The following is a 72089-nucleotide window of genomic DNA, read 5'->3' on the forward strand; positions in this document are numbered from 1 at the left end:
CCATTCGATTTTAGGAAAGGGTCAGGGTTGCCTGCACCCCTTGGTATACATTTAGAACCTCTGGAGTGAGTGGTACAAGCTAATTCCTCTCAACAGGCTGCTGTGATAGGGGGAATCATTTAGAGTCAGACATCTGAGTATGAGTCTAGGCTCCCCAAGTTATCATTTTGTGTTATTGGGCAATTCATCTAACCTTTGGTGCCTCAGTTTCCTCCTCAGGAAAGAAGAGCTAGCAAATAGGACCTACTTCATAGGATTGGTGTGAAGATCAAATAAGATAACATGCAAAACTTGCTTACGGTCTCTTCTAGATTATGAATTACTACCTTGAGAATAGATAAGGGGCCATTTTTATCTTTTCATACCATTTATCACACACTGCTAAATGAATAGCAGGTATGCAATCAATGCCTGACAAATCAGTGAAATAACTCAACTCTGGTAGAAATTAGTAAGGGCTCAGATTTTTCTCTCATTATTAAATACTAGCGTTGTAAACAGAGTTCACCTGGTTAAAAATAATTTAGTCTCCAGGATCGTTAAGTCTGTCTGAATATGTTGAATTCTTACTAATATAGTTAAGTCTCAAGATCTGGCTCCGCAAGTACAGGCCGTTTCAGAACCTTCACAAGTAAGGCTATGGGTATTTTTCTTGAGACCTGCCAAGTGCCTGGCACTACCCAGAATGCCTTGGGTAGTTCGAAAGACTCACAGAATGCAAGCTGGAGGAAATCATTATAGAAATGTGAGGCTTAGAGGAGTTAACCGATTTGCGTATCTAATAGCATAAAAGTAACGAATCTACAGTTAAAGGCAGAGTCTGACTCCCAGCCCAGTGTGTTCCGTCAACTGTGGAAATTTCATATTGAAGCATATGAGAATTGAAGAGAAACATAAACCCATGGTACCTGACTTGACAGATAAAGTGAACTTTTAAAAGAAAAATTCTCTCTTTCAATTTGGAGCGCTTTTTCTGTTTGTCCAAATCCCCACTCAGCAGGTAAAATGAGTAAGGGAAACAGGTATACTTATGTCCCTTCAAAGACTAAGTGGATGGATATCAACTTCATGTTATGATTAAATTTCAAAGAATAGACTTCACAGATTTTTACTTTATTCAAATGAGCAGTGATAGTGTAAATTTAATTTCATCATCAGTTTGACCCCTCCATACCCCACGACTGGCAGACCACTTCACGTCTTGAAAAGCTTCCTTGTCTGGGCCTCTTTCTCACCGGGCTCCCCTGGTCCCCCCGCTTCCCTCACTGGCTGTTCCTCCTTGGTCTCCAGGCTGGGTCTCACCTCCTCCGTTCACTCTCAGAATGCTCTCCTGGACCTACTTATCTTCTTTCTTCATTCTGGTCTGGTACCAGGCTTTGAAATGCATCTAGAGACCAATGGCTTCCGGATATCTTACCTCCAGCTCTGATATCTCCCCATAACCCCAGACCCACGTGTCTGACCGCGTACTTGACATCTCCCGCAGATGCCCAAGGAGCATCTCAAACTCAATATGGCCAAAACCCAGCTCCTGACCCCCACCCCACCAAACCTCTCCTTCCCCTGTATATTTGATCACCTCTCTTCTCTCACTCCCCGTACCCCATCCCTCAGGAAGCTCTACTGTCTTTGCCTTTAAAACATACCCAAACTCCTCTACTTCTATCTTCATTACCCCCATCCTGGTCTGAGGCTCAGTCCGTCACACCTGGCCTATGGGACTGGCTTCTTACTTGGCCTCTTTGATTCTATTATTGCCTCCCCCGTCCCTTAAAATATGGTCTCCTGGGCTTCCCTGGGGGCGCAGTGGTTGACAGTCCGCCTGCCGACGCAGGGGACACGGGTTTGTGCCCCGGTCCGGGAAGATCCCACGTGCCGCAGAGCGGCTGGGCCCGTGAACCATGGCGCTGAGCCTGCGCGTCCGGAACCTGTGCTCCGCAACGGGAGAGGCCACAACAGTGAGAGGCTCGGGTACCGCAAAAAAAAAAAAAAAAAAAAAAAAATATATATATATATATATAGTCTCCTAATTTTATCAAGTTCTAAAAACATTAGACTTAGACCACGACAGTCCCCTGCTTAACCCTTTCTGATGTAGCACAAACAAAACCCAGACTCCCAGGCAGCTTACAAAACCCTGACCCGACCTGTCTTCTGCCGGCGTCTCTGAGCTCATCTTCTTTTCCTCCGCAGTCACGCTCAAAGCTGTATTCTCTGTGGCCGTCCAAGGCTCTTCCTCCACGGCAAGCTCTTTTCCTCCCTGGGACCTTGGCGTTAGTTCTCCCCTCTGCCTGGAATGCTCTTCCCTGCATCTTTCCCTGGCTCACACCTGTTCTTTAGAATTTGGCTAGATGCGATCTGCGCAGAATTTTTCCCCCTCCACCCAGCTAGAGCAACACTCTGTTACAACACTTCATTTTAGTTCTCAATAAATAAGACAGCTTATTTATTGGCTGTCTTATGGCAAAAAGGCGCTTGTTTAAATGGAGCAGTGTCTTAAGAGAACGCCCCCAAAAGTAATAGTGAAATTGATGAATGACTTAGTAACCATGAATATTGTTTCATCGCTTACGGAAATGTTCATAACGTGTGCTGCATTCAGCAGCCCTCGCCTCTTTCTTCACTAAAGGATGTACCCAAGAGACAAAGAAAAAGTGGTACCTGTTGTTTCCTGTAGGCTCTAGGGTGAGTCAGATGGGTGAGGTCTGTGGGCAATTTCACTAAAGCCTGTTAGGCAGAGATCTTATTATAAGGCGAGCGTAGATCTACTCTGATTTAGAAAAGTTCTTAATTATGACACTTCTGATTTACAAAGTGTCAGGACTTAGTGTTATTGGGTGTTTCCCATATAGCACCGTTTGGTCTGTTCCTCTAAGTTTTAAAATCCCTTTCTCCACCGTTACTATAGATACCGGATTTTCTTTGCCATTACCCTCTACACTGATAGAGACAAATCTGTATGACATTTTCAATTCTATCAGAAGGAACAAAACCTTTCAAAGCCACTCTCAAACCCCTACATTTTCACTTTTCTAGATCATGAAGAAAATAACAATTTGATTGTTCTTTATGGAATATAAGAAATGGACACACCTACCCCACTACTGTGATCTGAGATCATACACTGCTTTGTAAAATTATTTTTATTTGTCTTGTTTGCTTGTTTTGAGATTTATCTTTTAATAATACAGACAATCTATGCCAAAGGCTTTTTTAAATTACATTTTGTAATCAAGGTAAAACAATTATAGATGTTTATTTTGTATCAATGCACATTATCAGTCTTAAACTACATCTTTGCCAATTTCTTTTTCTTTTTTTTTTTTTTGTGTGTCCTCTTTGATCATTCACTCAGAAGATAACCTGGAGGTTTGTTAGTTGAGTTCTTGCACACCTGCAAGGGTTTCACCAACGGAAGACAGCTTGGTTGCCTGTACAATGTTTCAATTGGTTGCCAAAAAACCAGCTATATCGAGACTTTGAATTTATCGTCCTTGCAAGGGCTGAACTTTGTGATGCTTTGACTGAGTTTCTTTTTTCTTTGATTCTGATTCTAAATGAAATCATTCCAGGGATAAGTGGACAAGGGTAGAACAAGCCGGCCATTCATATCCACGTTAGCGTGCTTGGCGGACTGTTTAAACCCTTTATTGCATTAGCACAATTTTGTTGTGACATGTTGGCAGTGTTCCATTTGACCGGGGTCCAATGTATAGGACTAATGAATCCATAGATGATGCTGTCATTTCCCATCTGTCTTACTTGCTGGAACCAGTTCTCTGAGTCAGAAGACCCTGTCAAAGGCTCAGGTTACATCATTCTCCATCTACTTTTATTCATAGTTTTTTTTTTTACCAGTGGCGAAGGGTGGGTCTCTGGCTGCCTGTGGACAAACTGGAGTAGCTCCCTATGGTTCAAGGTCACCTACAAAGGCCCAGCCTCCCGTTTCTCTCTCCAAACTGTTCATATCTGCACATGGTGCCAGAGGATGTGTATAGGAAGTCACCCTTGCCCTTGGCATAAGATCTAAATCTAGCTACATGACAGGAAGCCAGCCATTTAGGCAGAGTTCACACCCAATGACTTCTATGGCCAGGATCTAGGGTTTGGGGTGCACCTCCCTTCCAGGATAAGGTCCCTTCCCATCAGGTTTTCATGAACTAGTTTCCTTCCTACAGTTTCCTGGAATGTGCCTCACCTCTCCCCACCTCCTTCCCCCACCTTAGAGAACAGAAGCTTTTAGAGCTATTATTTTCAGATGGGACTCTTTCTTCCCTGCCTTTCCTTCCTATTGTGAAAGTACTAGGCATTGAATCTATCTACTCCCCTCACCCCCCAAAAACACAGTGACAATGGAAAAATCTCCCGTCGGCTTTGTTCAGGAATTATCACAAGGAAAATGAATCAACAGAGGGCTTCAGACGTCTCCTCCTCCAGACAGAGCCCTTTCTGTCTGCAGAGAGAAAAAAAATTGCATATTGTCTTGGTTTAACAGATTTCCTCTTGGCCTTGTTTATGTCCATCCATCCATTTAGAATCAAAACAGCTCAGGATTTAGTGGTCAGGTGGTCTGGGACAGAATGATCGGTATTCAGACCTCTGTCTTCAGCGGCACCTGGGAACATCCAGCAGACACAGTTCCCGGGCCCTCCACCCAGAGACCCTAATTCAGTAGGTTGTCGTCAGGTCCAGAAATCTGTCTTTTTCGAAAGCTCCTGCGGGGTCTTGATCATCAGTCACACTGAAGAACCTCAGAGAATTTCTGCATCTTAGATCTGTAAATGCCTTAGGGATTAGTTAGTGTAATCCTCTGAAGGAAAACAGACCCACGATCACATAGCTGGGCAATGGTTTTGCTAAAACAATTGGAGAGTCATTCAGTTACGTCCAGCACATTCATTGAAGAAAGACAGGAACTTTTCTATTACAGCTTAGGAGAATTTGAGTCAACATGGCTCAAATTTTCTGACTTCTTTTTTTTTTAATTGAAGTATAGTTGCTGTACAGTATTGTATAAATTACAGGTGTACAAATAGTGATTCACAATGTTAAAGGTTATCCTCCATTTATAGCTATTATAGAATATTGGCTATATTCCCTCGTTGTGCAATATATCCTTGTGTCTTATTTTATATGGTGAAAAGCTGAAAGTATTTCCTCTGAGATCAAGAACTAGACAAGAAAGGCCACTCTCACCTCTCTTATATAACATAGTTCTGGAAGTCCTAGTCACAGCAATCAGAGAAGAAAAAGAAATGAAAGGAATCCATACTGGAAAGGAAGAAGTAAAACTGTCACTGTTTGCAGATAACATGATATTATACATAGAAAATCCTAAAGACAACACCAGAAAACTACTGGAGCTTATTGGTGGATTCGGTAAAGCTGCAGGATACAAAATGAATACTCAGAAATCTGTTGCATTTCTATACACTAACAATGAAATATATCGGAAAGAGAAATTAAAGAAACAATCCCATTTGCCATCGCATCAAAAAGATAAAATACCTAGGAATAAACCTATCAAATTTTCTAATCTCTAATTGCTCTTAAAGAGGCAGACCCTCTCACACCATGAAAATTCAGCTCATCAAACAATAACTTCCTGGGCATTCCAAAGAGCCCAGGTTTCCCTGAGAAGTAAGTGTGATGTTTAAATCAGCTACTTTGCTGGACCAATAAATTACAACAAAGTTATTTGGGTTTTAATTTTGGTCCCAGAGCTTCAGTTTGAAAACCTGATTCAGGGGCAGGCAGTGGACAGTGAAACGTGTTTGAAATACAACACCAAGTCTTTGAGAAAAGTGGCTCGCTAAGCTGGGGATCCTAGTGAGAGCTTCAGCACACATTGGACACTTGCTGGATGTTTTTAGCCTAATTGGAAAGTCATTTCAATAAGAGGGGCGGGGGGAGGGTGGGATGAACTGGGAGACTGGGATGACATGTATCCACTACTATGTATAAAACAGATAACTCGTGAGAGCCTACTCTATAGCACAGGGAACTCTACTCAGTGCTTTGCGGTGACCTAAATGGGAAGGAAATATTAAAAAGATGGGATATATGTATACGTAAAACTGATTCACGTTGCTGTACAGCAGAAACTAACACAACCTTGTAAAGTAACTGCACTCCAATAAAAACTAAACAAATAAGAGGGGAAATGATGATCTCTTTGTTTTTATTCCACTGCGTGATTGAATCATACACGTTTATTGTAGGTGAGGCACCATCATTTTTAGAAGCATTTTGATGTTTTGAGAAAATAGTTTTAATCATGATTTGCAATATGCGGATTTCTTACACATTAGGTTCCTATCTCTTCTTAAATTAGAATCTTATTTCTTACTGGAGTCAGAACTACACACAAACCACACAGATAATAAGATTTGAACCAACTGTGAAAAAGATGATCAGTCTTAATCAGAGAGTAAAAAGTGAATGTTTAGAACACATCTAAGAACATATGTGTTGAATCCTTGTCTTTATCCACCCACCACAGCGACGAAGTGTTACAGTCAAATATTTTAAAAATCAAGTTGTGTCGAGCCCTCTCCTGGGGTTGTCTCTGGCAGGAGTGATTATATCCCTTCAGAGCAGGGTTTCAGAGAAAGAATGCCAGCTATGCAGAGAAGCAGTGAAGAATGTATTCACCTCTGAGCCCTGACCTGCAGGTCAGAAGGAGACATCCCTGCCAGCGGAACCTTGAAAGCAGATGATAAACATGATGGATATCTGGGAACTTAAAAGAGAACAGGGGCCAGGTCCTGGCCGAGCAGCTGGCCAGCCCCAGGGGGTGCGTGGACGCCTATTACTCAGCGCCTTTCCTGAGCACCGTATCCCTGGGTGCATCACACACATTTGCTCAGGCTTTCGCAGCAGCGGACACCGACTTGTAGAAGTGGAGGCGTCCACCCAAGGTGCAGAGCTGGGGACCCAGCTGGTGGCTGAGCGGGAGACCCGGCCTGGTCTGTCTGACTTCCTCAGTCTTCCACTAAAAATGGTTGAACTGGTCGTCATGAAACCTAAAAGTAATTGAGAGGCCTTTCAGAAGATTCATTTGCCCCAGGTGTCTCCTTTGGGGATACATCAAAGATCAGGCTTTTCTTTCTGAGGGGGGTAAACTGAGGCAGGGGAGAGGGTATCGAGGCTAAGTGGGTGGGAGTGCCCACCGGCACCATTGGTGAGGAGCCCGCGAGGAAAAGCTCAGGCTTTGGTCTCCTCCTGGTCACTGCCCCAGGTCAAGGGCAGGACAGGTTCTGAGGGCTCCATTCAAACCTGCCTCCTCGCACTGTCATTCAGGGCTCCTGTTGCTCTAGCTTTTGTTGCTTCTCTTAAAATTCCCTGCGTGTCCAGCGCACCCAAGAAAACAACTCGGCTGGGCCCTACGCAGGTTCCCGGTTCCCTTTCCTGCCTCTGACACTTGAATGTTCTGTGCAGGGCCCGTGCCTCCCTTCCAACCCTCATGGGGAATTGTACCCCATTCTTTAGAAATCAGCTCCTTCCCCCTTACAAGACACAAGTCTCCACTCCCCAGTGCATTTTTCTACACTCTTCCTTCTGGGGTTCATCTACCCATATGTATTTATTTACTGAAAAATTATTACATAAGGTTCCATACATCTTCGAATGAGGATCCACTGGCTTTTGGAGCCTTACCAGGAATTCACGGATTGAAGTACGTTTGATGGGTGTTCATTTATTGCATCATGGTGTCCATCAAAGCGCGGATGGTAGGAACCTCCTCAGGTTGGTAGCTGAGTTCTGAGACTTGACTCTAATCTGTAATAACCTCCTGGCTTTTGGTCATGACAAGATGTTCCAGGCTCAACTACCTGCCCTATACCCGGATCAGCCATTTCTCCAAGCAACAAGGATTTCCTCTTTTATCAGACTTCTTAACTTTGCCAAACCAGGGAGTGTAAATTGGTGCCTCACTGTAGTTTTAATCTGTAGTTCTCTACCACTTGAATAATACTGTGCATGGCTATGTATGTATATATGTTTCTAATGGATTTATAGTTCATTTTTTATTCCACACAGTAATCATTTGTCGGTTGTTTGTTTTATAAATATCTTCCCCTGTTTTACCGTCTATACCATCCCTTTATTATAGTTCCTCGTGTGGGACAGAACTTTAACATTTTCTGTGGACAGATCAAAAGCATGATTGTTCAAGGAAACACATTTAGAGGAAAAGACACAGAATAAACATGTGCAGCTCGGTGAATTTTCACACAGTGAGCCCTCTGGTAGCTGGCACTAACGTTAGGAAGAAGACGAGCACCCGAAGCTCGGCCAGGTACCAGTTTCTCCTGCTTCTCTGGAGATAACTCATTGCTCTTCTGACGTTTAAGGCAACCCTTGCCTTTCCGTAGAGTTGTTTCTCCAGACTTTTATCTCTGACCTCTGTAGCTTAGTTCTGCCTGTTTGGGGGATCTTCATGTAAGTGGAGCTACACAGGATGCTTTTTTGTGTTCTTTCACTCAACTTTCTTGGACACTGGCAAGCTCATTCTAAAATGTGTGTGGAAATCGAAGGACCAAGAATAACTAAGACAATCTGGAAGAAGAGCGAAGTTGGAGAACTTAATGTTACGGGATGGCGATACTTATTCTAGAGCTTCTCCAATTGAGACAGTGTTTGCAGTCTCCCACTGGGTGAATTTATTCATGCAATTCATTCATCCGCTATGTGGCTGACGGACCTCTGCATTACTTCCTTTGGATGGCTATCGTGAATTCAGCTGTTTTGGCATGCTCACGTCCATCTCTTTTAACGTATGTGCAAGGCTTTCTTTGGGGTATATGCCTAAGAGTGAAGTTGTAGGTAGTTACTTGTAGGTAGAGTGACCATAACTTCCCTTTGATCCAGATAATCCAAGTTTATGCCTCGGATTATGTCCCATCTGTTTTTTTTTTTTTTTTTTTGGCCGTGCCACATGGCTTGCAGGATCATAGTTCCCTGATCAGAGACTGAACCCAGGCCCTCAGCAGTGAGAGCTCGGAGTCCTAACCACTGGACCGCCAGGGAATTCCCTATGTCCCATCTTAATATGTTTTATATAAATATCCAACTGTCCTGGAATAACTTATTGTAAAGACCACCCCTTTCTCACTGCTCTTGAGTGTCACCTTTGTCCTAAAATAAGTGTTCATATATGCTATTTCTCCTACTTGTCTCCACCCGAAAACATGTAGTTCATTTCCCAGGTTAAACCACCCTCCCTTCTCTAAATGTTCACTCTCTCCCTTCTAGGTGTCCCCGTGCGCGTGGCATTCCCTCCATCACTTGTCACACAGGTAGGGACTGTGGTTTTCGGCTAGGTAGTCAGGTCTTAGAGCTGTGCCTCATTGATTCTCCCACCTGCCCCAGACCTTCTGCAAATTAATGAATGGAATTCACGTATAACCAGCAGTCTCCATCGTAATTATGCTGGCATTGATCAAGGGCTCTAAGCACTATTTATTGTATCTGATCTATTCCTCCCAAGCTCTGTGCTAAATAGGCATTTGTGGGATCCTGGAACTCACTCCTGGCTTGACCACTTCTTCACACTGCGGTCATTCTCGCTCCAACACCAATGGCTGCTGTGACAAAAGTCACACATTCAGGTCACGAAGGTGTCCTTGGTGGAGCTGCACCTGAAAGCTCTCAGTGTGGACCTGCCGGGCATCCCCACTCCTTGCCCATCAGCACATTGTTTGGACTGTCCATGTTTACAGGTCATTCCACTGTCTGATCTCCCTGAAGGCACGGCAGTCCCCATTGTCCCCCTCAGCTGGCTGGGGGCTGCACATACTTGTACTGTTGGGGGCAAATGCAGATCTGTTTCTTTTCTAGACTGTATATCAACACAGCATAGCTCCCTGTTTCCTCTCTGTGGAACTCCATTCATTTCATATTGTGTCCAAATTTCCTTCTTTTGTGTAGGGATTCCCCTATTTCCTGTCAAGCTCTTAATTTTTCCTTGTCTCTGTTGCTGTTTAAACATTCAGTGTGAATATCAGGAAAGTTCCTGCCCCCATCATTGCCAAGTCCTCGAGTCTCACAGAAGTTCCCCTAAAGGACAAAGACGTGCAGCTGAAGGACTTCCAGGGCTGAGAGCAGTGTTGCCTTCCTGCTGGCATCTTCTGGAATCTACCACCACATCCACAGGGACGGTCGCTGGTCATTTTCTCATGAGAAATCACTTCAAACTAGCCAGTTGACTAAAAAGGTTGACAGGAGCTCAGAAAATAAATGTGATTGTATTCCATACGGGCGAGTGTTCAGAAGGGTGGTATTCTGAAGGTTTGCTTGCTAATTGATTTATCTGGGAATCGGAAGGCTCTTTTTCAATCAAAACTGTGTTATAATAATTGTTAGGTCCACAGAAGTTTACCTAATATAACCTCAAATAATAGACCATTTTAATGAAAAAAATGTAGTAAGCAAAGCAGTTTCACCACTAGTAATTATGCAATTTTAAAGACATATTCCAGTGAAATTAATTAAATACAAAACCATTTCAGAGGTAGAGGATGATGAAAATGTAACTAGATGTTTATGGAGATATAAGTGGGATTCCCAACATTTTTAAGAGCTTTACAGAAATGACATATAATATCTGGTTTCACTTAAAAAGTGCAGATTTACTCTTTAAATAAGTGAATTGATAGCATCACTTCATGAATCCACCAAATATAAATCTGATATCGTCAGATTTAATGTGTCTTTTAATATAAGAAGTAGTTAAAGCCATTGGTAGGTATTCATAAAACGTGTGTTACTTCATTCTATCCCAACAGCAACTAGGAGGGAAGGACTGTTATTCCCACTGTACAGTGTGAACACTGAGGTTTAGAAAGGATTAAGTTACCCATTAGTAGACTGGAGAGATTAGATCCAAGTTACCCTCTTTCTAACATCCCCACGTTGCTTCACAAAGAGAAGGAACTGACCAGAGAAGAAAGAGAAACGTGTGCACTCTAGTGTAAGGTGGGGAGAGAGGTCTATCTCTTGAACTCCACAGCCCAGAGCTGTAGCAGCTGGTGTTTCTTGAATGTTCAGCATCTGGTGTAGCTCGTGTCTTATTCTACTTAACCACAATCACCCCGTAAATTAGATACTTCTGTTCCCACTCCCATTTTGCGTGTGAGGAAACTGAAACGGAGAGAGGTTAAGCTGACTGTCCAAAGTCACGTGGCAAGGAGGCAGCGGTGCCTTCAGACAGCGGCTCCTGAGCCAGCTGCCCCCGTCCACCACATACACACGACAGCCCCAGGAGGCAGCTTCAGACGGTCGGAGAAGCTGAGAGACAGGTGATGAGACAGCAGACAGGGTGACGGGGTGCTCGGGGGGAGCAGGGCCACTACAGCTACAAGGCCTCTCCGAGACAACATGCCCTCTAGGCTAGAATGAAAGGAAGGAACAGCGTGGATTCCCTGGGGGAAGGGTCTCCATGCTGAGCCGGCCACTCAGGATGCCACCTCATCACAACTCAGCCCTTCTCTTCACGCAGGGCCTCTCGCACGCAGGAGCCCGAAAGGATATGACGTCATTTGTACATTTGGGGACTTGCCAAGGTCTTGGGCAGCATCCCGGAAAAGATCCACTGTAATGGGAAATGCTGGCAGAGGCTTGGGGAGAAGAAATGCAAAGACTCTATTAGTCAGGGCTCTCCAGAGAAACAGAACCAATGGGAGACAGATGAGATAGATAGATGATAGATAGAGAGATAGATAGATAGATAGAGGGGTAGATTATTGATAGATAGAGGGATAGATTTATAGAGGGCTAGAGGGATAGATTATTGATAAATAGATAGATGGATAGATGGAGAGATAGATTATTGATAGAGGGATAGATTATTGATAAGTAGATAGAGGGATAGATTATTCATAGATAGAGGGATACATAGAGGGATAGATTTATAGATGGATAGAGGGATAGATTATTGATAGATAGAGGGATAGATTTATAGATGGATAGAGGAATAGATTATTGATAACTAGATAGATGGAGAGATAGATTATTGATAGATGATAGATAGATAGATAGGAGAGAACCAGGAAAGCAGGTGGTAGAATTCAGCCTGGGTGTGAAGGTCTGAGAACAAGGAGTGCCAGTGTCCGAGGGCAAGAGAAGATGGATATCTCAGCTCAAAGAGTGAGTGAATTCACCCTTCCTCCACTTTTTTTTGTAGTCAGGCCCTCAAAGGATTGGATGATGTTCCCCCAGCCACCACCTCCCCACACACCCATCGTTGAGGGCAATCTTTACTCAGTCTACAGATTCAAGTGTTAATCCCTTCTGGAAACATCCTCACAGACACACCCGGGAATCATGTTTTACCAGCTACCTGGGCATCCTTAACCCAGTCAAACTGACACATAAAATTAACCATCACAGGCTCCTAAAGCTGGGAGAAGCTGGGCAAGTTTAGGGACCTGAAAGATCAGAGAAACACTGTGTAGTGAAGGAGGTGGAGAAAGAGATAGAGACAGAGACAGAGACAGAGAGACGGAGGGAGAGACCAGGTCATGCACTTCTTACTCATTTCCACGGACTGTCACTGGGTGATTGATGCAGGGGAGTGAAAGAAGCATTCCCTGGGAATGATTTTAAAAGACCCCTTTGGGAGGGGAGGATTTTAAAAGACCCCTGTGCTCCCTGGACAGTACTCTCTGTACCCTGTTCTGCCCTCATGACCCACAGATGTTCAGCTCAGGTAGAGAGAGGCTGTCAGTGGGGCAGGTCCTCTGCTATGAGTGAATGTAACTTGATTGACGTCCAGGTGGAAACTCTGGAATTATTTTCCTACCTTTACTCCATAGTAACTCTTTCAAAAGGGCATATTTGATTCTGTGTCATATTGGTAACGTGGACAAACATCTATTTCTATACCGATTTCTCAACAAATGCATGTACATTCAACTGGATTTTGTTTCCAGTTGAAATAGCTTTTTAGATGAAAGCTGAATTGGGAGTTCCGTGTGTATTTCAAATCTTAGAAGGAAACAGTGAACGTTAAGCACAAAACGGGAAGATATTAACTATGGCAGGTTAAGGAGGCCATTCTTGATGTAGTTCCCATATGTTATTTGATTTTAACATCACAAATTTCACTTCCATCATTATGAAATCAATCCCTGAGGTGTATTTCAGAGCAATAGAGGAACCTCCAAGCACCTGCTTTCTGGTTGGAACTGTTTTGCCTACAAAAACATGCCAACATTTTAACACACTTTCCAAGTGGCCATTTATCAAACATAATAATGACGGAGGGAAATCTCCAGTCGCAGAGTTCCCCATATCCTCATGAGGATCCCACAGATGGTTTCACCTCTAATGATCTCGGTTTGCAGCATCTATGACTGAAATCACATTCAAGCACTGGCATTTACCACTCAGCAAACAGATTGCCTACGTTGATCTTAAACTCTAAGAACATCAAAAGGCTGTGGGTGTGGGTCAGATCCTGCTCTAGATGTTTGTAGTTTCCATTGAGAAGATGCTCTTCGTGAGCTACTTCTCAGAAATGACATCATACAGACTCTTGTAGCCAGTTTCTCCTAACTCTACCGACAGATACAAAGGCGAGGTTTAAGAGTGCTCTCTTAATACGCTAGGCGCTGGACACAATCTCATTTCATGATCCCCAAATCAAAGGACTTCTTTTTTTTTTTCTTGTGGTACGCGGGCCTCTCACTCTTGTGGCCTCTCCCGTTGCAGAGCACAGGCTCCAGACGCGCAGGCTCAGCGGCCATGGCTAACGGGCCCAGCCGCTCCGCGGCATGTGGGATCTTCCCGGACCGGGGCACGAACCCGCGTCCCCTGCATCGGCAGGCGGACTCTCAACCACTGCGCCACCAGGGCGGCCCTGAGGACTTTATTTTTATTACCACCCCTCCCACAGTTCTATAGATGAGGATGAGGGAGAGGGTTAGAGCCAAGCTAAGGCCACACAACCGTTACTAGAAGACCTGGAATCTGAACCCAGCCTTGCCGACTTCACAGCCTGAATTCCTAACCCTTACTTTACTCTGCGTCCCCAGAGTAACTTCCAGTAACAACCCCCACGGGAGAGTGACTGTCTAAGGAGAGATCCTGAGATAGCTCACGAGCCGGTGCTGATGAATCCGATCTCTTTGGTGGAGTTGCCGGCTGGGGAAGCAGAGGCCCTCATTTACTCCACCTTGTGGCATCTAGCCCTGCCTACAACTTGCTGAGGCCACGTAAACACGGAGGGACTAAAACAAGCCTGGTGGTCAGCCACTGGCAGTTCCCAGACCCAAGACAGAGCTTGAGACACTCACCCTCCTTTTCCCTGAGTCTGCATTTAACCAGCACACCAGTAATTCTGAGATCACTTGGAAAACACGGGCTTTGAGGATTGAAACCACATGGCATCCTCGGTCTGGCTGTATGCAAATGGCATTGGGATGCACGTCAGCTTGCATCCCTGAGCATCTGCTGGGTGCCCGCTCTGGCTAAGTGGGGCTTCTGACACTTGTTTTCATTTACCCCCAGGTCAACCCCATGACAGGGGCCATTCTGATGACCCCCATCCTGGGGAACAGGCTGAGACCCCACCAGGCTCTCACCACACTCCCCTGAAGTCCCACCCCTGGGGCATGGTGGGTTTTGAACCCAGCCGGTCTGCGTCCACCGGAGCTTGCGTTACCTGCTGCCGCACCCACGCCTTCCTCAGGCCCGCTTGCTTCGTAGGTGTCTGCAAGGTTTTCAAGTTCCTACTCTCCCCTCCCCTGCCCCCTGGCTGCCAGTGGACGTGCTCCCAGACCACTCAGCCAGCCAGTGCAGCATCTCAGTCACCCCTCAGGTACTTTGTGACAAGCTCCTCGAGCACCGACATCGCATTTTGCCTTCAGTTGGTCATGCCTTTGGACAGTCATTGCCTCGTCCCCAAGTTTGCCGTAGCCCTTGTGCGATGACACGGGAGCGGGCGCTTTGCAGGGGAAGTGGTGCTGAACATGACGTACTGGTGCTGGCCTGTGGGCTGGTGGCCTTTGGCAGAAGCCTGGTGTCTGGACCACATGCCAGAGCCCTTGCATCTCTGAGACAGAGGAAACCACACCTCCTCCTGTTCCTGGCCGTGACTACACAAAGCAGGATTTCCAACCCTTTTCCACAGGGAAAGCACCTACTAATTATACTCAAGGCTTGGACTTTGAAGGATGCAAAGGCCTCACCTTTGATGGTGAGGCCAAGCTGTGATTAGAGAGCTGGCCTCCTGGCCATGTGGCCTGGGGGAGGGCCGTTGGCTTGGACCCTGCCAGCTGTTGACCCAGAGAATCTGTTGAGCAGCGTCTCCAGGGCTGGAGTCACCCTGTATCCCAATAACGGGATACATATGGGCCCCCAGCGTGAAAGGACAGGTGGGAGGCGAAACTCCGGGCAAATCACATTTTAAGGGTGAGCCGAGGCAGACTTGCCACGGATTCCAAACAGGAACAGCCAAGCAGATAGCAGAAAAGTCTGAAAATGAGTGGCGAACCAGTGTGCCGCATATGTCGTGGGAGTGTTTGGGTTTCGAGTATTATGTCTCTCTTCCTTTAAACCATTAAATTCTGGGATACTGTGATTCTTTGGACTACAAACTGCATTTCCCAGACCCACCTTTGACGTGAGAAACAGCACCAGAGCCTTTGTCATTTATTTAGAAAAATAGGTTCACTCCAACTTAACTGGGAGATACTCACACGCGGTAAGACGCAGATCCCGGGGAACACCGGAAAATCCCCTCTGAGTTGTTAGGATGTCAACAGCAGACCTGTGTGCTTACAGAACCAGATTCAGAGAAGGTCTGCACCAATCCCACGTGCTTGGAACTTCACCCAGTGAACAGATGAACTCCTCTGGCATGTCCTGCAGGCTGCCTTGACCACGACGCTGTGTCTCAAGGTGGACCGAGAGGTGGGGAAGCCGGGGCCTCTGATCCAGGAGCCTTCAACATGGCGGAGCCTATTGACAGTTAAAGGAGCAAGAATACTCCGGGATGGCTAAGCTCTGGCCACTCCCTCCCTGCTCCGGCATCCACTTACTGAACGAATCTGATCAGAGGCAACCAGGGCTCTGTGTCCTGCTGCCTGTGGCTCCCAGCTTAGAGACTGACTCTGCAGGGTTTTCTCAGGCACGGGTTCAGCCACTGGAGACTACCTTGGAGCCACTAGGAAGGCTCTTAACTTAGGATGTCTTTCCTTCACAGTGACGTAGGGCTTCCATCCCACCACCGAAGAGTCATTCTTTCGGGCAAACACTGCTCTCCCAAGCAACGTTCCTCTAATGCGAGCACTGATGGACAGATTTATGCAGATTTACTTTATGTACTTACATATTTGCATATTTTCCTTATTTATTATACACCTAGGGAATGCTAATAGACCAGCCTGATAGATGTTTAAGTAATTAAACCATATCTCATAGAGTAAAAACTAAACTTGTGTTGTCCAATGAATAATAATGAAGAAAATTAAACACTGTAAGTCATTGTATTCACCCCAATCCCAACCTGGTCCCTTGGCTGACTCTGGCCGTCAGAGGAGGTTTTCCTTTCCTATTGCTGGTGTAACAAAAGACCATAAACCCAGTGAGTTGTGGAATGGGTTCAGCCGCGTGGTGAGCTGGTGCTCTGGGCAGAGCGGTGCTGGCTTTCCCTAGTGGCCTCTGAGCATGGAAGAAAATGCATGGTGATGCAGCCAGTCTCTGGATGAGACTAACATTTGAATCCATAGACTGAGTAAGGCAGATTGTCTTCCTTACTGTGAGTGGGTCTCCCCCAGTCAGTGGGAGGCCTGAATAGAATAAAGAAGTCAACTCTCCTGCAAATAAGGGGGAATTTCTCCTGCCTGATGACCTTTGTAATGGAGCAGGAGAGTCCTGGGACTCTCCCCTCCATGTCCTCTACCTGCCTCTTGTCTGTAGAAAAACTTAAACCTCCTAGGCCTTCCCTGGGTACCAAAGAGAACATTTAAACAGAGAAGTGAGAAAATGCAGAAAGAAAGGAAAACATGCAAGCAGGACAAAATAATAATAGTTCAGCCATTAAACAAAATCAAGAACCTTTAGTTCCTCCTCAAGGGCCACAGATAATATTCTGAGTCACATCCTTTGAGCTGTTGGAAGATACTTGAAACCCCCACCAGGTGGGAGAAGTTAACTGCATGCTGCCCACCAGCACACAGACCCCAGACTGGTTGGAACCAGAAGGCTGGTGATGTTCACTCCCGATGACCTCACCACCAACCAATCAGAAGAATGTCGACGAGCTGATCACACACCCTCTACCCCTCCCCTCACCTTCTCTTTAAAAATCTTTCCCTGGGACTTCCCTGGTGGTGCAGTGGTTAAGATTCCACGCTCCCAATGTAGGGGTTCCCTGGTCAGGGAACTAGATCCCACGTGCATGCCACAACTAAGAGTTTGCATGCTACAACTAAGGAGGCTGCGTACTGCAACTAAGGAGCTTGCCTGCTGCAACTAAGACCCAGTGCAACCAAATAAATAAATAAATATAAAAATCTTTCCTTGAAAGCCATTGGGGAGTTTGGGTCTTTTTTTTTTTTTTTTTTTAAGTATAGTTGATGTACAATGTTGTGTTAATTTCTGCTGTAGAGCAAAGTGACTCAGTTATACACAATTTCTGCTGTAGAGAAAAGTGACTCTGTTATTCACATATATATCTTTTTTTTTGCGGTACGCGGGCCTCTCACTGTTGTGGCCTCTCCCGTTGCGGAGCACAGGCTCCGGACGCGCAGCCTCAGCGGCCATGGCTCACGGGCCCAGCTGCTCCGCAGCACATGGGATCTTCGCAGACCGGGGCACGAACCCGTGTCCCCTGCATCGGCAGGCGGACTCCCAACCACTGTACCACCAGGGAAGCCCTATACATTCTTTTTAATATTCTTTTCCATTATAGTTTATCCCAGGATATTGGATATAGTTTAAGCACTAGCTGCCCATGCTCCTCACTTGCCGCCCTGGAATAAATGCTTCGCTTTCCTTCACCACAGCCTGGTGTCAGTGGATTGGCTTTCCTGCATGCAGGCGAGAGGACCCAAGTTTGGTTCAGTAACACCTTGAGCTGGGACCTTGGTTCTTTCCTAACTTGAAGTGAAATGTTGGCTCTTTCTGGATCTCAAGCTTCTTGCTGACATTTGAAATGAAACTACACCATTGGCTTTCCTGGGTCTCCAGCCTGCTGACTGTGGATCGTGGGACATCTCAGCCTCTGTAATCACCTGAGCCAACTCCTTATAATAAATCTCTTTACACACATTTTTTTTAAACATCTTTATTGGAGTATAATTGCTTTACAATGGTGTGTTAGTTTCTGCTTTATAACAAAGTGAATCAGTTATACATATACATATGTTCCCATATCTCTTCCTTCTTGCGTCTCCCTCCCTCCCACCCTCCCTATCCCACCCCTCTAGGTGGTCACGAAGCAAGGAGCTGATCTCCCTGTGCTATGCGGCTGCTTCCCACTAGCTACCTATTTTACATTTGGTAGTGTATATATGTCCATGCCACTCTCTCACTTTTTACCAGCTTCCCCTTCCCCCTCCCCATATCTCCAAGTCCATTCTCTAGTAGGTCTGTGTCTTTATTCTCATCTTGCCCCTAGGTTCTTCATGACCTTTTTTTTTTTTTTTTTAGATTCCATATATATGTGTTAGCATACGGTATTTGTTTTTCTCTTTCTGACTTACTTCACTCTGTATGACAGACTCTAGGTCCATCCACCTCACTACAAATAACTCAATTTCGTTTCTTTTTATGGCTGAATAATATTCCATTGTATATATGTGCCACATCTTCTTTATCCATTCATCTGTTGATGGACACTTAGGTTGCTTCCATGTCCTGGATATTGTAAATAGAGCTGCAATGAACATTTTGGTACATGACTCTGTTTGAATTATGGTTTTCTCAGGGTATATGCCCAGTAGCAGGATTGCTGGGTCATATGGTAGTTCTATTTGTAGTTTTTTAAGGAACCTCCATACTGTTCTCCATAGTGGCTGTATCAATTTACATCCCCACCAACAGTGCAAGAGTGTTCCCTTTTCTCCACACCCTCACCAGCATTTATTGTTTGTAGATTTTTTGATGATGCACACATATTTTTAATATATATATATACACACACATATATATGTATATTATATATACATACACATTCTGTTTCTCTGGAGAACTCTTGTTTTGTTTTGCTTTGTTTTTTATTGGAGTACAGTTGCTTTACAATATTGTATTAGTTTCTACTGTACAGCAAAGTGAATCAGTTATGCATATACATATATCCACTCTTTTTTGGATTTCCTTCCCATTTAGATCACCACAGAGCACTGAGTAGAGTTCCCTGTGCTATACAGCAGGTTCTCATTAGTTATCTATTGTATACATAGTAGTGTATATATGTCAATCCCAATCTCTCAATTCGTCCCACCCCCCTCCCCCCCTTGGTAAACATAAGTTTGTTCTCTACATCTGTAACTCTATTTCTGCTTTGCAAATAAGTTCATCTATCCCTTTTTTCTAGATTCCACATATAAACGATATTAAATGATATTTGTTTCTCTCTTTCTGACTTACTTCACTCTGTATGACAATCTCTAGGTCCATCCACATCTCTGCAAATGGCACCATTTCTTTCCTTTTTATGGCTGAGAAACATTTAATTGTATATATGTACCACATCTTCTTTATCCATTCCTCTGTTGATGGACATTTAGGTTGCTTCCATGTCCTGGCTATTGTAAATAATGCTGCAGTGAACATTGGGGTGCAGGCATCTTTTCGAATCATGGTTTTCTACCGATATATGCCTAGGAGTGGGATTGCTGGGTCATAAGATAGCTCTATTTTTAGTTTTCTAAGGAACCTCCATACTGTTGGAGAACTCTTATTTGGAAATGGGGTATTTGCAGATGACCAGTTTAAGATGAAGCCATTAGGGTGGCTACCCAATTGATATCCATTGGTATTCAATATGAGTAGTATCCTTACAAAATGGAATAAATTTGGTACAGAGGGAAGACAGACAGGTACAGAGGGAAGATGATGTGAAGACACAGGGAAAATATCATCTAAAAGCCAAGGAACTCCTGAGGCTGTAAGAACACAGGAGAAGCCTGAAATAAACTCTCCCTCACAGCCCTCAGAAGGCATCAACCCTGCCAGCAGCTAGATGTAGAACTTCTGACCCCTGGAACTGTGAGACAGTAAATTTCTGTTGTTTAAACTAGCCAGTATATATGCTACTTCATTATGGAACCCTAGCAAACTAATCCGTACATCTGATTCAGTCGTGGCATCTACTCTTTAAAAGACTTGAACTGGCAGAGCTGGGGGAGGGGGAAAGTCACATGGACCAAGCAGAAAGGATGCCCTCTTGAGTTGCATGATATGGTAAATTGCTGGTCCCTAGAGCTGCCTGGATTCCAGCAAGTAAATCTTTAAAATACACCCCAGGTCCCCTTCTTATGGTGACCTGGGTGGATCACCTTTCTTGTGCCAGGAATACTTGGTTCCCAGTGTCTGTCTTGCCCAGTGCTTAGGACGGTGCCTGGCACGTGGCCATGTCCCACAAGTGCGCACTGAATGAGGTTAAGGTGCAGAGGCATGGCTGGAGAGAGTGTGCATCGTGGCGACCACACTCAGTCCCTGGAGAGGAGGAAGGCTTTGCCCAGAAGTGGGATCTTGCAGGAAGTCATGAGAATCAGGGCCCTGACCCTCTTGATTGGAGGACGTGCTGGACTAGACTGGCGACATTCCCGAGAAGTCTGCTCAGTAAGAAAAGCAAAGTGTGAGTCATTCTGAGGGAGGACATCCAGAGGGGTCCAGCATCCCATTCAGTGATGTGAGGAGCAAGCCCCCAGACAGACACCAGAGCTGATTTTCATATGCCCTCCTGCAAATCTCATTCTTGTCCTCAGACCCTCTGCTGGCATCCAGTTCAGCCTTAAGGGATTCAGAGTCATCACAAGCTCAGCTCAGCTCAGAGCTCGGCTTCACTGGACTCTGCAGCCCAATCCCTTTCCTCCCGGACTCCTGGCTGAGTCCATCAGAAATACAGGTCAATAAGGGGTCCAGCTGAACCTCAAAATAGATGTGTACAGAACGAGGTGCTGTTCTAACACAGCACCTCAAAGATCTAAATATTTTGGTTGCTCTGACAGAGAACAGGGAAAATGGGAATAGTCCCAAATGTTTTAAGACAGCCCATGGGAGCCCCAGCAGTAACTACAGGAGACTTTGAGGGCAGAGGTCCAGGGCTTAGTTTGGCCAGTACTTCCCACAGCCAATGATGGATAAGTATTGATGCTATGGTACCCACCTGTCCACCTGCAGCCTGGTAAGCACTGGGGAAGTTTATATATTCTACATATACAGGAGGTAGGGAGCTGTAGAGTCTTATACTGGACTGTACTTTCTACAGCAGATGCTGTGCTCTCTCCAACAGCCTTCTCTGAACCACCTTTGCAGGATTAACCAACATTCTCATGCCTTTTGCAAAACAGACTCAAAGTAACCTGTAGCCTGAAGCCAATGGGCTGCGCTCTGATAAACCCCTCAAGCTTCTTTATGCCAGGTGCATTCATTGTTATAATTATGTGATTTAAATAAATACTACATGAACCTATGAAATATGAATGCCTAAGGAAAGAACTATGGCTTCAATGAAAACCCAGATGAATGTTCTGGAAAGACTGGATCAGATGAGTCTCTTTTAAACATGTTTTTGAAAAAGTGTGACCAAGAGAAGAGTGAAAGTTTAGGGGATGGATTGGTGATTGTACAAACCTAGGATTCGACGGTCATCCTGCTTTCTAGGTATTCTGAAGTTTTTGCTCCATGAGAAATCATCTCTGAAAAAAAATTTTCTCTTGCAAGAAAAATGATGCAGAACCCCAATAAAGAGATCTCATTCAAAGAACAGAATTTGGTCCTCAGACCAAGAGTAGCCAAGAAATTATATTTATATATCTTTTAAGTTAGAGTAAAATATTCTGTAACTGTGATCCCTTAACACACTTTGTTTCACTATCAGCTACTCCCCTGAATACATCAGATAAGAGGACTTAACTTCTCTGTATTACTGTTAAAATAAGGAACTAGTCTCTCTGCCAAGACCTGCTCTTTATCAGGTCCCAGGACCAGGAGAGGGGCTGCATTCAGAAAAAAAAGGCAGGTGCTCCAGAACATGCCACTGCTTGGAAGCTGTTTGGCCTTTGATCTTAGAAATTCCTCCCAAGAAAGTTAGCATGACTCCTCACCTTCACAAGTTCTAGGGAGCTGTGACTTAGGAATGCTGACCTCCTGGGTGGAATTAGAATGGAATGCTGTCAAATTTCTGGTGCGCTGGAAAAGATACTACAAAAAAGTACATGTTCATCCTACCTTATCACAACTCACCCTAGAAGTTTCTCTTCTGCCCCAGGAGAGAAGCCACAAAAGCCGGTCACATTTGTCACCCTTGCTGGTGGCCTGGGAGGGCTGCTATTCCGGGCAGAGTCCCACAGGGGTTCTTCCAGAGAGGGTCAGCCTGAGCCCTGTTAATCATTGTTGACAATGTCTGTGCTGTTGGGTATTGCTAAGATTAAAACCTAGTGGAGGTTATGGTCTCTGCACGTGTGGAATTGACAGTGTTAGCAACTGCAACACACACGCATTCAAAAATGTGTGCTCTGAAACCCCAGGTGACATGCATTTCCTGACACACCATGACCTTCCCTCCTCCTTGCCTTTGTGTCCGCTGCCATTTCTTTTCAGAGTGGAAACCACCCCCCTTCCCCAGCACCCCAACACTCAGACCACCCATCCTGTCCAGAGTTCCAGTGTTGTTCAAGAGCTCACTGATGTGAGGGGAAGGCATCTCTCAATAACCCTAATGGGTATCTCAGTTGCCAACAGAGGTCTGAAAAGATTTAAGCAATTACAGAGGAAGCTGGATTCTTCAAACAAACGCGAGTGGCAAAAATTTGCCCACAAAAAGTTTTAAGTGTTTAAAAAGCTAAGTCATGCTTAATTATGCGTTTCGCTCAATATATTTCCTGAATATAAAGATGACATGAAACATAAAAGTCAACGATAATACATACGCACGAATTCAATATTCGTATTGTTCACGCGTTACTGACGTGGAGACACTAACAGGCCCTGGATTGTCTGAAGTGCCCACTATTGTGAATTTCTTTGGGGAGGATAATCAGGAAACTTTTCAAGTATCCATTTTTATAATATAAATACCTCGGGGCTGATGAATATTTCAACTTTCATCAGTCACTGGGATATCAGAATCAATCTGTCAGTCAGATCTGTTGGAATGTAGGAAACCTGCAATGCAGAAGAGCAAAGTTTGCCTGCAGGAAAACTCTCATGGAGCAGGACCCTTCGGCCAGCAGTCTCCCTCCTTCCTTTCCTTCCTTTCTTTCTGTCCTATTTTCTTTCTTTTTCTTTTATATTAATTTTTATTTTCTATTGGAGTATAGTTGATTTACAATGTTTTGTTACTTTCAGGTGTACAGCAAAGTGATTTCGTTATACATATACACATATCCATTCTTTTTTGGATTCTTTTCCCATATCGGTCATTACAGAACATTAAGTAGAGTTCCCTGTGCTGTACAGTAGGTCCTTGTGGATTATCTGTTTTATATATAGTAGTGTGTATATGTTAATCGCAAACTCCTTTAAAGTTTTATTATTTCTTGCCTCATACTTATTTTTATGAACATTGCTCCAAAAGACAGAGGGCTTGGTCCACCTGCTGTCCCTAGCGGAGGAAACACATTGTCCTCTCTGAGCAAAAGCTGCCCGGGGTCCTCAGAAAATCTGGGGAAAACAAAGAATAAAGCTAGACACAAACGCGGAAGAATAAAGATAAGTAGGGGGATGCTCAGACAGGGAGCCAGTTCCTCATGTGAGCAGTTTCAGAAGGAAAGCGTGAACCAGCCCCTCGCTGCCCTCCCCCCTCCCCCGGCTAACAGCCCTGCCCCTTCTTCCCCCTGCTGGAGTCTTCGAGGGCAGAGCCTTACCACGTAAGGCTGGGTAAGTTCCCTGGGGTCTCATCTACCCCTCAGAGAAGCCAGGCGGGGCTTTGGGAGACTTCCAGAACTGTGGGGAATGTTGTATTGTGTAGGGTGTGCTTCTCCCCTCCTCCCCTCCCCTCTCCCCTCTCTTTCTCTCCCCTCCCCCCCTCCCCTTCCAGGGCACTGCCTGATAAGGGTTGGAAACAGACCACAGATCCCCTAGGATTCTGTGCGTTTGCATCCACCACCAATCACAGTACGCGGAAGTTAGAAAACAGCATGGGGGTCACCTTGTCCAACCTCCCAATTTATTTTCACCCTGCAGCCCACACTCCCTGCGTGAGGGAAGCGAATGAAGAATGAACGGATGCGCTTCCTATGTCGGCTGAATTTTCACTCTTGTGCTTAGCGGTCCCACTTCATAATTCCGAGCTGGTAGGCACACGTCCCTGAAACAGTCCTTGGCTAATTGTGCAGACAATTAGCATTTGTTACTTGTCTAAATGAGCCAAGTGGGCAATTGTTTCTGACTGGAGCCGCTGGGAACACAAAGAGTCGCCTGTGTTCCTAATTTCTGGGTGGAATCTGCCAGTGGGTCACTCCTATAGGCAGCGAGCCTAGAGTGCTGCTCTTAGAATCGAGATGCCCTGTCCAGCTGCCCAGATCACCCAGTCACGCCAGACCTGAGATCCAGCAACCTCCTTCCTTTTGGGGATGACAGTGTGCTCCTACAGGTTCCCGGTTCCTGGGGGAGGGGTCCAAGCTGCCCGGCCCACTGTGCCCACCGCCTTGCCCTGGTCTCATCTCGGTAGAGTGGGGACTTTGCTGTGTGCAGGCATCCCGAGCTCCGCCAGGCTCGCCCCATCTCTCGGCATCTGGCAATGCGGGCGCCTCCCACCGGACGTCGCCCGTCGGTGCCGAGATAGGCAGCTGCCCTGGTCCTCCTTGTCAGGTCTGTTCTCAAAGCACCAACTCGACCAGGACCAGAGGTCAGAGGTGCTCTGGCTTTGCAACATGCGGAATAAAACTTGTCGAAGAGCATTTTCTCCCAGTCTCTCCAGCTGTCCTGATGCCCGCAGTGTAGACTGAAGCCCTGTTCCTGGGTCTCCCTACGGGATCTGCCACAATGCAGATCCGATGAGGCGGTGAGCTCAACAGGTCATCTGGAGAAAGCCATTACTGCAAGCCTGCTGCTATTTCTGGGTAAAGTTTGGTAAAGTTACACGCTTTGTGTTGTTTTGTTTTGAAGGATTGTATAGGGTTCAGAATGTACCACGTCCAAATATGCCACTTTGGCACATGGATTATTTGGGGTTAAAGGCAGTGGGAGAAGCAGCAGACACAGGAAAAGCTCTTTACCTCCCCCGTATCAATTTCCCTTTTTGTACAGGAAATTTACATTTAGAAGGAAATTGTCGTTAGTAAGCATACCTGGAAGAGATCTACTTCCAGAGAGAACTCCCTCACCTGAGCCTGTTATCAGCACCTTATCAGTATTTACATCCATTTCCGCCCCTCACCTACCCCCTAGCTGGGCTCCTTTCCAGCGCCCCAACCCCCACATCTCAGCCCTCTTTCTTTCCTCACCTCAGGATGGTGTCTAAGCCTCAGTCATCTGAGAATCGCCTGGAACCTCATATTTACGTGAACCCCATGTTTACATACATATTTAAAGTCATTTATTTTCTCCTGTTCATCTGTCTTGCATCAATTTAATTCTTAGAGCAACCATAACCTCAAAGGATGAAAGGGAGCCTTTCCTCACCTACAGTTTTGAGGAAGCCAAAAATACCAAGTCTGTCTTCATTAAGTAGTTGGATTATTCAGTTCTGCCAGAAATAGAGAAAAGGTTTGCTATGAATAACTTCAAACAACTGAATTATTGTTTTTCTTTTGTTAAAGTTGGCTGGAAGTTGGATGAATCAGGCACATGTGCACGCGCGTGTGTGTAGAGGGTTTTTTTTTTTACATCTTTATTGGAGTATAATTGCTTTACAATGGTGTGTTAGTTTCTGCTTTATAACAAAGTGAATCAGTTATACATATACATATGTTCCCATATCTCTTCCCTCTTTCGTCTTCCTCCCTCCCACCCTCCCTAAAGTGAGGGGGTTTTGCTGCACAGATAACGGCATCATTTTCCTGTGTGTCTAAACCTACCCTTGTGACGTCACCTTGCCCTCCTCTCCGCTCTTGTCTGTAAACTGAATGTGGTGAAGAAGCCAGAAGGGGCGGCTCACTGCGGAGTGTGGGTGTCATTCGTTGTTTGAGTCTATGAACTTGTTTCTTGCATATTCACCTCCTAGAAGTGGAAATGAGAGAAAAGGAGAACACACTTTTGGAAACACCTACTTTGTACCTGCCTCATCTCTGTGTCTCATTTAACTCTCAAAGAGCCTGATAAAAGAAATGTTCATGGGGAATTCCCTGGCAGTCCAGTGGTTGGGACTCCACCCTTTCATTGCTGAGGGCCATGAACTAAGATCCCCCAAGCCACACGGTGCGGCCAAATATAAATAATAAATAAATAAATAAGAAAAAGAAGTGTTCACATATTGAGGTCTGGGGAAGCCATTCTGGCTTATACATGAGTTAACTTGAATCGTGTGCTGACTACAACAACCTGTCCGTGACCCATTAAACATACATTGTACATCTGCTTTCATTATTAAAGAGAAGGGCACACTGACCAGGGTGAAAAATGTCCCTGTTAAAAATAAAGATCAGGGGATATATGTATATGTATAGCTGATTCACTTTGTTATACAGCAGAAACTAACACACCATTGTAAAGCAATTATACTCCAATAAAGGGGTCAAAAAAATAAATAAAAATAAAGATTAAATGCCTCCCTTCCTGGGATGCCAATGCTGATTCTGTTTCCATGATAAGACTCCCTTCCTAGGTGCCAAGGCCATGCTGACTCACTGAAACCCTGAAGGAATGTATCCCTGACTTACTTAATGCTCTCTGTTCTGACAAGATATAAAACTGTGCTGAAAACCATGGTTCTCTGGAGTTGTCTGAGTGGCTGTCTTCTGGGCTGCAGTCCTCAGTTTGACTCAATACAACTCTTTTCTATTCTTATTATAGATTGTTTATTGATTATTTTCATCAACAAACCCCTAGATGCAGGTGTGAACATTCTCTGTTTAAAGATGTGGAATTTGAGGAACAGAGAGGTTATTTGTCTAAGATCACAGAGCTGGTAGGCGGTAGATGCAGAAGTTGAATCGAGGCAACTGGATGCTAAATGCAGGAGCTCCTTCTACTCCAAAATACCCCGGATGTCAGAGGACCTTCTAGGTCTCCACCATTCCTGCAGTTCCCAGGGGCTCCGCCTTCATCTCTGCTGCCTAAGTGCCCATGAGTCTGTGTGAGCTGCTTCTGTTTCATCCCTCAGAATCATTGAGGAAAGAGCCGCCCCCGTTAGGTGAGACAACTGTCCACCAAGAATTTTGTGCGTTCGCTTCAGGTGACAGTCAGATTTAGGGATGGGATCTGAACCCACAGTCTCGGCCCTTTCCTTATCTCTCTCTCCCTCTTCCTCCTTAGTCCTTCTGCTGCTCAGCTACCAGGACCTGCCTGCTTCAGGCCCCTTTGCCATGTTGGAGATGGGAACATGCCAGGGGATAAAGATGAGCGATGGGATACAGGGTAGCTGTCTCTCTGTGGGCTCCCAGACAGCCTCAAAAGAGTGAAAATCATCCTGTCTTTTAAGAAGAAACATCTAATGGGCTGTTTGTCCGAATTGCCAAATCTCTTCTCATCTACACCGACCACTACAGCAATAAGGTACTGACCAAGCTTCCTTTCCGGAGACTGTTCTAACTGGAGGTGAACGATTGCTTCATCTGGTGGGGAAATCAGGATGCAATATTTGGGACATAGTTATACTAAAAACAATTGTGTTTATCTGGAGTTCGGATTTAGCTGGACATCCTCTATTTTATCTGGCAATCCTAAAACGGAGGCATAAGAAGGGCAGTTAAATTTCATGGAGCTATTTTTCATGAAGGGTGGATTTAGAAGCTCAGAACTGGATGGTTTTTCAATGTACAACTGTTTGGCGGGGGGAGTGGTTTCTTAAATCTTTTGAATTCATTTTCCATGAATTAACCATTCTAAAAGTATTGACAATATCGGGTGAGAAGTGTTGCGCTAATTGGAAACATTGCCATCACAATAGCCAAGCATCTTGTGAAGTGAGCCCAGGGAAACTGCATTTTCACAATGCAGTATTAGCATCCATCAAAATGAGAAAAGAGCCCCATACCCAGGAAATGCCCTGCAAAGGCAGAGAGGACAGAAAAGGAAAGGAAAATAACTAAATGGGCACCAGGCTTTTCTGCCTGGAAGCTCTCATCAGCTTTTGGTACCCTTCCCCTCCCCCCAAAAAGCAGGCTTTCTTGCCTCAGCACCCGTGAGAGCGTCACGTGAGGACGTGGACCATCCGCATCAGCTCCTGAAGTGAAAGAGGAAAACAAACAGTCCCTGGGAATATAGACATTGTATAAATGTTTAATGGGGCTGCATTAACAACATCAAGAAGTGCTAATGCTTTGTGGACAAAAGAGTTAAAGCCTGATGCATGGCAGGAATCAGTAAATTAGTAACTCGTGCGAGCTCTCGTGCTTCTGTTTCCAATTTCCTGATGCCAGTAAATGGTGCAGAAGGGATCTTCACTTGCATTTTTCTTGGTGTTCAAAGCTGATGGGTTTTCCCATTCGCTTTATAAAATTCATGCACATTCTTTATTGAAAACGTAGAATGTTCAAAACAAAAACCTTACAAAAGCTAACTTGGAAAATGTTATACATAATCGTGCTTCCCCAAACACTCACTTTTAACCTCAGACACATTTCTTTCTGGTTTTTTAAAGATGCTATTTTGTATAGTGTTCATTTTTTTGTGTTCTGCCCCCCCCCTTTTTTTTTTGCACATTGTTAAAAACTCTTTAAACATTATCTTAGATAGCAACAGCATACTGGAAATGAAGGCAAAGGTGAGATTAGCAGAGAACTGTGTAACAGAGGATCCCAAATACTTGCTAGAGGTGAGCCTTAAATGTGCGAAGCCAAGGTGTGAGCCTTACGAGTTTGCAGGATTCATGATGTTCATTAAATAAAATGTAACAAGCTCTTCAGGGGAGAAGCATATCGATACCCCAGGGAGAATTTCCTCCAGGAGTGCTTTTAGGGAGGATCTGTTTATCCCGCAAATAAGCGTGCATAGAAAGGATAGGAAGACACTTTCATCCAAGTTTTATTCTTAGAACATGCCCCATTGTAGGCTGTCATGAGCTCTTGAAGTGAACCTTTCCTACAGTTGCCAAAACATATAAGAAAATTAGCATCATTTTTCTTAGGCTTCTTGTAAATATTCGGTACCCTTTTCTATCCCTACTCTTGGGAATCCAGCTTCTGTGCCTAAAAAATCAGACAGCCACCAGCTCTTAGTGATGCTGTTAAGTTAATTAAACAAGGAAGCTGTTAGACTGATGTGGTTCTGATGCCAAGGCCCCTATGTATGCAAACAAAATCTGAGCCTGTAAATGCCCCAAGGTTGCAAAATCCAAACGTTAAGGACGACCAGACACAAACAGCCAGGTAGGCTTTAAGCCGTAGCCAATAAACAGTTGCCTTGTTTTGCTTCTGCCTTTTTCTGTATAGAAGTTTCTCCCTGGCTTCTGGGGGTGCAGTATTCCCAACAACTTCCTTTTGGGGGCTGCTCCACGCAAATCAATTTTTACTCAGATAAACTCTTACAATTTTTAACACAATAAGTCCCCTACATACGAACCTTCAAGTTGTGAACTTTCAAAGATGCGAACGTGCATTCGCATGTCCAATCATGTTGTTAGTTCACATATCTGTTGTACACTGTCATGTGTGTGTATCCTCTACAAGTGGTTGTGCTCTTGTGTACTTTACTGTACGGTACTGTATAGAGTACAGTAGTACAGTGTCTTTATTTCAAACCCAGGATGTCTGGAAGCAAGCAGTTTTCTTTATTTTAGGAGGCATTGTTAGTTTTTGAGGCACATAGAACGTAAAACATAGAACAGTACATACACAAAGGTTGCAGCAGCCGTTCAGAATGCAATCCAGTGCTACCGTGTCATCTACGATGAGCCCAAAAGAGCTACTACCCAGTCATCACCGGATCGTTTTTTCAAGAGGATGGATAGAATTGAATCCAGCAAGGAACCAGAACCTGTGCCATCAGCGTCAGGCGTGAGTGACATTGCATCTGGCCCTCCGTCTCCTATTGCTGACAACCCTTCAGCTCTACCATCTCCCACCTCCTCTCCTCCAGTCAGTAACTCTTCTTGCCTGTTCACGCGATGCCAGCCCCCATATGCCAGCTGTTGTACTGTACTGCTGTACTTTCAAGGTACTGTACTGTAAGATTAAAAATGTTTTCTTTATTTTTTGTGTTTGTTTTTATGTATTATTTGTGTGAAAAGTATTATAAACCTATTACAGTACAGTACTATATAGCTGATTGTGTTAGCTGGGTACCCAGGCTAAATCTGTTGGACTTACGAACAAAGTGGGCTTACAAGCGCGTTCTTGGAACGGAACTCTTTCGTATGTAGGGGGCTGACTGTATGCCTCAGTTTCTCTTTTAGCAGTGCACAAATAGGAATGTAAAACTATGTTCACAAAAGTGTTCTCTATTATTGCCAACATATAAAATAAAAATCACCTCACTGCTTAGCATTAAGCAGGTTGGCCAAGGAAACTACAGAAAATGCAAGCAATGCCCTCAGTAATAGAGTAATAGTAATTATCCAGCCATCAAAAGCAACCATTATGAAGAACATTGATTGATGTTAATTTTTAAAACCTAGATACCAAAGTTTATGGAAACTAGCATTTAGATTCTATATGCAGATGAAAAGAAAAACTGGAGAAAATGGTTAAGATAATAATAGTCAAAATGATGAGGTTGAGGCTGCTCTTCCTCTTTTAGATTCTGGGTTGTCTAAATTGCCTTTCTTGTTTTAAGTCATCCTGGTTTGGTTTGTTTGGTTTGGTACCTCTCGACTGTTGGGTCAAAGAGTTAAACTTCCAGGTCCCTTGACAGCCAGCCCAGACTTTTACTCACCCACATCAAGTCTTCTGAGAACCTGACTGATTTTGCCAGTTGCAAAGCACTGTTTGTTCTTGGGCAAATTATAATTACTTAGAAAACCTGTTTGCACAAACCTCACTGTTGCAGCTCATAAAACTGACTCTTGGTCATTCGACATGGAAAAAGTACCAGCCCAGACGGGGCAGAATTGGAAACAAGCTCTCACCTCCGCAGGTCCCCCAGGGATGGGGAGGGTGGTCCCTCCTGCAGCACATGCTCCTTTATGGAGGACCCTGGGGAGGCAGACACACTTAGTGGCAGAGACCTGCCCTCTTTTCTCTCCTCTCTTTGCTACTTGGCTGCACGGTAGGTTGGGACCTCACAGTGGGGTGATGGAAAGTTGGAAGAAGCTGGGAAGAGTGAGGACCATGGTAGGAGAGACTAGACTGGTCACCGGTCCTGAGGAGGGATGAAAGTCAACAACCCAAATTCATGTATCCAGAAAGAAAGCTGAGCTTGAACTGAACTTGAGTCACCTTTTCGCGCCTGTGGGTAATTCTAGCCTTTGAGGCACAGTCCAGAGGCCGTGGTTTGTGGGAGGAGAGTTGGTGGTCCTAAGTGGTCCTTTACAACATGGAACAGCGTCCCACCCAAAGGCTAGGAACCTAAGGCACAGATCTGGGAACAGAGCCCCGATCAATGAGCACCATGAAGGGTATGGAGAGGAAAAGCAGAGCAGTAGAAAGAGCTAAAACATCAGAGCCCGAGAGGTGGGTTCTAACGCCAGCCCCTCGGCCACTGCCATGCGGCAGCCTCCGCACTATTGATCCTCTTCCCCTACGAGCTCATATGGAGGCCCCGTTGGCTTGTGGCTATGCCACCTTGGCTGGGTGATGTCCACTTTCCATCCTACCAGGGAGGCTTGAGGCGGGGCTTGCTTTGGCCAGTGAACTGTGAGCAAAAGTGACAGCCTGCTTGTCCCTAGCTGATGCTTTCAGATCCATGGTCAGGTTTTGTTTTGTTTCTTTCTCTTTTAATGCTTTCTTGCTCGTTCCCTTCACCATGAGAAGACCTTGGCCCCCAGATCAGCTGGGCCCTCAGATCTGGTTGTAGACAAGGGGTAACAGAGCCAGGGCCAGAGCCAGCCCTCTGCCAACATGTAACTCATGCAAGAAACAAAGCTTTGTGGTTATAAGGGACAAATTTGGGGGTTATTTTTATTTATTTATTTTTTTGCCAAAGACTTACCTTTAAGATGCCATCCCAATAACCGGGTTACTTAATCTCTGACAGAGCATTTTATGGGGCTATTTTCTATGGCTCCTTTGAGGAATGAACAGGTGGATGGTAAGAATGCATTTAGAACAAAGAAATGAAGGAGAAATAAGAACTGTGCTGTCTCCTGGACACTCCGTTCTGGTGATTGAAAGAGGGGCCGGTGGCGAGAGTTTCAACGGCTGCTGTTTTGTTTCCCCCTAAACTGTCATTTCTTTTCTGCCTTGGGAAACATTGATCTAAAAATGAAACTGGTAAAACAATGCATTTTTTTGATGGTTTGGAGAAATGCAATGTTCCCGAGGGAAAAGGCACTCATTGTAGTTGAAATTACCCTCTTTTTGCTAGCCTGACCATGACCTCTCTCGCATGAGAAATTGCACAGTGCTTCCAGGCTTCCCAAACTCAGATTTATTTTTCACAAATAGCTGAGCTAGAAAAAGCTGCTTACGTCCCTGTGTTACTGAAAGTGGGATCCGGCTGCTCACTGCTCTAAAGCCAATACTGGAGAGGCAAGGTTGGTAGAGAGGAAAGTTTGCTTTATTTCAGAGGCCGGCAACTGGGGGAGGGGATGGACTCACAACTCCCAGACTTCCCTGGTGGCGCAGTGGTTTAGAATCCGCCTGCCAACGCAGGGGACACGGGTTCGAACCCTGGTACGGGAAGATCCCACATGCCTCGGAGCAACTAAGCCTGTGTGCCACAACTACTGAGCCCGTGAGCCACAACTATTGAAGCCCATGTGCCTAGAGCCCGTGCTCCACAACAAGAGAAGCCACCGCAGTGAGAAGCCCGCGCACCGCGACGAAGAGGAGCCCCCGCTCGCCGCAACTAGAGAAAGCCTGCACGCAGCAACCAGTGCAGCCCAAAATAAATAAATTTATTATAAAAAAAAAATGAACAACAGGGAAACAAAGGCCAACTCCCCTTGACAATTGGGGGCAAGAGCTTTTCAAGGGGAGTTTCGGGGATATATAAGGTGGAAGGAGGGGGCTCCGTGCAGAGCAGCACAGTCAGATCTGACCGTCATCCTGAAATTGGCCATGCAGTGACCTGATCAGCGTCGTCTTGATTGTTTTAAGTACAGTTAGTCTTCAGTTCCAGGGTTGGTTTGTTCCCATTCCTTTGAGGCCAGTTCTCGGAATTGTGGCAGCTTATGTCATGGCTACAGTCTAGTCATCATGCAGTTAACTTCTTGCACCTGGTGTGGGTTTCAGTCTCTACAGAACAGCTCAAAGGATGTGGCTCAGAATATTATCTGTAGCCCTTGAGGAAGAACGAAAAGTCCCTGACTTTGCTTAATGACTGAACTATTACATTTTGTCCTGTTTGACTGCTTTCCTTTGCTTCTGCATTTCCTCATTTCTCTGATTAAATTTATTCTTTGACTAAAGTTTTTCTGCAGACGAAAGGCAGGCGGAAGACATGGGGGTGGGGAGGGACCATAGGGCCCTACTCCATTTCGCCTGGAGCTGCTTCTGTGACGGGCAACTGCAGCTTCCTTTGCCGATGCGGGGCAGAGGCTGGCCCTGGAAGAGCTGGTGCTCTTGACCACAGTGAACCACGATGGTTCCCTCTCCAGCCCCTTCCAGTATTTGACTTTACACCTTCATTACCTCCTGCTTGGACTTGGGAAATTGTCTGAGGGCTGGTCTCTCCAGGCTCCGTTTCTCCCACAGCCTGCTGCTAGAGTCTTCTTCCTAAACCCCAGCCCCACCAGAGTCTTCCTTGGACAGAAATCCTTGGTCCCCATCACCCAGCAACACCTCCACCTCTTTCCCTGGGTCTCAGCAGTTCTCTCCAGCTTTCCTGCCCAGGCAGAAATTCTACCCATCCATTAGGAGCCAGACATTTTCCTGCCTTGCAATCTTCACTAAACCTTTTCTACTCTCTACTTAGAGGTGATTTCTCTCAACCACGAAAGCTATTTAGCACTTCACCTTTATTTTAATAAGTTATAAGATTACTTACAATCATGGTACAAAATCTGGAAACTAAAGAAAACAAAAATATAACTGCCCCCGTGATAATCCTTGTAAATATTTAGTGTATTTTCCCCCCATAATTGATAAGGACTAAAAAAGAATGCTAATCCTTAGGGTAGCAGAGGTATGAGAAGTAAAAACTATCAGGGAGTTGGATATATACATTGGGCTAGTGGCACATTGGAAGGCAACAGGGAAGTAAAAAATTTAAAGAAATCAAAGTTGAAAGATGCCCACATTCTCTGGTCCCGAAATCCTACTCTTTGGCATTTATCCTATAGAAATAATAGCATAAATATGAAAAGGTACTGGTTGGAGAAATCTCACTGCAACATTATTTTTATTTTTTAAATTAATTTATTTATTTTTGGCTGCATTGGGTCTTCGTTGCTGCACGCAGGCTCAGTAGTTGCAGCATGCAGACTCTAGAGCACGGGCTCAGTAGTTGTGGCATGCACGCTTAGCTGCTCCACAGCATGTGGGATCTTCCTGGACCAGCGCTCAAACCTGTGTCCCCTGTGTTGGCAGGCGGATTCTTAACCACTGCGTCACCAGGGAAGTCCTCATCGCATTACTATTTTTAATTGCAAAAAATTTTGAAAAAAAACCTAAAGGTTAGTTAAATCAATCATCAATGAGATACTATGAAGTTGTTAAGGAGAAGACGAATTGCGGTTTAGAATATATACTGTGGTCCAGTCTGCAGTATCGTGTGTGTGTGTTTTAAAATATGTGTGTTGTTTTACTTACCTAAAGCCAGTTCTAAAGTACTTTGCCTAGATTATTTTCACAAACAGAAAAGATTCCATAGGCATAGAAAAATTCTTTGGAATGAAGACTACCAGTGATTAATGGCAGTTATCTCAGAAGGATGAAATTCAGAGACATTCTTTTTCTGATTTTTACGTTCCTGTATTTTACAATACTAAATAAAACAGTACAGTCCCATGCTAGAATAACAATAATAAAAATTCATGACTGGAACTGTTTAAGGGGATACTTTACAGGGTTTTTGAAAAAGACTTAATGAAAAAGTAAATGCCTCTTAGAAAATAAAATTGTATACTTAAAATGTTCAATTAAAACATGGACATAGGACCTGAATAGACATTTTTCTAAAGAAGACATATAGGCCAACAGGCACATGAAAAGCTGCTCATCATCACTAAACACCAGGGACATGCAAATCAAAACCACAGTGAGGTCTCACCTCACACCTGTCAGAATCGCTATAAAAAGACAGCAAATTAGTATTGGCAAGGATGCGGAGAAAAGGGAACCCTAGAGTACTGCTGGTGGGAATGTAAATTTGTGCAAACAGTAAGGAGATTCCTCCAAAAATTAAAAATAGAGCTACCATATGATATAGCAATTCCACTCCTGGGTATTTATCTGAAGAAAACAAAAATGTGAATTAGAAAAGATACATGCACTCCTGTGTTCATTGCAGCACTATTTACAACAGCCAAGATATGGACACAACCAAAGTGCCCATCAATAGATGAATGGTTAAAGAAAATGTGGTGTATACAATATATACAATGGAATGTTTTTCAGCTGTAAAAAAGGATGGAATCCTGACATTTGCAACAGCATGTATGGGCCGAGAACGCCATAGTGAAATAAGTTAGAGAAAGACAAACACTGTATGATTTCTCTTACGTGTGGAATCTAAAAAACTAAGCCAATGAACAAACATAACCAAACAGAAACAGAGTCATAGATACAAAGAACAAATAGGTGGTTGCCAGGAAGAAGGGGAGCTGGGGGAGGACAGAAATAAGTGAGGGAGATTAAGAGCTACAAACTTTTAGCAACAAAATACGTGAGTCATGGGGATACAATGTACAGTGTGGGGAATATAGTCAGTAGTTATGTAATATCTTTGTATGGTGACACGTGACAACTAGACTTATTATGGCGATCATTTAAAAATGTATAGAAATACCAAATTCCTATGTTGTGTACATAGTCTTGTAGGTTAATTATATTTCAAAACAAAGTCATAGAAAAAGAGATGACATTTGTGGCCACCGGAGGCAGGGTTTGGGGGGAGGGGGAACTGGATGAGGTGGTCAAACGGTACAGACTCCCAGTTATAAGATAGATAAGTACCAGGGATGTAACGCACAACATGCTATAGATAATTAACACTGCTGTGTGTTACATAGGAAAGTTGTCTTGAGAGTAGGTCCTAAGAGTTCTCATCACAAGGGAAAAATATCTCTTTATTTCTTTTTTTTAAATAAATGTATTTATTTTTTGTTTATTTACTTGTGGCTGCGTTGGGTCTTCATTGCTGCGCGTGAGCTTTGGGCGAGCGGAGGCTACTCTTCGTTGCAGTGCACAGGCTTCTCACGGCGGTGGCTTCTCTTGTTGTGGAGCACGGGCTCTGGAGTGCAGGCTCAGTAGTTGTGGCGCATGGACTTAGTTGCTCTGCAGCATGTGGGATCTTCCCAGACCGGGGCTCGAACCCGTGTCCCCAGCATTGGCAGGCGGATTCTTAACCACGGCGCCACCAGCGGAGCCCTCTATTTCTTTCATGTTAGATCTATATCAGATGATGGATGTTCACTGAAACTATTATGGTGGTCACTTCATAATGTAAGTCATAAAGTGGTACAAATGAACTTATGTACAAAACAGAAATGGAGTCACAGATGTAGAAAACAAACTTATGGTTACTGGGGGTAAAGCAGGGGGTGGGGGGCAGGGATAAATTGGGAGATTGGGACTGACATATACACACTACTATATATAAAAGAGATTACTAATAAGGACCTGCTGTATAGCGCAGGGAACTCTCCTCAATACTCTATAATGACCTATACGGGAAAAGAATCTAAAAAAGAGTGTGTGTGTGTATATATATATATATAAAACTGATTCACTTTGCTGTATAGCAGAAACTAACACAACATTGTAAATCAGCTATACTCCAATAAAAAATTTTAAAAAGCATTATGCTGTATACCTTATACAGTGCTGTACAGTCAATTACACCTCGATAAAACTGAAAGAAAAAAATTGCACCTAGAAGTGAGGGTTAACGCAAGAAGTTAACGAAGTCCTGAGTGCATGTCCTAAACTATTGTGTAAATGCCTCTTGGGTTCAGCTCTGGGAACGCTGTGAATCCTAGTTTCACTCCTCTCTCCAGCAGGGGTCCTGGCCCCTTCCAGGGCTGGGGAGGTGAGCTGGAGCCTGGAAGGTTCCATGCTTGTTCTCTCCTTCCCTGCAGTCTCAGTCCTGCCACACCCTTGAGACAGGGTCCTACTGCCCTAAAGCCGTCAAAGCCCCTTCTAGCCCCTGATGGATCATCTTCACAGAAAGACAAGAATTTGCATCAATTTACTTGAAACATAAATACCAGCGTTCCTCAGTTACCTGCACCCCATGAGGCCGGCGGGAAGGAGTGGTCTGGACCTTCTCAAGATCCAGGCCTTATCACCGATATCTGGGCTTTCTCTCCGTGCTCCATCCTGATCTGCCATTGCCCAGACACCAGCTTTTCAGCAACAGAGACTTCAAAGAACAGAGTCTCACCAGCCGTGCTAGGGAAGCGGGTCTCCTCCACCTAGTGAGTTGCTCAGAGGCTGCCTGGGTTTCTGTGCTGCAAGCCTGGAGCTCTCATCTTGGCCTCCTTAGGGCGTGGGTGGGTAGGGGGTCCGGAGAGGGGCTGCATCTTTCTTGTGAAAGGAAAAGCCCCTTCCAGGTTGAGACGGAGCTTAAAACAAAGTTTTCCATCGCTCAGAAAACCTGAGCATTTGTCCATGAAATGACTTCTCACCCAGGACTGCATATTTAAGCCTGCTGACGTTTTCTGATGTGCTTCCTAGACAATAAAAGAAATATAATTTTCACCCGCAATTCTGCAAGAGTGCAGACTGATTATTTTCCGAGGTGGTCTTTCCTGAGTTGCCTCCCACCGCTTGGGACCAGATTCCTTCCTGAACTGTAGGTTGACTCCAAGGACGAAATTCAACATCCATTGCAGACTTTTCCAGATGCTATGGATGGTACAGCTCGTTAGTGCTGTTTCCAGTGTTTGCTAGAACCTAAGCAGAAATGAAGAGGAAGATCACACTTGTCCCCAGGCTTTCCCGGCAGGACCAGAGGCTACAAAATTAATGGCGATTTCTCAAGGGAGTTGATGACATTCCCTTTCAAGTTCCTGGGTCGCTGGGCATTCACAGATGCTAAGTAGGGCTCTGACCCGGCCCTTTGAAGTTTCCAATCCCACAGGTTAGAAAGGCAGTGCGATTTAGGATGGTCAGCAGGGGGGAGAGCAGTAAAGTCGACCTCCCCCTCAAACAAATAAACCAAGCCCAGGGGCTTGGGTAGCTTTTGCACCTGGTGGATCCAAGGTGGGGGGGGGGGGTCCCAAGGGGCAGAAATTGACACGCTGGCGGGATGGCTAGTATGCCCTGGGATGAGAAGACAATTCTTTGCATAAGGATTAAAGCAATTATTTTTGTTTAAAGCTGCTCTGAAAGAAAAGAGGTTTGGGGGGCGGGCTTTTGGAAGGGGATGGGGGAAGAAACTCTATGCTCATCAAGACTCGGCTCTTTCTATCTGCACTTCCTTCCGTAAACGCAGACAGGGATCCTTAATCAAAACTCTGTGGTCTGCTTCTTGCTTTTCTCACTGCAGAGCAGGCTACTCATGTTCTATCATCGCCCTGCCCTTTTAGAATAATAGCAAATTCCTCAAAACTTCTGTCTTCCCAGAGGCGTTCTGTGATCTCCATGCAAACAGATTTAGGATGTTTCTGATACGGGACCTGAGTTAGCACTGTTCGGCTACACGTGGTAGCACTTCAATTTGAAAGTAGTTGTTATTGGGAATCCTTCCAATGAAAAGGAAAAATTAAAAAGCTGAGATGGGGTATATAGCGTAGTCAATCCAACTTCACTTTTAAGGATCCAGGCAGAGAGAGGCAGGGTGCCCAGGGCGCCTGCTTGTTCTCCTGGAAGGGACTTCCTGGGCTCTTCTCTGAGGTCCTGGTCCCTGGACGGGAGCTGCTGTGATGGGTGGACCGAAGCCCCAGCTCTGTCCTGGAGGTAGGGAACCTCCAGGAGCTGGTTTCCTCCGACCTGCTTCCCCTTTCCTGGGCCACAGAATATCTTGGTTACGAAAACAGGTACTAGTTAGGAAAGTTATAAGAAATAGTTTATAATAAAGGTGATTTTAAAAAATGGAGACTTGACTTAGGTTTGGTTTTTATTTCCAGTTCAGAAGCTTATAAATCTGTGACCTCAAAACACCATAAGCCTCAGCTTTCTCAACTGTAAAATGGGTATGTTTTTGAAAAACATTTTTGTTATTGGAATCTAGTTGCTGTACAATGTTGTGTTAGTTTCTGCTGTACAGCAAAGTGAATCAGTTCTATATATACTATATCCACTCTTTTTTAGCTTCTTTTCCTATACAGGTCATTACAGAGTCCTGAGAAGAGTTCCCTGTGCTGCACAGCAGGTCCTCATTAGTCACCCACTTTATATATGGTAGTGTGTGTATGTCTGTCCCAACCTCCCAGTTTACCCCTGCCCCTCACCCCCGCTTTCTCCCCAGTAACCATGTTTGTTTTCCACATCTGTGACTCTATTTCTGTTTTGTAAAAAAGAAATTCTTTTACACTCGTTTCTCCTCTGGTTGTTGTAAGGGTTAAGTGAGATAAAAGAGTAAACTGTTTTACCCAGTGCCCGTCACATAATAAGTGTTAATAAACGTAAACTACCGTATATGTGCTGCACGAATATTACGCATCTGACACGGAGTAGGAGCTCAACAAGTGCTTATTTCTATGTGTTTATGAGTAAGATAACGCTCATACTCTTTAGGAAAGGTGCCAGGATCCCCAATCCTCTCTCAGCCATCTTACCAACAAGTTTACACGTAAAGAAGTTCTCTTTGTATTGGGGGGATATTTTTGTATTTCTAACTTATGAATGGATGAAATGATCCTTTCTACTTTTTCTCTTAGGAAGCCAGCATTGAATTTGATGTTATGTTTACTTGCTCTGTCGTTCATACGGCCCCCTGAATAACTGAGGAGTGCTTTGCCTGGTGTCCAGCTGCATCAGCACAGCAGAGCCTGGGGAACCAGTCTACCCTGTGAACACGGCCAGTGGGAGGCGAGACTATACCTCTGGTTGGCAGACTTTCTCAGAGGCACAGAGGCACGGAGGCACGGAGGGAGGGAGGAGAGCCTTCCGTTTCTTTGTTTTGCAGTTACTGTTTGGGGCTGTCTGGAGGCTACAGGGGAGACATTAAGGGTAAAGGAAGCGTCCCTTTATTATAGTTTATTTTAAGCAGCTTCAAGAGCTCTTTATTGTTTCTTTGTTTTGTTTGCTCCCGCCATTTCCAAGCTGCAGGGTCTTTCTTGGGAACAGAAGAGGAGGTTAGCAGACTCCTAAACAGATGAAGGGAGGGTGGAGTTGGTGAGTGGGCAGGGATGCTTTTTCAGAACCAGTGAAAGGAGAGAGGAGGGAAAAAAATAATCGGTGCTATACTTAACGGTGATGCTCGAATTCGTACCTCTGGAAATAAACCATATCACACTTTCTAGGACGAAGCAATCACCTGGATGGGTTTCCTTAAGAAAAAGTTGATTCACAAGACCCACCTCAAGGGGCACTGCTCATTCTGAACACTTGTAAGAATCTGCATTTTAACCTGGGTACGCTGGGAGGCTGGGGCAGAGGCTAAGGCTCACATGATACAATCAGAGACATTCAGGGCTCTGGGCCACCACTGTCATCTGGCCACAGGCAGCTGTTAACTTTTTGTGTGCGACAGTGACTTTGCTCTGGACTCCTAACCCCCTGAGGTCTCTGGGGACTGCTTGCCCTGGTTAAAGGGAGATTGAAGCAAGGACGATAAAAGAGGCGCTGAACCTTTTCGTCCTTCCTGGAAAAATAGCTCCAAGCACTTTGGCAGATGGACTGGCCTGGGATGTTGGGCCTTGGGAACGGAATTGGTCTACTCAGGACTCTGGCCGCAGGATTGCTGGGCGCTGTTTAACCCTCCCCCAGATGGAAACACGCCTCACAGAGCAGCCTGGGCAAGAACAGCCTCTGACCAGCACCGGACCTGACCTGAGGGGTCAGGTAGGATGCACACAGCACAGATGCCCACAGGCAACACGAGTTCAAAGATGCAAGGATACCTGGAAATGTTCATGAAAACAACAAAACCAGAGATGGGCTGAACTCACACAAAGGAAAGAGATATGTCTCCATAGATGTTATGAGGTCATATTTACACAGAGGTGGCACCAGAAACGTAGTCACAATTATAAATAACTTCACACGATCAACTTGAGGCTTCGATATAATGTTCAATTCACTACTTGACCAAGGAAGCCGTGAGACTCTTCTATGAGAAGTGGGGAGGGGGGCAATGTGCTTTTCATAGTGTTTTGCAGACCTGATACTGTTGTTAGGCAAGGAAAGGCTGTAAGATAAAAAGTTTGGAAGACTCTGGGTTAAATAAGTGAAATATGTTTTTTGTGGGTTTTTTTATTGCAAGACTTCCCTTTGTTCATTGCAGATCTGTGGGTTTGACCACTAGACCCTTTCGGCAAAGATCATCTTTCAAAATTAGTGTCTCCTGGACTGGTTGTGGGAAATGCTGGACCACACGGCTCCAAGGGTCCCCTCTGGCTCTTACAACCCACAGCCCACATAGAAGTGAGAACGTGGGAAAACACACAAATGCCGCCGTGGGTGCAGCAGGAAGAGAGATGGCTCTCCAAAGCCCTGCAAGCAGCTAGTGCACAAAATAAAACACTAACCATTAAAAGATCCATACATACCACTCCCAAAATAATTGCCTCTCCAGAGAGCACATCATGTAGAAATAAAATTGCTATTGTGTGTCCTCAAGAATCAAAATGAAAACCAACCCAACCGTATTTGTAGTGTACACATTACAAAAAAAATTATACTACCATAAGAAAAAAGAAGACCCCCTTTTAATAAATGGCAAGTCTCACTGAGAGAGAAAATAAACGCAGTGACCTTCTGTAACTTTCAAATTCTACTGTACTGAGCTTCAGCAAATCAGACAGACATGGTAACACCAGCAGCCACTGGACCCCAGAGAGCAAAGGCAGTCCCTACTCAGAAGAGCACAACCTGCACCACTTTACCCACAAGAGCAGGAGCCTGAGGGTTCCAGGAAGGCCAGAGAAGGGAGATGAGAATGCGCACAAACAAGAATACCTTGTATTTTCCTTTTTTCTTCTTCTTCTTGTCCATTTTTCTTTCCTCTTTATAGGCAATGATTTGGAAAACTCAGAATCTTGGTCAATGAAATGTGATAAATAGGGATCATTAGAGCATTACTAAATTTTGCAAATTTAGTCCGGATAAAATTGAGAGAAGACAGTTTTAATGAAGGCAGAATTACTGCAAGGTTAATTTAAATTTAGAGAAAAAGAGAAAAGTGTAGACCTCATTTTGCCAGGAAACGAGAGTATTAGTTCTAGCTTGAAATAGGCCAGGAACTTCATTTTGCCGTGCCTCCGTTCCTTCCTTTGTACTATAATGTCAGCACATTGTGGAACTTCAACAACTGGTATGCCTTAAATAAGAAATAATATTTTACTGTAAGGGAGAAAGACTACTTTCTTTAAAGAACATGTAATATAAATCTCAAAGCAATAATTAGCATCATATGTTAAACTGAAATGCTCCAGGAAGATCCATATGAGATATGACCAGGAAAGAATTCTCATTATCACCACTCCTCTTTAACATTATTCTGCAAATTGTAGCCAATGCAATAAGACATGTGAGAGAAATAGTTTTAAAAAGAGAGAAAATGCCTATTGTCAAGGTACTACGTAATCATCTACCCAGAAATCCCAAAATGACCAACTAAAACTAGAATTATAACTAAAAAATAAAACTCACAAAGGCGTATATGATAAGTGACAAATAACTCTTAAAACTCAACAATAAGAAAACAAACAACTTGATTTAAAAATGGGCTAAAGACCTTAACAAACAAACACCTCACCGAAAAAGATATACAGGTAGCAAATAAGCATATAAAAAGATGATCCACATCATATGTCAACAGGGAAATGCAAATTAAAACAACAATGAGATACCACTACACACCTGTTAGAATGGCCAAACTCCAGAACATTGACAACACCAAATGCGGGCGAGGACGTAGAACAATAGGAACTCTCATTCACTGCTGGTAGAAATGAAAAATGGTACAGCCACTTTGGAAGACAATCTGACAATTTTTTACAAAACTAAACATATTCTAACCATATAATCCAGCAATCCCACTATTTGGTATTTATCCAAAGGAGTTGAAAAGTTATGTCCATGCAAAAGCCTGCACGTGGATGTTTACATTAGCATTATTCATAATTGCCAAAACTTGGAAGCCACCAAGAGGTTCTTCAGTAGGTAAATGAATAAATAAGCTGTGGTACATCCAGACAATAGAAAATTCCTCAGCACTAAAAAGATATGAGCTAGCAAAACATGAAAAGACATGGAGGAATCGTAAACGCACGTCACTAGGAGAAAGAAGCCAATCTGAGAAGGCTCCATACAATATGATTACAACTACGTGACACTCTGGAAAGTCAAAAGTATGGAGGCAGTAAAAATACCAGTGATTGTCAGGGGTGGTGGGGAGAGGGAAGGCAGAATAGAAGGAGCACAGAGGGGTTTTAGTGCAGGGAAATGATTCTATGTGATACTGTAATGGTGGATACATGTCACTAGAAATTTGTCCAAACCTGTAGAACGGCCAACACCAGGAATGACCTCTAACGTAAACTATGGACTTTGGGTGGTAATACTGGGTCAGTGTAGGTTCATTTGTAACAAATATACCACACGGGTGGGGGTTATTGATAATAGGAGAGGCTGTGCATGTGTCGGGGCAGGGTGTATATAAGACCTCTCTCTCCACTTTCTGTTCAATATTGCTGTGAACCTAATACTGCTCTAAAAATAAAGCCTATATTAAAAAGAAAAACTCAATAGCTTGAGAGATGTAACTAAATAAATGCAAACCTCCTTATTAATGGCAATACCTAGTAGGAGAAAAATTCACTGTATGTATGTGTGGATTCAACCAACTGCAGGTCAAAAAGAAAAAGAATTCTAGAGTGTTCTAAAAAGCAAAACTTTGATTTGCCATACACTGATGATTTACATAGTATTTATATTGTATTTATGACTACTTACATAGCATTCACATTGTATTAGGTATTATAAGTAATCTAGAGGTCATTTAAATTATTCCTGATGGTGTGCACAGGTAATATGCAAATACTATGCCATTTTATGTAAGGCACTTGGGCATCCTCAGATTTGGGTATCCACACAGAGGTCCTGGAACTGCATGCATAGACAACCTTGTATGTTATGTTCATGTGTACAAATATGTATAATATATATCCAGGAATAAACTTAGCAAAAAAATGTAAGAACCCATTCAAGGAAAAAAAAAAAAAAGGAAACTATTAAAGACATCTAAAGATAAAACTTAAGAGAGTTGGAGAAATTTGTCATGTTCCTGGATGGAAAATCTCTTCAGTGTTGTAAATATAACATTTTTACCCCCAATTGACTGTAGTTTCAATGAAAGGCCAATAACTTTCCATAGTTTTTTTTTAATATATTGACAAGGTGATTCTAAAGATAATCTGAAAAAATAAATAGGTGGAAGAGCTAATAATTTCTTTTAAAGAAGAGTAATAATAAAGCCCTTAAAACACATTATAAACTTAGGATAATTAAAATATAAACACATCTAAATAAAGAAGACTGCTTAGTTACAGACAGAAGATATATGAGAACCTAACGTGAAAACAGTGACATCACAAATTAGTGGGAAAAGAAGAATTATTTAATAAATAATGCTGAGAACACAGTTAGCAACTTAAAAATTAAAAAAATGAAATTCAATCCTTACCTAATATAGTCTAAAAAAGTAATTAAAGTAACAAGTTAAAGCGTTTTTAAAAATAAAAATTAGAAACTTCTACTTTCTTGATCTGTAGGTGGAAGAAACTTTTAGGAACAAATGCAATGCAAGCGTTTACAAATTTAAAGGTCAATACTTCTAGAATCAGAAAACGTTAAATATATAATTTTTTTTTAATGAGAATGTTGTAAATTAAACCTACAGGTTAGAACTAATATTACAGTCAGGATCAAATTTATAGCCTTAAATTCTATTATGATTAGCTAAGAAGACACTTAACATTCGGGAAAGCATGTTAGAATAAAATTCAGGAAAACTAATATGAGAAAATAGTAAAAAGGAAATAATGAAGCCAATACACATATTACTAAAGTAAAGGAAAGTTTTGAGAAATAAATCCTTCTTTGAGGAGCAATTAACAAAAGAGATGACACTAGACTATGTTTGCATCGTGAGGGTAGGAATCCTGCCCATTTTGTTGACCCTGGGATCCTCAACACGTAAAACATTGCCTAGAATTTAGTAGGCCAACAGTAAATACTTTTGAAGGAATGAAAATAGGTATACAGCTGGCAAATATAATGAAAAGGTGACAGAAAACATAATCATATAAAATTAAGAAAAATGTGGCGATAACATGAAAGGGAAGTTAAAAATTAAAATATTTCCTTAAATTTGAAAACCTCTGCAAAATAGAAAACAGTGTTTATTAAAATGAAGTCGACAAGAAAAAATAATCCTAAAGTAATATCCATGGGAAACTTGTTTAAATTATCTCCAAATAAGAATCTAAGGCCAGGCAGTTCAACCTGTGACTATTATTTTAAAATTGGAAAAACCTACAATATCTATGCAATATAAACTGTTCCAAAGTATAGTTTTGAAAAGTGTGTGAGGGGGCGGGAGGGAAGTGAAGGACAATTCATGCTGTAAATGTGATAAAGAATGTATTTATAATATTATAAATATTAGCTGTCTCATATCTCACGCTTAAAATATTTTGACCACCATAAAATGTAAAACGTTTTTTATGTGTCAAGAAATGTCGCAAAGAATGATGAGTGAAGTAACAAACTTGGAAAAATATTGGTCATGCCAATAGACAAGTAGACAAAGGAAATAACAGCAGTGGGGCATTTTTTGAGATCTTAATACACTCCTGACCCTGTGTGTTCTCCCACTAAGAGCATATATGCAACAAAAGAGGAGATGCAAATGTGTTATAAACATTGTTTAAATGTCAACATCACTAGAGGCTTAAGAAATATTAAACAAGATCAAATTTACAAACATGAAAGATAATACCTAGTTTTGACTGGAGTGGTAGGAAATAATACTTATACACCACGCTAAGTTGGAGGTAAGTTTGAATAACTTCTGCAGAGGATGATTTGGCAAATACGTATCAAAGGCCTTAAAAATATTCATAGCTATTGACACCCAAATTCCACTTCTTGGAATAATGCTTTTTAATCCAGTAAATAATACCTCTTCTTGGGATAATCAGAGTGTACCCAAGTTGCAACAGAGGTGTTCATTGTAGCATTGTTTATACTCACAGATATGGAACCATGCCTGATGTTTTGTTGATATAAATGTTTCAAAGTGTTTTCAATGCCATTTTCTCATTTAATTCTCAGAAAACCTCTTGGTGGTAAGTTTATTATGCCTATATCAAATTTTCAAAGCTCAGGAACGTTAAGGAACTTACTTAAAATCCAAGAACTAATTGAGCTGGAGCTTGGACTGAGCGCAGGTCTCCTGAGGGCTGGTCCACGTGGCTTGTACCATGTTAGGATACTAGAGATGGATCTTAGAAATTATCTGATTCACGCAAACCCCTAGGTTGGATGAGTAACCTAGGCTGGTTAGCAAATGACCAGGATAGCTGCCTTCTTCTGATACAATAGTCTTGAGACTGCATTAGGTGTTAAGTGTTAGTCTGCAACTCTCAGAATGAAGGAGAGGATGATTTCAAGTAGCTCCTAGGCCACAGGGAAAAGATTTGGGGAAGCTAAGAGATACTCCAGAAGATTGAGTCAGCATATATCCAGCTCCCTCAGTGCTCCTCTCCCCAAACACAATCCAACATTTCCTCTTCTAAATACCTATGCCTCCTGATTTCTGCCTTACTAAATAACATTTTTAACAGACTGGGGAGAAATAGTCTTCAGGAAATATGAGGTCATAGACACAGTTCCTTTATGCCAGTGAGTTGTAAACACTGTTGCGTGCAAGAATCTCCTGGAAGGTTTTTTAAAAATTCAGATTCCAAGGTTCTGTGCATAATGGTTCTGATCCAGCAGTTTTGGAGTGAGCCCAGAGATGTTTTAAACACTTGGCCTGGGATCATTCAGGTGCAAAAAAGTCCTCAGAGCACAGCTGGAGCGATGCTGTTCTATACCTCCTATTATTTCTTGACTCGCAATCATAATGGTTGGCAACTCCCCTGAGCATGATGGGTGTTTCAGGCCAACCATTCTTCCTGTGTCTTTGATGCATTTTAAAGCATCATTCTTTTTTTATGCTTTTTTCCAAGACCTAGACTTGGCCCAATTATAGATGCTGCCTCAAGTCCCTGTAAAGGCTGACTTTCTCTCTCTTTCCTTCATTTGGTGTTTGGAGAAGAAATTAAATTACATTATATTCCCATATCAGCCATTGGCTCAGGAGATTCATTTACTCAGTGAATTGAATGGCAGCTCTCAGTGGTGCAGAAACTGTATTATAGGGCTTTAAAAGACTTTCCCGGCAGGGAACGAAGATGGTTGTGTCTCCTGACTAGCACAGAAGCACGCGCTCCTCTGGCTGTGGCTGTCACGGCCAGCTTCACAGGTGTGTGACCAGTGCAGTCCCACAGGTCCCCAAGCAGGCTTTGTCTTTGGTTTAGTGTTCTGCTGTCACCATCTTGAAACACGTAACAACTTTTGAAAAAGAGGCCCTGCATTTTCACTTTCCACTGGATTTTCATTACACAACTGGTCTTGCTGGTTGCAGTCAGAAGGTCACGTGTCAGATATAGAAGAAGAGAAATGTCATCTGGGGCTCTGGTGGCTGGTGTGGCTGCACTAGGATGGCTTAGCTTGGGTGGATGTATATTTTGTCTTTGCTAGTTGAATATAATACTTCTCCTATTGTTTGAAGTTCTGGATGGTGGGTGGGCTTTGGGGGAGGTTGGCTATAAGTGGAACTCACTGCTCATTGTAATTTACAATAAGGATCTAGCTTTGGGTTGGGGGTGAGTTCATGTGTGTTCATTTAGGACGTACATGCAAATAAACTAACTAAAAGAGACCATGGATCAATGATATTGTATCATGAGCCAAGGATTATGCTGGATAAGAATCTATTCACCCAAGAAACATCAAAATAGAAACAAACCAAACAATTAAAAAAGGGGATTGGATTTTGAGTTCCAGGACAAAGAAGGGACTCAAGTTTGGTAACACCTGTGTCCCAGAAGGTTTTCTTTATATAGATATTACTTATGCACACTAACTCATGTAGAACTCAAAATAATCCTAGAATTTAGCATTATACATTAAACCTACTTTATAGGTAAAACTGACCCAGAGAGATCAACTTCCCCAAATCAGGGCAGATAGAGACTCCAAAATCCATGTTTCTCTAATGCCAAATCAATACTGGTAATATATGCTTCAAAGTGAAAAGCAAAAGTTTTTTCCCCTTTTAAATAGACTTTATTTTTTAGAGCAGTTTTAAGTTCACAGCAATATTGAGCAGAAAGTACAGCGAGTTTCCACACACACCCTGCCCCCCATACACGTACAGCCTCCACCATTATCAACATACCCCCACAGAGGGGTGCATTTGTTACAATTGGTGAACCTACACTGACACATCATTATCACCCGAAGTCCATAGTTTACATTAGAGTTTCTTCTCGGTATCGCACATTCTATGGGTTTAGACAAACTTACAGGTACAGGTATCCACCATTACCATACAGTTCACTGTCATAAAAATCCTCTGTGCTTTCCTTATTTATCCCTCCCTGCCCCCAATCTCTAACAATCACTGATCTTTTTACTGTCTCCATAGTTTGCTTTTCCCAAAATGCCGTATAGTTGGACTCACACAGTATGCAGCCTTTTCACATTTGATTTCTTTCAGTTAGTAAATATGCATTTAAGTTTCCTCCCTGTCTTTCATGGCTTGACAGCTCTGAATAATATTCTTTTTAGTGTCAGATAGTACTCCATGTTTGGATGTACCACAGTTTATCTATTCACCGACTAAAGGATAGCTTGATTGTTTCCAAGTTTTGGCAATTATGAATAAGCTGCTATAAACATCTGTGTGCAGGTTTTTGTGTGAACACAGTTTCATCTCCTCAGGATAAATAGCAAGGAACACAATTATTGGATCACATGATAAGAGTACGTTTAGTTTTATAGGGAACCACCAAACTGTCTTCCAAAGAGCCAGTACCATTTTGCATTTCTGTCAGCACTGCGTGAGAGTTCCTGTTGCTCCACATGCTCGCCAGCATTTGATGTTGTCAGTGTTCTGGATTTTGGCCATTCTAATAGGTCTATAGTGTAGTGGTACATCATTATTGTTTTAATTTGCACTTCCCTGGTGACATATGGTGTGAAACATCTCTTTATATGCTTATTTCCTATTCATATACCTTCCTAGGTGTGGTAGCTGTCTGTTCAGGTCCTTTACCCATTTTTAATTGGGTTATTCTTTTTCTTTTAAGCTAGTATTTATTTTTTTTTATTGAGCTATAATTCACATACAACATTAAATTAGTTTCAGGTGCACAGGGCAATGAGCCAATATCTGTATACAGATATATATTGTGAAATGATCACCACGGTCAGTCCACCTAACACCCATCACCACACACAGTTACAGATTTTTTTTTCTTACGATGGAGACTTTTCAAGATCCACTCTCTTAGCAACTCTCAAACATGCAACACGGTATAATCAACTACAGTCATCGTGCAGTAAATCACATCCCTAAGACTTAACTGTTTTATAACTGGAAGTTTGTACTCCCTGACACCCCCTTACCCACCTCTCCCACTCCCACCCCCACCTCTGGCAACCACCAATCTCTTCTCTGTATCTGTGAGCTTGGTTTGTTGTTGTTTCTTTAAATTCCACATATAAGTGAGATCATACGGCATCGGTATTTGTCCTTCTCTGTCTGACTTATTTCACTTAGCATAATGCCCTCACTAATGCCATCCATGCTGTTCCAAAAGGGAAGATTTCATTATTTTTTATGGCTGAATAGTAGTCCCTTGTGTGTAGACAGATAGATACGTAGACAGATAGATATCACATCTTTTTTATTGAAGTATAGTTGATTTACAATGTTGTGTTAGTGTACAGCAGAGTGATTCAGTATGATGTTGAAAAGCAGTGGTGAGAGGATATATCCTTGCCTTCTTCCTGGATCTTGGTGGGAAACCTTCTAGTTTCTCACGATTAGGTACAATGTTATCTGCACATTTTTTTGTAGATGTCTTTATCCAGTTGAGAAAGTTCCCTTCTTTTTCCAGCTTGCTGAGAGTTCTTATCATAAATGAGTGCTAGATTTTGTCAAATGCTTTTTCTGCATCTATTGATACGGTCATGTGATTTTTCTTCTTTAGCCCATTGATGTGATGGACTACATTAATTCATTTTTGAATGTTGAACCAGTATTCATACCTGGGATAAATCCCTCACTTGGTTGTGGTATATAATTCTTTTTATATATTTTTGGATGTGATCTGCTAACATTTTGTGGAGGATTTTAGCACGTATGTTCATGAGAGATATTGGTGTAGTTTTCTTATAATGTCTTTGTCTGATTTTGGTATTAGGGTCATGCTAGTCTCACAGAATGAGTTAAGAGGTATTCCCTCTGATTCAATCTTCTAGAAGAGATTATAGAAAATTGCTATAATTTCTTCCTTAAATATTTGGTAGAATTCACCAGTGAACTCGTCTGGGCCTGGTTCTTTCTGTTTTGGAAGGTTATTAATTATTGACTCAATTTCTTTAATAGACACAGGCCTAATCAAGCCTATATCTTGTGTGAGTTTTTGCGGACTGTGTCTTTCAAGGAATTCGTCCACTTCACCCAGTTATCAAATTTGTGGGCATAGAGCTGTTCATCATATACCCTTATTGTCCTGTTATGGGATCTGTAGTGATGTTCCCTCTTTCATTTCTGAAATTAATAATTTGGGTCTTCTCTTTTTTTGTTACTTAGACTGGCTTATCAATTTTATTGATTTTTTTCAAAGAACCAGCTTTTGGTTTCATTAATGTTCTCTATTGATTTTGTTGTTTTCAATTTCATTGATTTCTGCTCTACTTTTCTGTGTGTATTTTTGTTGGCTTACTTTGGATTTAATTTGTTGTTTTTTTTTTTAATTTCTTAAGGTGGAAACTTAGATAATTGAAGGAATTGTTAAAAACATACCCTTGGTACTTGAAATGGTTTGAATTGTGTATCCCCCGAAATATATGCTGAAGTCCTAACCCCCGGGACCCGTGAATGTGACTTTATTTGGAAACAGAGTCTTTGTAGATGTAATCAAGTTGAGATGAGGTCATTAGGATGGGCCCTAATCCTATACGACTGGTGTTCCTGTAAGAAGAGACACAGAGACAGACATACACAGAGGGAAACGATGTGAATGCACACATGGAGAAACCCATGTGACAACAGACAGTGATCTGAATTAGGCAGCTGCAAACTAAGGAATACCAAATATTGTCTGCAACTGTGAAAAGCTAGAAAGAGACAAGGAAGGATCCTCCCCAGATCCTTCAGAGACAACATGCCCCTGACGACACCTTGATTTCAGACTTCTAGACTCCAGAACTATGAGACAATAAATATCTCTTATTTAAGCCATCCAATTTTGGATACTTTGTTGCAGCAGCCCTAGAACACTAATACAGTACCCTTGGGAAGAGGGAATAAAGAGGAAAGATGGGGAGGTATTGGCCACAGTAAATGGAAATGGAAAGGAAGGATAAAACTCACCCACTAGATGAGACAGTTTCTGAAAATAAAGGCTCTCACTGCCCTGACATCTATCAATCAGACCTGCTATAAAAACAGTCAAAACCCAGAGAGCAGCACTCCTGATGCAAGGACAATGGTGGTAGCCCTGAGATTCTTGCAAAATAGCTGGCCTTTGTGTCTCAGTTGTCTTGGAAATCAAGTGGTCACCCGGGCCTGTCAAGATAGTGGTGATTAGTGACGCATCCCAAGGTTCAGTGCTTCTATAGAAACATTTGAGCTATAGAGGGTTTAGATGGACTCAATGCCCAGTACATCAATGGGTAGGCCCAGGTCTGGCTGTTATGGACTTCTCAGCCACCTACCCCTGACCAAACTCCCAGTCTAGTGCTACTAGCAGCAACAAGTAAATTTTGTAAACTGATGACCCCTTGCACATCTTTACGTTATTAATCTTTTTCCTATAAGATCAAAGAGTTGTGACAGAGGAAATATCCAGTGGATTTTAAGTACTGACATTTAAAAATAAAATAGTAACATCACTCTTTTAAATTATCCAATAGAATCTAAATATCAGAGTGAATTAATATATACTATCATCTATTAAAACACAACCAGCGGGCTTCCCTGGTGGCGCAGTGGTTGAGAGTCCGCCTGCCGATGCAGGGGACGCGGGTTCGTGCCCTGGTCCGGGAAGATCTCACGTGTTACGGAGCGGTTGGGCCCGTGAGCCATGGCCGCTGAACCTGCGTGTCCGGAGCCTGTGCTCCGCGATGGGAGAGGCCACAACAGTGAGAGGCCCACGTACCACAAAACAAAAAACAAAAAAAACCACAACCAGCAACAAAAGCTCTTCTTCAGCAGTTGAAAAGTTTGCATCCCTCCCTTTCTCTTTGAACTCATATTTCCATTCCCATAGAATTCCATCTGAGGTAAAATATTTTATGCTTGAAAGTATTCTATTGATGCTACGTCTCTGGGTCAAAGACAAATGTGCCCATGAGCAGGAACTGAAATATATTTTTAATATCCCATGTTCATATGCATCTAGGTGCTAAAAAGCTCCTCTGGATCACATTATCATTACAATTATTAGTAGCAAAGAACTGATCAAAATACAAATAGATTCCACATTTTGATGGACAAATATTAAACATAAAGGGGAAATGTTATCGGAAATTTATCTCTTCATGAGATGGATGCCGCTACTTCAACTTTCAATTAGTTCATATGTCTGAGTGTGAGTATGCTCCTGTAGAATGACTTGGAATTCACTGTGAAACTACTTCTATTTTTTCATTTTTATAACTATCAGCACTGAGAATTTTGCTCTTGCCTGCAGAGGTTGTTTTTTTTAATTCATTTTTTTATCAATCAGTGTCACTCAATTCTTTGAATTTTCCGAGTTATGTGCCAAAAACATGTAGTGCTTGTTCATCAAGAAAAAGGGTAAAATTTTAATGTTCGTCAACCGATGATTCTTTGGAAAGCAACCATAGAAACTACCACCTGGTGCGTGAAAGGATTTTTATCCAGTCATTACAGCCATTCACGTTTTCAAGACCTTCACCAACTTTGAAATGTCCTTTTGTGAGGAGCCCTGTAGGTGAGTAAGAGACAGTTCCTTTATGAAATATGTAGAAAGGGGAGTGGGAGAGGGGAATCCCACCTTCATCATCGTTTAGGACACTCTCAAAATGAGTCCTTCAATTCCTCGTACCTGGTCCCCATGGGAAACTCTTCTCACTTCCGGGTGTATCCACATACACCCCCAGATACAAGCCTGTATCTTCCCCAGGCTGAAGACCTCTGGCCAAGAGGGCTACTGACCACCTGAATAAGGCACCACAGTCAAAAAGAATAATCAAATAGGCTCCAGGCTGGGATGGCAGATCGACTATCAGAGTCTAGTTTTGTTCTCTCCAAACAACACCCTGTTACAGTTAGCTAAATCAGTTAAAGATTGGGGAGGAATTAGAGGGGGGAGAAAGACAGAGACAGAGCCCCAGGTGAGCAGGAGAGGAGATGACAGCATGACAGCAACAACTTCGGGAGAACTGGAAAGCAGATGGATGCAGTGATTCCTGCAGAGTTTAAAAAGTTAACTCTCCACTTTCAGGAAAAAGCTGAGAACCAGTCTGACTCCACAAGGCATGGGAACAGGCAGCTCCAGGAACCTCTGCAGCTGGGGGTGAGCCCAGGACAGCCCATGTACACTGACAGAGGACAGTACTATCAGAGTGGAAGCCTCTGACTCTGGAGACCCACCAGGTAAGGTCAGTAACCTCAAGTCACTGATGGATTGTCTGTCTTTTACTTGAGGACAGAACTCCTGTGTCAGCCTGGCCCACCTGGGCTTGTCTTCTGGGTGGTGTTGGGGTTTCTGCTCTTCCCTCAATATCCTGGTCCCTGTCCACATGAGAACCCTCATTTTACTCTACAAAAGTGTTTGGACTTGGCCTCCTTGACAGCCGGAGTTGAGCCAGCGTGCTTAGAAGCAGAAAGTCCTGACCAGCTGCCTGACCACGTTTCTGCTGTGGTCCACAGCCCGCCTCTCCCATCTGCCTGATGCCCTAACTATGGGGTCCCTGTGGCTCCCAGAACTCATTCAAGATCTTGCTTCTGGTGCCCCCAGAAGGGGCTCTTATAAACTCTCAGGAAAGTGGAAGCCAGGCTATGCCCCAGAGATGGTTCAGTTTATTCTCCTGTGAGCCTGGCACCATCTTTTCTTTATATAATAAGCACTGAATTTGTGCTTGTTACCCCATTTTTCTAAACTAAACAATACATTGCTCAGGAATATATACATAGGCGGTAAAACTATAAAGAAAAGCAAAGACCTGGTACTGGCAAGAGGCACCAGGCAGCCCCGTAGGAGAGCTAATGCCTTACTTTTTATCACGATGGTAGATGCACAGGTGTTTATTACTAGCTTTCAATGTGCATATGTGTTTCTCACACACACACACACACACACACACACACACATACACACTGCTCTGAGCTTAGCCAGTGCTATTATTTCCCCAAGGAAGGACCAATTCAGAATCTCTGAGTGACTGAAGTTCTGACCTGAACATCTGAGGAGCAGATCAGGGCTTCGGCGACCCTGCCTAGGATGTCACTCTGGGTGTCCTGCTGCAGGGACCACCCAGCCTCCCTGGTAAGGCTCCAGCTCACTGTGCTTTCACCACAGCCTCGGAAGCGTTGCTGGAGAAGAAGCTTCTCATCTTGGGAATCTGCCCTCCCCCAACTCCTCCCTTGTCCATCAGTGACATTTTCCCCCGTGTCTCCTTCAAAGGGCCCCGCCTTTCTTCCCCTTGAAGAAATGGGGGCAACCGACCTGCCATCCATTTGGAGGAAGCTGTGCAAGCCCCTCTGCTCTTCAGTCACTGGGTTTGTGGCGTCAGAAGCCTTGACTTAGGAAGCCAGCGAAGCAAGCATTCTCATGACTGAACGTGCTACCTCCCTGCAGGGGAGAACAGCTTGGGGACCAGAGTTATGGACAGTGAGGGAGCCTCCGGCGCTGGTGTCAGACTGCAGAGGGCACATCTGGGCTGTGCAGTCTCTCGCCCAGCTTGCTTTTCTCCTCTCGGCTTGTTTCCTTGTCTCTACAGCAGATGCTGAGATGCAGCCCAGCGCCTGCCTCCAGATACCGCGATTCCTGCCCTGCTTAGCTCTCGGGTTTCCAAGCTGCTGTCGCGTGCTGCAGAAAGCCAGGGTGAGGGCTCTGTTCCTCTCCCCCACCACACAGTGGCTCCCAGGAAACATCTCGCTTAATGACATTGCACAGGATGCGGTGCTGCTGATTCTACCTGAGCAGGGGCAGAGCAAGTCATTGTCACCACACACGTGCCCCAGGACAGACTGTGGGAAGCATCGCTCTGTCTTCCTGCCCTTTCTTTATCCAAGTGCCACCTCATCAGCAGACAGATGTCATGGGTGTAGTATGTGACAGACACCACTGAGATACACAGACCCTGGGATTGAGAACAACCTTGGGGGGTCCGCAGGACAGACCAGGAGACAGGGACTCATTTCTTAAGAGGGACTCAGGGAGCTCTGGCAGCCCCGCACATGGGCCCAGCTTCCTGGTAATTCAGGAGGAAAGAGGGCAAATTGCACATCAGTAGGCTGCTCTGAAACCCCCCAAGTCTTCAGAAAATAGAACACTTCACTGGGAATAAAACATCATAGCAGGACTCAGTAGCTGACCAGATAGCTGTCTGATGTTAATCCAACATAATTGCAATAGAATATTCAAATATTGAAAGAGACCCGGAAAGGACTGGGTAGACATCAGGCATCATTTTTCATTTTCCTTTGAGTCTTAACAAAGGCTCTGGCACTACCGCCTCAACGGGAAATAGTTAGTTGGCCAAGCCACCGAGTAACTGACTTTCCAGCCGTTCTCCTTCTGATGTCCATGCGAATAGCAGACCTGGGTGATGTTCCCATCCCTTTTGCCTATAGAACTTTGTGTTGTCCTGTTGAGAATGCAGCTCTCTTGATATGTAAAATGTCAATGGAGAGGCAGGTATCATTAAAATGTGGTTTCGAAAATGTGGATGATAATCTTGCTTCTTGGACCGGAATCCCACTCTGGACCCCATGGTGTGAACAGTGCCACAAAAATGTCTGGATCTCTGTGAACCAACTTACCTTTTCCTGCTCTGAGTTGCTCTGGGAACTTAGGGGGTCCTGGCTGATGGGGTGAAGGGGTTCCACCGTGGTAAGTCACACGATTCACTCACAGTTTAATAATTCCAATTCAACAAGAATATGCTTGTAGTCAAAGGTATTATGGAAAAAGGGCATTTTGTGGATACCTGGAATTTGTGCAGACCAGGTTGTCAAGAAAACTGCCCTTTGTGGCAAATTCTAACCTACTTAAGACTCCATTTTCTTTCTACCGGGCTGCAGATGAACTACCGCAGCTAAGAAGCACCATCATTGGCATGGAAAGAAACACACTGCTTCTCTTCACTGATGTAGCCTTAAAAAGAGACGCATGCCATCGTTTTCATGAGACAGACATAGAAAAAAGCTGGCTGAAAGGTTTGGGGCTCATTTTTCTGTCTTGAACGTCTCCCAGTTTCAGCAGCGCTTTTTGTGCTTATAGGCTCTCTTTGCCTGATATATTTTTCTTAAACCCTTCTGAGCTCTCCTGACCCTTTTCGTCTCCTGGCCTTGATGCCAATTTGACCTTTGGTGACTCTGAGACAAGCTGCCTGTAGCCCCAGGGAGGTTAGCAATCCAGTGTCCCAAAAGGTAATTTGTACAGGAAGAAAAAGTAAGAGCTCTCTTGCTTGGGTGGAATGCTACAGCAACCGGGAAATCTGGGATTTCATTCACTGGGGATTTCTGGCTGAGGAAGAAATTGTTGAGGCCTCAGTCTTTAGCTTTCAATATCATAGCAGGGAAGTACGTTGGTTCAGCTTCACCAGCACTCAGCTCTCAGGGCAGAGTGATGGGAAAGGCACCAGGCTTACTCAGGGGGCCCGAGTTCTAACCCTGGTTCTGCCTATGCAATCTGTAGGGCCCAGGGCAAAGAAAATGCGGGGCCTCTTGTTAAAAAATTATCAAGAATTTCAAGATGGCAAAAGCAGATCATTAAAACTAAGCACAGGGTCCTTCTAAGCACACATCCCTGGGTAACCGCATGGGTGGCACGCCCAAGATGCAGGTCCTGCTGTATGACCTTGAGCCCTTGGGGTGTATGGCCTTGAGCAAGTCACAATACCTCAACCCCTCACCTGGAAAATGAGAGCATAGGACAAAGAGAGTTTTCCAGTAAGTGCCCCACAGTAAGGGGGGTTCACAACGAGTGCTGGGGGGGCAACGGGGGCCAGCACGGTGAGCAGCCTTAGGATGGGGGAATGTCTAAAGGTGTGTTTGGGGGTGGGGAGCCCAGCAAATCATACCCTCAGTTAGGAACACCTGAGAGAGACCAAGGAGAAGCACGTGAGGACCAACAAAGCGACACCTCTGGCAGCTGATTACAGAGAGCGGGCCCGGCTGTGCAACCACAGTGGGCTTGCAGGGCAAGCAGGGCACACCACCCCAGGAGGCATGGGCAGGTGGACCTGGGAGACCTGAGCTCTGTGCTTCATAGAACAGGTGAGCTTCAGGCAGTGGCTTAGCTGCCGAGGTGGGGAGCGATTGTCTAAAGCTGTCTTGACAATTCCTCTCCCAACTCGTCCATCAGAAAAATCCCTCAACCTCCACCGGAAGTCCTGAGAGGCCAGGAGTGTTACATCGTAGCAACTTCACCTGAAGGAAATCTCCAAAGCGGGCAACGTACCCCAAAGGTATTAAACAGGAACTGTCGTGATGTCCATATTTTTCCCAAGGAGCATTGCTTTCGACAGCAGGTCACTCCTGTTGTCTGGAACACCTGGTTCCTCCCCCGTCTACCTGGATGCCTCCCATTAGTCCTTCAAGACTCATTTTGGACCCTCCGCCTCCGGGGGCTCTGTTAACACCCCAGGGTTTACGGCACATAAACCTTCATGAAGAACGCTGCTCTCTAATAGTATTTTCTTCCTTCTCACCATTTAGGCTGACGTTCCTTGAAGACAGCACACAGACTCACTGTGTCTGGCACACAGTATGATCTCCCTGATTTTTCATTAAGCTGATGCATAAGTGAACGAGCTCGGAACCCAGCAGGGAGCTCCTTATCTTAACCAAAGCAGCCGAGGGCAAATTCTTCCCTCACCCCCATGTTGCTCTCGCATAGCAGGACGTGAACGAGCAGAACACGGAGTCATTGATGCAGAAACACAGAGCCGGGGCTGGAAACCTGCCATTCTCAGCCCAGGATGCTCACCCCATACAACAGGGAATAACCTCTTTTCCGTGCTTGGTGGATGGAGGGTGCATCTTACTGTCGTGGTGAAGGAGAGGAGAGGGTGCAGGAGGTCCTGAGTGTCTTGGGTGAATGTCACATGGGGAGGGGTATTCCCTGGAGTAAAAGAACCCGGATCTAGAGACGAGCTCCCTTACTTTGTCGTGCGGGGGCCGAATGCAGAATCTGTCCCACTCTGATGTCGTGCCTCTTGAGCGGCGTAATAGAAAGAGGATGCGGCTGCGGCTTCAGAGACCCCAGGCCACGCCCAGGCTTTGTTGGTTACTCTCCCCTGGGAGCGTGGGACAGACCTGGACCCATCAGAGTCCTAGAAACTGCATCCTGGAATGTGGGGACAATAATGCCTGTTTCAGTGGGTGACCAAGACAAAATGAGTGTATGTTTTAAAGTAGTTGGCACTTAAAAACACAAACGTAGAGCACAAATGTATGGATACCAAGAGGGGGAGGGGGGTGGGATGAATTGGGATTGACATATATGCACTGTTGATACTACGTGTAAAACAGATAACTCATGAGAACCTACTGCGTAGCACAGGGAACTCTACTCCATGCTCTGTGGTGAAGGAAGTCTAAATCAGAGGGGATATATGTATACCTAGAGCTGATTCACTTTGCTGTAGAGCAGAAACTAACACAACATTGTAAATCAACTATACTCCATTAAAAATTAATTTTAAAAAAGACCTTTTGAAATTAAAGGTCGTTTTTGAAGTTAGAGCCAACAAGACTTGCTGGTGCATTGGATTTGGAGACCAAAGGCTGCTCTTCAGTCCTCCCCGTGAGGTCCACTGAGGCTTCCCTGAGATTCGCAGCCCAGCTTCTCCCTCTGTCCCTCTGGCTGCCCTCCCCTCCCTTCCACGGCACTGACCCCAGGAGACTCCCCCATAACTCTCCAGCCAGGGGTCTCCACTCACGTGGCTTCCGGCTTCCGGAACAGATGGGTAGAGTTTGGATGAGCAGACCCTGAAGCTACAAACACACCAGATAGGGGTCTTAGTATAATTACAGGTGCAGAGAGAATTGATGAAGCCCACAAAAAAGCCTGCAGGTTGCTGGGGAGGACACAGCGCTGGCCACCGCTGTCCTGATCTACAGTGGGTGTGAGGCTATCCTTCCGGCTTTCCCTTGAATACTGACTTCTGAATCCGCCACAAACCGGCAGTGTGAGATAAAACGACAAAGCAAAAAAAAAACAAACACAAAACAAAACAAAGAACTTGTCTAAGCTTTCAAATCAAAAAAAGAAGACTGATCATCAGTGAATGAATACATGCCATTTATTCACTGACACTTAACTTCTTGCTGAGACGTAGGAAACATCCCAGTCTTGCAGGCAGCGTGCAGTTTACCTTGTGGAGGGATTATTTCCCAGACACATGACTAATGGGTGATTTGGGCGTGATCCCTGTTTTCCTGGCCACATGACCTAGGGGAACACCGAGGTCAAGATAAAGGTCATAAACAGTTTTCCTAGGGATCTGCTGACACTTGCTGCTCTGGGAACTTCATTCCCAGATTCTAGAAGTCTCCCCTCCCAGCTCTTGCAAGAGGACCCTGCGGGGCTCTCTCAGCTGCTGTGATCAGCAGTACTGGGAGCTCGCCTCCCTGCCAGGTCCTAAGCGGTGAGCTGTCACTGGGGCCACAGAGTCTGGAAGCTGCTGTAGGTGGAGGCTGCTGTCTGCCGATGCTCTTTGCCACGCCTGGGCGGAGGCTGCCGGTACCAGCGCCAAGTGCCCGGGGCTGCCCCAGGATCCGGGGGGCAAAGCCCTCCCTCACTCATGGACACCAGATGAGCTGCAGGCAGGGCTCTGTGCTTCCAGGTCATTGGGTCACTCCTTAGTACAGGTGCTGCCTGTGTGGAGCTCTGGGGATGTGCCCATCGCTAAGCACAGCCCCACCTTCAAGGGCCTCACAGGACCCAGGGGCATTTCCGCTGTGGCGTCCTCAGTGCTTTGACAGAATCAAGCAGAGGAGCGTCCACCGCAGCTTTGGGGGTTCAAAGCTCCCCAGCAGAGAGCCTGAGATGTGAGCATTGGGGATGAGTCATCCAGGTGAGAGGTGGGTAGGGAATGGAGTGCTTCAGACAGGGGGGGCCCACCTTTGTGCTAGGCTCATCAAGACCTCAACACACTGCTTCCCTGCCCCCCTACAGAGATGCAGGTGCAACACCTCCCTGCACCCTCACTCACCCTTCTTTAGGAGGGGGCTATGGGGCAGACCATGTTCAAAATAACCCTTCCCCTCTGGGCTGTGGGTTAAGCGGGTGTGCCTGATCTTTCTGGAGGACTGTCAATCCATTGTGCAAACAGCCGGGCTGGCCTCCCCACAGGAGCTCCTGGAACCCCCAGGTCTTCCTGGACCCCAAGCCCAGTTTAGCCCTTTGAGAGTCTCAAAAACCCCTTTGTTCCAGAATGTTCTTTATGATACACATAGCACCAAACCATAAAACCTGTGCAAGAAAGTCCAGTGTAAGGAGTTCTGTCTCTTTTCTCCACAACGATGACCTCAGTGCTGTTACTAAAATGTCAATTATCAGCATCTTCCAGTTCCACCGTTATTCCCCCAGACCTGTCTGACTGGGGCCCTAAAAGGGAGTTTATCAGGTAACCAGCTCCACACACGTGGCCTCGGTTCACACGGAGATCCTTGCCAGTTTCCTAAGCCCTTGCACCAGAGACTGACTTGAGTTGTCCCAAATTTTAGTGATAGGCTTGGAGCCAGGATATATGATGCCTTTATTTTTTTTATTTGATATTTTGACTTATATATTTGAAAAAGGAATAAAAGCATGTTCTAAAAAGTCCCTCAAAACTGAACAGCGTAGAGGGAAAGGGGGGAAAAACTGAACAGTGTAGAAAAGGTAAGTCTTTTGATGGGCCTGGCCTTGTGAGCCTTCTCCCTCCCCAGTGTGAACACGTTGCCGGTTTTCCGTGGATGCCTGCAGACACAGGTAAACATGCTGACAGTCACACACTCCATAAGGATGTATCAGACACTTCCTCGTGCTGGCCTGGGCCCAAAAAGGCAGAGGACCGCTTTCTTAGACCAGAGCCTGGAGGAGGATGGGGACACCGGTGCACCGTGTCAGTGACCAATTATGACAGCGATGAGTCCAGCGGGAGGACACTCACAGGCTTGCTGCCTTCCCTGCACCCCAGGTCTCCTTGCTCGGGGACCAACTTGGGGACCATCCGTCCTTTGCACGGGCCCGGAAACGGGACTGTCTTGCATCGTATCACTCCTCAGTTCTGTTCATCCAGGGTTTCTCCACTGCAGCACTATTGACATTTTGGCTCACATCCCTCTTTGTGGAGTGGCCATCCTGTGCAGGTAGGATGTCGAGTTACATCCTTGGCCTCTACCCACTAGGTGCCTCCCTTCCCAGTTGTGACAACAAAAAGGGTCTCCAGAATTTGCCAAATGTCCCTTGAGGGTCTAAATCGCCCCAGGTTGAGAACCACTGGGTTATTTTTATCTCCTAAATCTGCCCACTTACTTTCCCTTATTTCCACCTCTGCCACCCTGTCTGGCCTCCCTGATGGTCACTACGTTTGCAGTCTAGCTGCTCTACATTTTATTATTTCTACTGCAGCTACGCTGATATTTTCCAAGTCTGATCATATCACCCTCTGCTTCCAATGTTTCAATGGTTCTCATTGCTCTTAAGACAAAGCACTGAATCTTCCACAGGATCCACAAACCCCCAAACCGTGAGGTGCACACGTGGCCCCAGCCCCATCTTGCCTCACGCTCTTCGTTTCAGCCACATTGGTCTTTGAGTTTCAAATACTCTTAGAACTCGGGATCCTCCTCCATCCAGGCTCCCCTCTCCCCCGCTTATTACCCGAGTGAAGCGGTGAATGGAGCATAGGCTGCTCTTTTTCCAGTATCATGCTCATTCCCCACACCTGTGCCCCATACCTGCACGGGTCCCCTTTCCACCTCATTTAGAGAAGCCCCTTGTTCTTTGCATGTTTTTGGGTCGAGGGAGGGCAGAGAGAGAAGGCAGGTTCTCCAAAGAATAGCCTTGGAAACGTTCAAAACTTCACCCAAGGGGTTTTCCAAAGAGAGGGCTATTTTTCGTGAACCTTCATGCGTTAATTTGGTTTCAGTCCAGATACAATTTTGGAAGGAGAGAAACGTTAATTCTGTCTGACTTGCTACGTAGGAGGAGTCTTCGATGTCACAGACTGATGAAGTCAACTGTAACAAACGAGCAGAAGGTGGTCCCTTGAGATGAGCGTCGAGCAGGTCACACCTGAGCAGGTCACACCTGGGCAGGCTCCGATTTGAACAATGGGGGCAGTCACTTCCCAGGCCAAGCCACTGGGCACCTAGAATCCAGATCAGAGTCAGCACATCCTGGACTTAATTGTAATTTTAAACTTTTTTCTTGAAAAATTGTTTATTATTCACTGTATAACTATATGTTGCCAAAATTTTGAGAAACACACAAAATAGAAAGAAGCAAATTTAAATCACCAAAAATTTCGCCTGACAGTTCCTGCCAATTGGTTCATGTCCTTTGTTTCTTTTAATTTTTAACTAAAAACTAGGAGTATATGCTGCATGTTGTTCTGTAGGGTTTTTTTGTTGTTTCTGTTTTGTTTTTTTGGCCGCACCATGCAGCATATGCAGGACCTTAGTTCCCCAACCAGGGATCAAACCCAAGCCCCCTGCATTGGAAACGTAGAGCCTTCACCCCTGGACCATCAGAGAAGTCCTCTGTAGTCTGCTTTTGCACTTAAGTTATAACTTCTGCATTTCCCAGTGCCATTTCAGAGTGTCTGAAAATGTGATTTACATGAACGTAGCGACCTGCCTTGTAGATGTTAATGAATGATCTCAGGGCATTGAAATCACTAAGAAAAGTTTGCCAGTCTTGGCACTTGCAAGGAATTAAACACTTCTTCCTAATCAGAGTTGTTCAGAAATGTGTTTAAAGTTTTCTAATTATTTTTGTTGTGTTTTCTTAAATTTTAGTTACTAATTTCTAGTCAAATTGCTTAGTTCATACAAAATAACCACTTTTGTAATTCATGGCTTTCCTATGTGCTATTTAATAGTCACTTTTGTGAATATCCCATAGATGTTTGAAAGAAGCTACGTTTTTGTTTTGAGTGTATAGCTTTTAATCATTATCCCTTAATCAGCCATATTATTTTATTATCCAAAATTTCAGTGCTTCTTGGGAGGAATTGGGCGATTGATACTATGTATAAAATAGATAACTCATGAGAACCTACTGTGTAGCACAGGGAACTCTACTCAGTGCTCTGTGGTGACCTAAAAGGGAAGGAAATCCAAAAAAGAGGGGATATATGTATACGTATAGCTGATTCACTTTGCTGTAGAGTAGAAACTAACACAACATTGTAAAGCAACTGTACTCCTATAAAAATTAATTTAAAAAAACACTAAAAAAAATGTCTATGCTTCTTAAAATTTTCTATCCATTTCTTTTTTTTTTTTTTTTTTTTTTTGCAGTACACGGGCCTCTCACTGTTGTGGCCTCTCCCGTTGCGGAGCACAGGCTCTGGACGCGCAGGCTCAGCGGCCATGGCTCACGGGCCCAGCCGCTCCGCGGCACGTGGGATCTTCCCGGACCGGGGCACGAACCCGTGTCCCCTGCATCGGCAGGCGGACTCTCAACCACTACGCCACCAGGGAAGCCCTTTATCCATTTCTTGACTTGCAGAGGAAATCTTATCTTGGTTTGCTAAAATCTCCTGCTACAAATGTTTTTGCAGTGAATTTCTACTTAGATTTTTAAGTTTCTTCTTTAAATACGTCAGTGCTATTTTATTTGGCACATAAAGATGCATGATCACTAGTTTTCATCATAATTGTATCTTTATCAACCTGAAATAATCTTTCCTGTTTAACAATTTCCCCTGCATCTCATTTTGTCTGATATAATTTTTGAAAATCGTGCTTTACTGTATTTGTGTGTGCCTAGCATATCTTTGTCACCTTAAAAAAAATCTGTCCTTTCATTTTAGGTGAGTCTCATAACAACAATACACATTTAAATTTTCTTTCTGATCCAGTCTCTTAGTCTCTGAAAAGGAGACTTTATTTTGTTAATTGTCTCAAAACGTATGCTTGCTCTTACTTTTGCCATCTTGTTTTTACGCTTTTTGGGTTTTTTTGTGCATCCTTGAGATTTCCTTTCTTTTCTGTCTTTTGCTCTCTGGTGTACCTTATTTTCTTACTATAATTTGGAAGATATATATCCTATCCACACCCCCAGCCCCAGAGACTTTTTTAAAAACTGAGAGATAATTGACACATAACACCGTGTAAGTTTGAGGTGATACATCTATACATTGCAATATGATGACAATAGCGTTAGAGAGCACCTTTATCACGTCCCTGTTTTTAATTCTACTAACGTTACCTCCAAATTGTAAAATACTTCACCATCTGCCCAAACCTGACATCTCTTTGCTGACTTCTATCTGCGAAAATGACATTCTTTGCCTGCATTTAGAACCAGGCTGTGGAAGCTGAGATATAGAAAGCTCCAGCATCCACCCCTGACCCCTCCCTGTCTGCTCTGGTGCTGACAGAGGCTTCTTGGAGGCTTAACGGGAGGGAAGGCCATTAGCCACAATTCTGGTGTCAGTAGATGTTCAACAAGGCCTTTCCTGCCTGGAAGAGGAGGAGTATTTCCAGAAGACCAGGAGTTTCAGGTTGCCTCACTGGTGGGTGCACGCTAAAAAGTACAGATTAGCAGGACTGTTGGCGGCTGGGAGAAGGAAGTGACCATCTTCACCTTGAGAGGCAGCGTCTGGGAAGGGCCCGGCTCCCTCTTGTCTGACTCAGAGCGCTGTTTCAGAAGCTGCATTGTGCATCAGCTAATGAGCATTCCTCATTCTCAGCTGCACCATCATTGGCAGAAATCCCTCCTCGACTGGGGCGAAGCTTTCATGGATATTGTTAGCTTCTGGTGCAGCTGCAATTTTGCAATTTTGCATGTGCCTTCATGGGTCTTCTAGTGGGAGGATGGGAGAGGACGAATCAGGCAATCAGGCACATGCTATGAGCTGCCGTATTAATCTAGGAGTTTGCAGGTTTGGCTCTGAGCGACAGAGTGAACCATGATGCTTTCAGTGTTTGTTCCAAAGAGCTTATTGTTCTCACTTCAGCAGATACTGCAGTCCTGCGTTTCCCAAAGCATGTGTTCGGGAGAATGAGATAACAAAGCACACCGCATTTGGAAAACATAAAAGCAGGGGAGGGAAAAGGATGCCGTGGTTAAGCTTACTGGGGAAACAATGCACCCTGCGTCCGTTGGATATTCAAGATATACCTCAGTGTCTTAAAGGCTGGCAGTTCCTGCAGCAAACTGATTTAACTTTATTTAGAAGAGCACATCTCAATACTTGGCTTTGAAACCCTTTTGGCAGGGCACCTGGGAATGTCTAACAGAACTGGTGTTTTTCCCTCAGTGCTTACTGCAGTACTATTTACAGTAACCAAGACACGGAGGCAATCTAGATGTCCATCCACAGAGGAATGGATAAAGAAGATGTGGCATATATATATACAATGGAGTACTACTCAGTCATAAAAAAGAATGAAATCATGCCATTTGCAGCAACGTGGATGGACCTAGAGGTTATCATACTAAGTGAAGTAAGTCAGAAAGAGAGAGGCAAATATCATATGATATCACTTACATGTGAAATCAAAAAAAAAGGTACAAATGAACGTATATGCAAAACGGAAACGGACCCACAGACATAGAAAACAAACTTATGGTTACCAAAGGGGAAAGGGAGGGGAGGGATAAATTAGGAGTTTGGGATTATCATATACACACCACTATATATAAGATGGATATATAACTAGGGTCAACTGTACTGCACAGGGAACTATACTCAATACTTTGTAATAACCTATAAGGTAAAAGAAACTGACAAAGAATATATGTGTGTGTATATATATGTATATATATATATACATAACTGAATCACTTTGCTGTACACCAGAAACTAACACAACATCATAAATCAACTATACTTCAATTAAAAAAATAAATTACTTAAAAAAAAAGAACTGGTGTTTTTCCAGGATGCGTGTGAGGATCTGTGGTCACAGTGTGGGTGTGAGAGAGGCTGGAACAGAAGACAGCCCTGTCCCTGCAGCCACTGCTCAGTTCCACCAAGGCCCTGGCCTGAGAGCCTAGTTAAGCACACATGGCTTTTTGACTCTTCTGGATTATTCATATTAGTTAGATCCTCAGAAACCGAGATACCTAGAGCGTGTTTTCTTAACCTTCTGCAGAACCAATGTTACTGATTTATAATTAACAATATGTTTTCAAACGACAACTGAAAACGCTGACTCTGACGTTACCCAATCTACAAGCAAAATCTTTAGGGATGGATTTCATCACAAGTAGAGTTGCATGACAAACACAGATAGATGTGTCTCATTTCCTTTTCAGCTATTGAGTGTCATCTAGTTTTTTTCTCTTGGCCTTGGTTACTAGGAAACTCAGAAACAAATACAGGGTCCCTCCTCCAAGTTACTTTCTCAGAGTTGTCTGGAAACATCAGATTTCTCTGTTCATTTGGGATAATCTCTGAGTTTTTTCCCAGCCTTATTAAGATATAACTGACATAGAATACGGTGTAACTTTAAGTTGTACAACGTGATGATTTGACGTATTGTGAAATGATGACCTCAATAAGGTTAGCACATCTGTCACTTCCCGTAGTAACCAGTTTTATATTTGGGTGCAATGGGAACTTTTAAGGTCTGCTGTCCTAGCAACTTTCAAGGACATGATACAGTGTTGTTAACTATAGTCACCGTGCTGCACATTAGATCCCCAGAACTTACCCATCCTGTAACTGGAAGTTTGTACCCTTTGATCACCTTCACTCATCTCCCTCACCCGCCACTGTCCCTGGCAGCCACCTCGCTACCCTAGGTTGCTATGAGTTTGTAAGCTCTGAATTTTTAAATCCTCAGTTCTCCTGTTTTACCTTATGATTTTTTTTAATAAATAAATTTATTTATTTATTTATATTTATTTACTGTTTGGCTATGTTGGGTCTTCACTGCTGTGCGCGGGCTTTCTCTAGTTGCGGTGAGCGGGGGCTACTCTTCGTTGTGGTGCGCAGGCTTCTCATGGCGGTGGCTTCTCTTGTTGCAGAGCATGGGCTCTAGGCGAGCAGGCTTCAGTAGTTGTGGCACATGGGCTCAGTAGTTGTGGCTCGCAAGCTCTAGAGTGCAGGCTCAGTAGTTGTGGCTCACGGGCTTTGTTGCTCCAAAACATGTGGGATCTTCCCAGACCAGGGCTTGAACCCGTGTCCCCTGCATTGGAAGGCAGGTTCTTAACTACTGAGCCAGCAGGGAAGTCCCATGATTATTTCTTATACCATCAAGAATCCCTTTAGAACCAAGTAGTATTTAGATTCTCTGTCTTCCTATATTGATTTGTAAAAAGGAAGTCAAGAAAAAGCTAACGTTTCCCAGTGCAGACACTAGAAACATGTGCCTGGCATTGGAATGCATGAATCAACAGCACAAACAGTAATGTTAACAAAGAAGAAGAAGCTGGTAGGTTTATTTCTCAGTGTCAACAAAATCTTGAACTATTCTGATTCAATACTTTAAGCCCCAAGATTATTCTGTTACTGATTTATTTTCATTTCCATAACTCTAGCCAGTTGGAGTTTTTCCCATTTTTTCCTTTTTATTATGGAAGTTTTAAACATACCCCAAAGCTGAAAGCTGTAGTAAACCTCCATGGGCCCATTTACCAGCTTCAAGTTCGCCAATCGTCATCATTTTCCTAATCTTGTCTCATGTTGTTTTACATGAGACACGATTAGGAATTAAAAAAAAAATTTTTTAAGGAAATCTCTAAATCATGTTTTTTACACACATATATCTGAAACAGATGACCTTTCTTTAGCATAATCACCATACCATCATCACACCCTTAAAAATTAACAATAATTTTTAATATCTTATGCTCATTCCATAATCAAATGTCTCCAGTTTTCTCAAAAATCTCTTTTCATAGCTGGTTTGTTCAAGTCAGATTCCCCCATAAGGTCCACACGCTGCACTTGGTTGTTACGTTGGAGATAGTATCGTTTGGAACGAGAGGTGGGCAAGGAGGTCAAAGCATTTTCTCTGATGATATAAGAACTCATTAAGAGTTCTCATTAGGGCTTCCCTGGTGGCACAGTGGTTGAGAGTCCGTCTGCCAATGCAGGGGACACGGGTTCGTGCCCCGGTCCGGGAAGATCCCACGTGCCGCGGAGCGGCTGGGCCCATGAGCCACTGACGCGTGCCGCTGAGCCTGCGCGTCTGGAGCCTGTGCTCCGCAATGGGAGAGGCCACAACAGTGAGAGGCCCGCGTACAACAACAACAACAACAACAAAAGAGTTCTCATTAAGAACTCTGCAGAACATGTCGTAAAACAGTTTCCCTTTTATCCTAAATATTACATTAGACAAGTGTAGGGGAGGAAAAAGTTTTCCCTTACCCTCTTAGGGTCCCTGAATGGATCTGAAAATTAAACTGACAAAGACAGATTAGTAGGAGAAAGCGTATACCAATTTATTTAGTGTAGGTTTTACGTGACACGCTAGCTTTCATAGGGAAACGAAGACCCTAAGAAACGATTCAACCTGAGTGTTCCTACGCTGGGTTCAGTGAAGAGTGGGCAGCCGTGGAAAGGCCAGAACAAAGGATGTGAGCTAAGGGTAGGTAAGTGGGAGGAATAGCAAGGCCTGTTTGTTTGGAATCTTCTCGGCGTCCCTCAGTCTTGGAGATAAGGATGCTCCTTTTCTGAAGGTATAGGGAGGGCACTTGGCCCATGAGCATCTATGACCTGCTTCTGGGGAAGGTCCCAGAGTTCTTCCTGCATCTACTGTTTTCTTAAACCCCTTTAGCTTAAAATATTTAATATGCCAAGGTGCCATGTTTAGGGGTAGTACCTCCTAAACCCCATGAGAAAATAAAAAATTATAATATTGCCCAAATTACGCACCATTTTTATTTAACTAGCAAACACAGTACACAGTGAATTCCATATTCTCTTTTTATCAGTCGATGTGATACCAAAACCACTTCTGTGTTGCTAGAATCTGTATAATTATCATTTTTAATAGGCTCATATTATTTCAGTTCCTTGGTCACTATTCTATCGCTTTAGCCATTTCGGAGCACTGGCTCAATCCATCAGGTATATTGGAAGGGGGATGCTAGCCAAGGCTGGAAATTTTTGCCTCCCTCCCGGCTTTAAATCCTACATTTGACATTGCTTATGGGTCTATAGAGGCGAAGAAGAGTGCAGGTAGGCGGGCAGGGGGAGTCGAGTGAAGGTAGCCATTTGCCTGGGGTGCATTTGAAAGGTTTGTTCTCCTTCTGTCCTCTGAGATGAGGTACCCCCTCCATTTAGGGCCAGCCCTGGGAAAGTGTGTGCTCACCCTCCTCTGAGACTATTGTAGTTAGAGAAGAGACCAAAGTCTGCCAGTTGCATGTGTTCATGAAAAGATTGGAGTGTGCAGGCCCCAAGCAGCAAGGAGCAGATATGGACCACAGCCAGCTATGCAGAGGAGACCTCCCTCCCGTACTGTTCTCAGAGGGGGTAAATGGGTGACGGGCGTGGAGTTACGGGTCTACAGAGAGTCGAAGTACTTAATGTCAAATAATGTGATATCGGGCTTCCCTGGTGGTGCAGTGGTTGAGAATCCGCCTGCCAATGCAGGGGACATGGGTTCGATCCCTGGTCTGGGAAGATCCCACGTGCTACAGAGCAACTAAGCCCCGTGTGCTACAACTACTGAGCCTGCGCTCTAGAGCCCGCAAGCCACAACTACTGAGCCTGTGTGCTGCAACTACTGAAGCCTGTGTGCCTAGAGCCCGTGCTCTGCAACAAGAGAAGCCACCGCAGTAAGAAGCCAGTGCACCTCAACGAAGAGTAGCCCCGCTCGCCGCAACTAGACAAACCCTGTGCACAGCAATAAAGACCCAACACAGTCAAAAATAAATAAATAAAATAAATAAATATATTAAAAAAATAATGTGATATCTTCTTTCTTTCTTTCTTTCTTAACTGAAGTATAGTTGATTTACAATGTAGTGCTAATTTCTGCTGTACAGCAAAGTGACTCAGTTATACATACACATACATTCTTTTTTATATTCTTTTCCATTATGGTTTATCCCAGGACATTGAATATAGTTCCCTATGCTATACAGTAGGACCTTCTTGTTTATCCATCCTGTATATAATAGTTTGCATCTGCTGACCCCAAACTCCCAGTCCAGTGTTCCCCCACCCCCCTCCCCCTTGGCAACCACAAGTATGTTCTCTACGTGTGTGAGTCTATTTCTGCTTTGTAGATAGGTTCACTTGTGTCATATTTTAGGTTCCACTTATAAGTGATATCATATGGTATTTGTCTTTCTCTGTCTGACTTACTTCACTTAGTATAATAATCTCTATGTCCATCCATGTTGCAGCAAATGGTATTATTTCATTCTTTTTTATGGCTGAGTAGTATTCCATCGTATATATGTACCACATCTTCTTTATCTATTCATCTATCGATGGACATAAATATTGCCATATCTTCTCAATCATTAATTAATCATCTTAGAATAACCCTGTACCCAAAGATGGGTCTTGCCCGTTGTGATCCGCAGGAAAAAAGAACCAGCACCTCATTTTTTGTGGGAGCACCATCTGGGTGTCTTTCATGGAGACAATTGTAAGCAATAATATTTAGATAATATTATTTTTTATTGTCATCAAAAAAGGACTTTCTAGGAATTTTTTTGGGCATTTAGATATTTTTGAGGTTGAATATTTTCTTCTAGGATTAATTTTTAAGGA

The sequence above is a fragment of the Delphinus delphis genome, chromosome 7 (assembly GCF_949987515.2).
Source record: "Delphinus delphis chromosome 7, mDelDel1.2, whole genome shotgun sequence".
Classification (NCBI taxonomy): Eukaryota; Metazoa; Chordata; class Mammalia; order Artiodactyla; family Delphinidae; genus Delphinus; species Delphinus delphis.